The sequence below is a fragment of the Asterias rubens genome, chromosome 8 (assembly GCF_902459465.1).
Source record: "Asterias rubens chromosome 8, eAstRub1.3, whole genome shotgun sequence".
Classification (NCBI taxonomy): domain Eukaryota; kingdom Metazoa; phylum Echinodermata; class Asteroidea; order Forcipulatida; family Asteriidae; genus Asterias; species Asterias rubens.
In genome coordinates, this window is record NC_047069.1 from 17,366,582 (window position 1) to 17,424,171 (window position 57,590).

General features: G+C 38.1%; 4 protein-coding genes and 1 long non-coding RNA gene across 7 annotated transcripts in view; 2 read left to right on the plus strand and 3 right to left on the minus strand.

Moving 5' to 3' along the window:
- The window catches only part of LOC117293943 (neuronal membrane glycoprotein M6-a-like), a 23,611-nt gene extending 21,504 nt beyond the window's left edge, over positions 1-2,107 (minus strand). For both annotated transcript variants that reach the window (XM_033776441.1, XM_033776442.1), the window contains exon 1: positions 2,016-2,107. The gene's annotated coding sequence lies outside the window, so the exon portion shown is untranslated. The remainder of the gene's footprint in view (positions 1-2,015) is intronic.
- A 6,472-nt stretch (positions 2,108-8,579) lies between these two features.
- On the plus strand, positions 8,580-12,652 carry LOC117293830. Its single transcript, XR_004519476.1, has 5 exons — positions 8,580-9,364; positions 10,191-10,282; positions 10,684-10,877; positions 11,345-11,537; positions 12,163-12,652. It is a non-coding gene; the product is annotated as an uncharacterized LOC117293830 (long non-coding RNA).
- Positions 12,653-19,285: 6,633 nt separating this feature from the next.
- LOC117293758 (contactin-associated protein-like 2) lies at positions 19,286-39,057 on the minus strand. 2 transcript variants are annotated; one of them, XM_033776189.1, is made up of 6 exons: positions 38,970-39,057; positions 24,240-24,537; positions 23,038-23,250; positions 22,082-22,242; positions 20,553-20,706; positions 19,286-19,991 (listed from the first exon to the last, which is right to left on the minus strand). In XM_033776189.1, the coding sequence occupies exons 2-6, from the start codon at positions 24,532-24,534 to the stop codon at positions 19,798-19,800; spliced, it is 1,017 nt and encodes a 338-aa protein (XP_033632080.1). In that variant the 5' UTR covers positions 24,535-24,537; positions 38,970-39,057; the 3' UTR covers positions 19,286-19,797. The 2 variants fall into 2 exon arrangements, with proteins under 2 accessions (XP_033632080.1, XP_033632079.1); XM_033776188.1 differs by lacking the exon at positions 38,970-39,057 and adding an exon at positions 26,091-26,388.
- On the plus strand, positions 25,680-40,459 carry LOC117293757 (contactin-associated protein-like 2). The gene is given in 7 exon segments (XM_033776187.1): positions 25,680-25,802; positions 34,763-35,010; positions 36,934-37,089; positions 37,092-37,250; positions 37,933-38,087; positions 39,002-39,146; positions 39,716-40,459. Coding segments are annotated over 6 exon segments (1,032 nt in total). The 5' UTR covers positions 25,680-25,802; positions 34,763-34,772; the 3' UTR covers positions 39,895-40,459.
- Positions 40,460-56,558: 16,099 nt separating this feature from the next.
- Positions 56,559-57,590, minus strand: part of LOC117293994 — a 2,993-nt gene continuing 1,961 nt past the window's right edge. Inside the window, exon 3 of the mRNA XM_033776512.1 lies at positions 56,559-57,590. This exon is cut by the window's right edge and continues 188 nt beyond it. Within this exon, the coding sequence (XP_033632403.1) occupies positions 57,364-57,590 (227 nt within the window). The 3' untranslated portion in view covers positions 56,559-57,363.

Sequence of the window (57,590 nt, forward strand, 5' to 3'; positions counted from 1 at the left end):
AATTCAGTGGAAGAGTTGTATGCCTAGTTCTAAAACAGTACAATTAAAACACATCATGGCCCATTAAAACTTCCAATTATACAAACTTTTTTGTTTTTTGTATTTTATTTTTCAGTATTATTTAGGGAATAACAGTGCGAGTACCCGGTCTTCACTGTGTGGTAATGTGTGGTTTGGTGGCTGGCGCTGTTAACGGACCGAGCCGGAGGCGAGGTCCGCTAACAGCGCCAGCCACCAACCAAGGTCATTACCACGCAGTGAAGACCGGGTACGAACTCTGGTATTCCAATTAATAAATACCTTTTTTAGCAAATTAAACAGCTAAAATTGTCCAAATTTTGTGACTTTTTCTCTCGGCGGTACTTCCAGACATGTTCAGGGGCCATATTTGAGCTTTTGATGGTTCCCATCTCTTTCGTGCATTAATCACATTACTGATCTTTGAGACCAGTGATTCTTTTAAATAATGATCTGTTCAGCGCCTTCACTGGGGTCAAAGGAGGCAAATGATTGGACGATAGCTGTTCCTTGTGCATTAAAACGCTCGCATGAGCTCAGCGCGCGTACGCGTAAGTGCGCGAAGTTGCAATGAAACTTACAGGGATATAAATAAGCGTGCGATACAATGCAACGCGCAAGGTTTACACAATGTATGCTGATTTAGTGGCCACTTATTCGCTATTTTCCAAAGCCGGTCTTTATACCACCATTAACACTCCCACACGTGACCGGGTTTTGACCAATCAGAGACTTGAAACCGTCCAAGGTATTTATTATATTGTATAGTGCTTAGCCACAACAAATTCTGCTGAGCTTTTGTTTCTTGGTCCCTGATAAATGCCTGGGGTGTTTGGTTGGGTAAAGACATGCAAAACATGGGCCTGTAAGGCCAAGTAAAAACAATACCGGTTAAATGTCCCCTCCCTCATTTTGAGCTGTTGCCAAAAAAAATACAAACAAAAGAGGGACAACAGTTCAGCGTGCCTACCCATACGTACATTGGTGACTTGAATTCAGCATGAATGGATCCTGCTGTTGTAGATGTATTTAGTTCATTTTTGTGTGCTTGTGGATCGGTTAACAGCGCCAGCCTCCAACCAAGGTCATTACCACGCAGTGAAGACCGGGTCCGAATACTGTTATTCCCATTAATAAATACCTTTTTTAGCGAATTAAACGGCTACAATTGTCAAAATTTTGTTACTTTTCTCACGGCGATACTTCCAGACATGTTCAGGGCCCATATTTGAGCTTCTGATGGTTCCCATCTCTTTCGTGCCTTAATCACATTACCGATCTTTGAGACCAGTGACTCTTTTAAATGGTCTTTTCAGCGCCTTCACTGGGGTCAAAGGAGGCAAATGATTGGACGATAGCTGTTCTTTGTGCATTTAAACGCGCGCATGAGCTCAGCGTCCATACGGCAATGAGTTTATACGCGCGGACCTGATACACACGCGCACTCAAAATTGATACATTTTCAGCACGAGTACGCGAAAAAGCGCAAAGTTGCAATGAAACTATTACATGGATATAAATAAGCATGCGATACAGTGCAACGCACAAAGTTTACACAATGTATGCTAATTTAGGGGCCACTTATTTGCTATTTTCCAAAGCCGGTCTTTATACCGACCGTTAACACTCGACCACGTGACCGGGTGTTGACCAACCAGAGGCTTGAAACCGTCAAAGGTATTTACAGTCGAGCATAACATTAACATTATACATAGATTCGTAGAAAGCACGCACAGTCACACATCTTCTGTCAGTGTCAGCAAATAAGTAGTAGTAAGGCTGAAACGACGACTTCGGCTACAGCTACGTCTAGATCAGCGCGTCTACCAGTGTTGAAGAATAGGCAGACGCGCGCGATCTAGCCGTAGCTGTAGGTAGCCGAAGTCGCCGTTTCGGACACGGCCTTAGTTAGGTTGTTAACAACAAGACTACTCAATAAATCATCCTGATCAAGCTTGATTACAACACCATGATGTCAGTGACGTGACTATACTCACCGTGTTCGACTAGGAAAAGGCGATTTTTTGATGACTTTTGTTACACTGTCGTCGTGCAGAAATTTGACACCGCTGCCGCTAGTCTCTGATCGTAAACATTAGACGATTGTTGCCACTTGGTGGCGCTACACCTAAATAATGTTCGACAGCCGCCGCTGCTTGGACGCTGGATGAGCTGCGTTATTCATTCGACATTGCAAGTTTATGGGTGCACACCACTAAACTCCTTTGCTAATTATTTAAAAATACAGAAGTCTCACAACTTTTTACAGGGGGGTGGGGGGGGGGGGTTGATTCGTTGACTCATGAACTTTAATCCTCTGCTCATTTTAATACGGAGTCCCGGGGCCCGTCATCATCAAACCAAATAAAAACACATAATTCAAAGTCCGAGCATCAATCTGGCAAATTGTCCCTAACACCTTTGAGCAAAAATAACAATTTTTTTATGACCAAATTTCAACTGGTCACAATCCCAGGTCACAACTGGGCAAACTTTTTACACTGTAGGGCCTATCTCGTTTCTTGGGCTCTCAAATCTGTCTAGAAAAGATTCGTGGGCCGAGAAACAATTAACGACGCTCGTCTCTATAAGTGGTAGTAGCCCACCTTGTTAAGCTGGAGTGGTCTCATCTTCACCAGGCGCGGATCCAGGACAAAAAAGAAGGGGAAAAAAGGAAAAATACGAGGAGAGAAAAAAGAAGAGAGAAATAAGCGTGACGTGTGTGCAAGGGGTCAATATGTTTATTTCATGATTACTGTTGTTGCACGTAATCGGTTGTATTTATATTTTTATATTCACCCACAAACACACATACATAATTAGCTGCTGTAAACCTACTTAAATGAACCTGGCCTCTAAAAATGGTATTTTATATTTTATACCAATTTCATGTCTCGGATAGATAAAAAGTACAACAAATACATACTAATTTGGTAAAAAAAAAAGAAAAAAAAAAAGCTTGAGTTCGAAGGATTGCCTAAAAGAAACGCAGTTCCTGTCGAGAGGCTCTCCTCTCCAGTTGATCGCGACGAAAACAACAATAAATGGTACAAACAATAAGTGAATTACAAAAGAACCACTGAGAGTGCTCGAAAGGAGTATTTTTCTGCTGAAAACAATCATGGCGCTGCCCCATCGTAAACACAGGTCACGCCCTATAGTTCACTTAGCCAATATTTTGGTAAGGGAAAATTTGTAAGACATACTAACAGGGATTCGAACCATAGTCGTCCGCTTACGCGTGGGTGGTTCGAATTATATAACTCCAATGGGTAGGCCTACACATCAACAAGAAATAAGAAAGAAACGGAGAACAGGTGGTGACTGTGGAATGTCATCTTCTGAAAGACTTCTTGTTATGCAAATAAGGAGATCTTGGCACGGGTTTCGAAGCCCTCGTTGTGGCCGATACAGCGCGGCATTACTGGACGTGTCGCGCTGGAGGATAGCCGTATCTCTCGGCTCATCAACTTATGGTCTTGGACGTCGCGTTTTCCTGATGAATTTAACTTGCAACTCTGTCGAAATTGTTGCGATTTCTGATGAACTTTTCTTGCAAATTAACTGTCAAAATTCTCACCAGAACTTGTCATGTGCATTCAGAACTAGTTCGTCAAAACTTTTGCACGTTTTAAATGGTGATATTCTATAAAAGGCTCGGTCAAGTTTTTGAAGTAAAGGCAACACCACACGAAGTATGCACGATGTGTTTTTGTGGTCACATGGCTGAAAAGTTTGCAGTGTTTTAACACATAATTCACTGTTGAGCACTTTACTACATGTCATGAATACCCACGAAGTTCTGTTGTTCTGACTACAGACTTTTTAAGGCATTTTTTGTTCAAATAAACTCCGGTGTTGAGCTCGAGTAGCTGAAGAGAGCTCCCATTGAGTCGCCGTTGAAAGGGGCGTAAACCTTCATGACCAAAGCCGACTGAACACATCGAACCATCGACAAAAAGAAGGTAAGACTACGGGACCCAATAATTTAAATTTTGGAGTATAGGCCCTACAGCAAAAATCGGAATCCTTTGTTTTCGTCTATAAAATAAATTTAGCTCGCGCAACAACTGACATGAAAACTATGACCATGTGTGGATGGGGTTCACTTCTCCACAAATGCACACATTTAAAACACAAGAGTAGGCCAGCCAATTTCTAGTACATAAATAGTTGTTTTCGTTTTCCTTGTCCACTTGTCTTCTTCTTCATGCTGTGAGTGATTTTTCAACTGTTTATTTTATTTTATTTTATTTGTGGGTATTTATTTATATGTTTATTTATCTATTTAGACCCATACCCTCCACCAGCAGCCAGCAGGCAGCAGCCGCCAGCCAGTAGCCACCAGCCACCAGCGAGCTTCCTAGTCCAGCCAAGCTCCAAGAGACGATGCTGTGGCTCTTCTCGTGAGACGCAAGAAGAGTGAGGTCCTCATGGGACAGGTATACAAAACTGAAAATGGGTCCTATTATGGGAATATCAAGGACGCTATAGGTGGCAGCAAACTTACCAGGAAAATTCATTGTTCTTGGTTGTGTGGCCGTGCTCAGAGCTAAGCTAACAATGGTTGACATGATAAGTCTTCTGCCACCTAGTGTTCCAAAGTGTTCCATTGCTATGTTAATTTGAATTGCAGGAATATTTAAAAACCGTTTGTAGTTTCTTCTCCAAATTCGCTTATAAATTAATTGGGTCGCACTTCACTGACTCTTAATGCAAACTAATACAAGACCCAGAAGAATGACTTACAACCCCTTTGGTTGCCAATAATGCACTGTTATCTTTATGAAATAGCTTTACAGTTTGCTCTCTGTATGCCATCGAAAACTTAACATCTTTTATCATCGGAATACCCCGACCTCCCTCTTCCTCCACCCCCACAAACCACAAAACACCCGAAATCAAACACACCCTAAAAACACCGCTCTGTGTTTCAGTAACTGTGTGGACATTCATTTTGTTCTGTACATAATAGGATAACCCTATTTATCAATAGAGAAACAACAATGTGTGGACGTGTGTATGTCCATAGTGTTTCAAGTCCGTACATTGTGGACTTCTTTTGTTCTCAAGTCCACACATCCATACTTTCCCACACAAAGAAAGAATAACAAACAACCAAACAATGACTGTTGGTTTTACGGTTATCTTGCATTGCTGTCAATTAACTTTGGCACACCATGACTGGCATACAATTATTTCATCTCTATGCTATTCCACACTTGGAAATAATACTTTCCTTTCCGAGAACTTACTTATGTCGTTTTCTCAATTTATTTTCCCGAGAATATTTTTTAAAGGATAGGAGGCCTATTTTGAAGGAACTAAAAAATCTTTTTTTTTAAGGAAAGAATAAGTTACAAATTCAGGGAATAGGATTATCAGAGGCTCTGTATCTTTGTGCCTACAATTAACATTCCGACTTGAGGGTCCGAATAATAGTTTGAGTATTAAAATGAACAAGTAATTAGAGTGACATAAGTATTATGCTATCGTAAATTTACTCATAGCCATGTAGGCCTAAGTGTTAACTGTCCAATTTTTGTTATCCGTGTTTTTGCTTAAGTTTCTCCCTATATGCCTATTTGTTACAGTCTCTTGTCCCAAATTAGGCTTCACCAACCCAAACACATTCCTATTAGAGTTTGTCTACATTTCCCCAATTAGGATATTGTTATTATTCTGTTTTTGTGAAATAGAAACGGAAAATACATGTCTCTGAATTTAATTGATTTCAAAAGGAACTAAATATTATTTCCGTAGAGCAATACAATCTTCTTTCGTGTAATCTCTTGAGCAAAGTGAACATTGACTGACATTTAGATAGGTATTTATTTTAAATTATTATTAGTATTATTAATTTAGTGAATTTAAGCAACTTGGTGGTATCCCCACAAGGTCCCCGCTCGCCTTTTGATGGTCTGAGGTCAGGGCAGTCATGAATGATGTGGCTGATGGTTTGGTGGCTGCCACATTAACATACACTTGAGCTGGTACCTCAGATATAGAGGATCGAGTATCGAAGTTAGCAGCTAAAATTTGTGTCAGTATAATATTTGATATAATATTCTGAAGCAACGAAATAATTATAATATATATATTTGATTTTCTTTTTAGGGGTGCTCCTATCTTTGTGCCGACGAGTCTCAGACAGCGCCCAAATGGGAGTTTATCTATGGATTTGTGGTTTGTGGACGTAACTTTGGAGTCCTCGCTGGAGTCATCGCCGGATTCAGGTAAGGAAAACTTGGCACCATCCGACCTCCACATTTCTTTTGCGATTAAATTCTTTGATAAAATGCTGCCCTTTATCCTTAAAGGCCTTAATTGCCTTTTTATCTCTCAAAGGGTAGCAAACACACTATATTAGTAAGAATTATCTGCAACTTTTCAAAGAAAAAAAGAATAATTATTTGATAAATGCTGCCCTTTATATATCCTTAAAGGCCTTAATTGCCTTTTTTTTCTCAAAGGGTAGCAAACACACTTTAGTAAGAATTGTTGAGACGTACTGCAACCTTTCTAAATAAAAAAACAATCGAGCAAGAATTATCAAGACGATCTTCAATTTTTCAAAGAAAACAAAAGTTGCTCAGTGTTTACATTGATGAACTTTTTGGAAAATTTGTTCATGTATTTTCAAAGTGATTAAAAAATAACTTAATAAATTTGACTTGTTCTTAAAAGAAAACAAATGGTTCTCTAAACAATAATAAACCTAAAAAAAAAACCGTTATTGAATAAATGCAATAGTGGAGGTCGGATAACGCAAGTTGTCACAGATCAAGATCAAGACCAAGACGAAGACTTCGAAGTGTAAGGGAAGATCTAACCCGTTCTCTTGCAGAGTCCCACCCCTCGTACCGCCCCTCCCCCAAGATGCTCTGCGATCTTGTTGATGTTGTCCTTGCTTTGTAGAGTTTTCAAGGTGACTTCTAAGTTTCTTGGCATTTTCTTGATTGGCATATTGGTCGAAGCCAATGATGCTTTTTAGTTAGAAGACTAGTCTTACTGGAAATTTCCGTCAGGGTTGATACTTCAAGTCGTCAGTTGTAATTTTCATTTGTCATGATTTTATGTTTCAAGCAATGTAACAAATTTCAACTTGTACCTACAGTTCGAAATAGTTTTCGAGAACTCTTAAAAAACAATAACGAGAAAAAATGTAAAGAAACACAACATTTTAAATTATGAAATAAAGTCCACTTTGCTCGTAAGTGCTTCGTATTTTGGGTACATTTAACCAACCACTATACCGTTATTTAGAAGTAATCATAAAGCAGTCAAATATTCAGTCCAATCACCATTCATTTTATGATTAATGTTTGATTTAGGAGTAATTTTTGTAAATAAAGAATTTAGACTTTCTAAATGAATATTTACATATTCCTTGTATCAGCATACATCAATTCTGAATGTAGACATTAACAATTAACTAAATCGTAAAAATGTTGTTAAAATAATATTAAAAAATTAATTAACAACATAGCTTATTATGGATGATTAATGCTTGATTTAGGAGTTGTAAATCAACAATTTAGTCCAGCTAAATAAATATTTACATATTCCCGATGCCAGCATTACATCATTTCTGAAATGGAATCTCAAAAATATTTGAAAGTTTAAAATAATTTTCAAGATAAGAACTACATAGGTGTAATACTTGCTCATTAGATAACATTTCGAATAACAGAATGGGGGAGACTGTATAGCAAGCACTGCGTTATTTTAAAGCTACAAAAAATAAAAACCCAGAAGTTGGCAAGAGAGAAGAAAGGATTGTGAAAAGAGCAGCCAAGGGAGAAAGACGCAAGTGGTGCCTAGGTAAGTATGAATGGTAAGACAGTGAAGGCCTAGAGTATCAGTGTTGGCCTAGAGATAAGACTAACTCTCTACTCTTTCAGCAGGTTGACTGGAGATAGGTTAAGTATAAGGTATTACTGGCGTAGTACTTAGTCTTGATTCAAGACGTTCAAACTCATTTATTTTGCGGTAACACAACTCACACGAGAACAGTTAAAACAAGATCCTTAAAAATAAAAGATGCCTTGAACCAAAACTAAGAACTACACTGTCTTAAGTCTTCATCTTCAAGCTCTGCGTTTACTTAAGACAGCAAACGCAGAGCTTGAAGATGAAGAATCTCCCTTCGATGTCCCTGAGTGACTGGAGGTCAACTGGAGGTCAGCAGTTTGGAGCAAAGGTTGGAGCAAAGTATCAGGTATAAGTATGGGTAAGTGTAGTTGCGATAACGTAACCCTCCTCCCAACGGCTGTCGGGAGGAGGGTTACGTTATCGCAACTAGGGTAGTGTGAAAGAATAACAAATCTTTCCTCCGGAGCTCTAACACTTTCTCCACAGATTTGGGATCTTAAAGGCTGTGGACACTTTTGGTAATTACTCAAAATAATAATTGTTAGCATAAAAACTTCTGACAAGGGTGTTTTTTTTTCTTCCATTATTATCTCGCAGCTTTGAAGATAAATGAGCTCAAATTTTCACAGGTTTGTTGTTTTATGCATATGTTGAGATACACACCACGTGAGAAGACTGGTCTTTGACAATTACCAATAGTGTCCAGTGTCTTTAAACATTTATTTCCCACAGCCTCTTACAGTCCATACTCTTTTTGTTTATTTTTTTACAGTCTGTACCCGTTCCTCCTAAAGAAGATGTTCTGGCAGATGATGTGCTTTGAAACTCACACATTGAGCGGACGAAACAATCCTGAAACTCTCGTTTGATGTTGCCGATTCATGACCTGAGGTCACTGGGCTTGATGAGGTCTTTGCAGCAAAGGTTATAAGTATCATGATGAGTATTAGGTAAAGTATGAGGACAAGTGTGAAAGAAAAGTAAATGTCTCCTTACCTGGTTTCTTACTTTTATTTTCACAACTCTCAACGCTTCAATCAACAGTTTAGCTGTTCTCTAGAGCAAGCTAGTCAAAACGTTGAGACCAATTATTAGGAACTCACTCCGCGGTAGTGAAGTTAATAAGAAGAAGTCCCCTCGATCCACTGAAGCTGAAGTAGAAGTTTAATCCAATTTCCTACATTCATCTAAAGTAGACGTAGTAACTTTTCGGGACAGTTCTTTTCAGAACTGAGATGCTTCCCGACTTCAGAACAAATCTACTCTGGGGTAGTAGATAAGTGTCCCGAATTCCGTGGTAGAATAAACAGCAAGACAACCAAGCATTGATACCTCACCATGCAATATCTCTCATCCAATAATTCGTTGTTTTTGTTTCACACAGTCTGCAACATGTGATTACTTGAGATGATGTTATGACAAGCAACGGTGCACAGAGTCAGCTTTGGACACCGAAGATTACACCAGTTCGGTAAAGTATTGGGGTTGTCTCAGGTAATGTGTAAAGTAAACGTGACTTTGGCTGATTGATGTGACCTCAGAGTGGTGACCTTCTAGACAAAAAACTTATAAAGAGCAGATTGTGTTTTCATCTTGAAGATGATGAAGTAGTTTCAATTGAGCTGAGATGATACCAACAGTAGCGAATTGAGTCATGCAATTTTTTGTAAGTAATGTATCAAGTTACAAAGTACCAGCCACTGGTGGGGAAATTGCCTTCTATAATACGTGGGACAACTCGACCAAGAAATGTCGAAGATCACAAACAATTAAATTGAGATAACAGGTGTTAGTTGCCAGACTAAAAGGATGAGGCTTTTTAGCCCCTTTCCTCTATGGAGCATTCCAGATGTGGGACAACTCAACGAAGAAATTTAAAAGATCACAAACAAATCTTCATCAATGTATTGACTACTTTGGAAGGAAAATCGAAATATTATGCAAACATAAATTTGATTTTGAACCCCTCAATGTGATCAGCAGTCAAGTTATAACTTGTTTGTAGACCTACTGATATTAAAAGAGTTTACCAACATTAATCTTTGAAAACTATATATTTTTATCCAAAGATTGAGAACAATATCTTGGAGATGGCATACACCTAAAGTTGAGCAATTCGTAGAGCTGCTATGCACAACAATTTGCTTAGCATAACATTTCTTCATTGATTAAAAAATGATTACCAACCAAATTTCCACCGGCTGTTGTTTGCTTATCCTGAAAATCACGAAGACATGTGGCTGGTAATCCTGTTTTTATCAAGGCAAAAATTTCATGCTAAGCAAATGTTTGTACAGCTCTATGAAATTGGGCGCAGATGACTAATCACTACAAGTGTAACCGTTCAAGTGACGTAGCGTTGTTGAATATAACCACCACAGACAACTTGGTAAGTTTGATGAAAAAATTCTGAAACTTTTTTTTAAGAGAAGGTTCTACCCACAAATATTGCATATGTGTTGCTCTTTGGTTTCAACTCGATTTCAAAGAATACAAATGCAAACCCATCCTTTAGTTTGTCATACACACATCATGCAAACCAAAGGGTGAAAACTTCATGAAATCAGGAAGTCAAGATTTTCTAGAAGAACAATCTTATCTAGTACATAAAGCTCAACAAGGCCTGGAATTCTGTGCCATAATAGTTTACACTTGCAATGATGTGAAGGGTGAATGGTGCTGCCCAGCCAGAGGAGAATTTTCTATGTAACCATTCAGACTTGACTAGTCGGCTTCGGAACAAGTTTATTTAGAGTTTATCGAAATGAAATTTAAAATTTTCTGCCACAGAATGAGATGATGACCTTGAAGATGACAACTCGAGTCTAACTAACTTTGTGGACTGGCCACCAGCTGAAGAAGGACTGTGTCAAGTCTATCCAGATGACTCTCCACTACAAGTTCAACCTTTCGAGTGACGTAGCAATAGTGAGGCTAACCAACGTTCTTCGGACAGATTCAAAAAGTCAACTACAGACTTCTTGGTAAGGTTTGAAAAAATAATACAACATTTTCTTTTGAAGAGAAGGTTTATCCCACATTTGGCAAATAAGTTCATGAGTTGAAGGCTTCCGTTCGATTTCAAAGGCTACAAGCATTCGCATCATTTGGTTTGTCTGTTTGTAATAAACAAATTTTATAACTAACTGGTGGAAAAATTCACTAAAATATGAGGTCAAGTTTTTTCAGAAAAAAAAACATTTTTGCAAGAATCCAAAAGTCCACAAAACCTGGAATGTTGAGTCACGTAGTATGTGCATGTGTTCAACAGTTTCTCAGAAAAAGGTTAAGCTAACTAGAACAAATAAGTTCAACAAAACTGGATTAATGATCTTTGTGTTTGAGTTAAAGATGGAGCTGGATGAGAATTTTCGTTCCAAGCATTCAGACTTTACTACTTCTGGACAAAGACGAGTTTTTTAAATAAATCTTTGAAATTTTCCAACCACAGATTGAAATGATGATATTAAAGATGACATCTCGAGTCTAACTACACTTTTTGGACTGACCACCAGCTAAAGGAGGACTGTGTCAAGTCTAGCAAGATGATCACCCACTACAAGTTCAACCGTATGAGTAACGTAGCGATGTTGAGACTAGCCAACAATTTTGGACGGAGCATAGAGTCAACAATAGACTACTTGGTAAGTTTGAAAAAGAAAACAAATATTTTTGAAGAGAAGGTTCACCCCACAATTTGAGCAAATGAGTTGAAGGTTTCAGTTCGATTCGAAAGAGTACATTCATTCGTGTCCTTTAGTTTGTAACAAACACACCATACACAACACTGTTGGAAGAACTTCATTAAAGGCAGTGGACACTATTGGTAATTACTTAAACTAATTATTACCATAAAACCTTACTTGATTAAGAGTAATGGGGAGAGGTTGGAAGTATAAACATTGTGAGAAAATGCTCCCTCTGAAGTAATGAAGTTTTCGAGAAAGAAGTAATTTTCCACGAATTTGATTTCGAGACCTCAGATTTAGAATTTGAGGTCCGAAATCAAGCATCTGAAAACACACAACTTCGTGTGACAAGGGTGTATCCATTGTTCTCAGAATTATGCGCATGTTCAGAACTACGTAAACAATGGAAATTTACCCGGTATGTCTGCTGCCGCCTAGCGTTGGAAAGTCTCCAATTGAGTTCAAATTTTCACCGGTTTGTTATTGTGTGCATACATCAAGTGAGAAGACTGGTCTTTGGCAAATACCAATATAGTTTGATCGAAATTAATCTTTGAAAATCATTCATCTTCTACCACAGATTGACTCGATGACCTTGGAGATGACATTGAGGCTTTTCAACACTTTCTCGACTGTGGGCGCCACCAGCTGAAGAAGGCCGGTTTCAGTTTAAGCTCAATTATAACGCTATGCTACAAGTTCAAGTTACATTAGGAATGTTGTGATGATGTAACCACCTATTTATGGACTGTACCTGAAGATCCGCGTCAAAGTTCAAGCCACCAAGGAACAAGACATTTTAACACATTTCAGAGCTAACTCCAACCGAAGGTGATTTTACACATGGTTGTACCATGGAACTTTACTATTTTCCCCACCATGCAAAGCTTTAATGCTTTTTGGAATGATACCAACTGAAGACAGACGGTGTCAAGTTTAGCATTCTGACCAACCACATCAACTGAAACAAGCTGGACCATGATGGCGCCCTCTATGATAACAATCGACGGGAGGACCAGGGCCCAATTCCATAGGGCTGCTTGAGCAGAAAGTATAAACAATTGTCTGCTTAGCAGAAATGAGCAGGATACCAGTCACAAATTGTACATGTAACATGTAAGTTTGGCTGGTACCCTTATTCTGGTAAGCAACATTTATTTTGAATGTGCTTAGCTACTTTTGTTGTGTGCTTAAGAAGCTCTATGAAATTGGCCAAGCTAAAGGGTGTGGTCTGAATGTGGCTGTGGCTATGTGTCCAATTGTTGCTTCGGACCTCATACTTAAAACATATTCATTTGACGATCAGGTTGTATCCACAGCCACTAATTCAGACACACCCTCGCTGTTTACTTTCCTGTAATCCATCAAAATCCCATACCATAATGTCATATCATTTGATTTGATCAAACTAGCATGCCTGGCCTCATGCCCAGCACTGTTTTCGCTCATTACTGAACACCAAATTCCTTAAAACCAAGTAAAATATGCTTTGGATTTTGATGGAGTTAAAGTAGTTAGGAATGAAAGTCTAAAGATGATGTAGCTTTTAAAAACACAAACAATTAAATCATGTTGACAACAACGTCAGATTGCAAGCGACGCAGCCTATACGCCATGCAACCTGTAAGCCATGCAACCTCTAAGCCATTCAACCTGTACGCCATGCAACCTCTAAGCCATGCGTTTGTACTTTTTGCCAAAACCTTTTGACTTAACAAACGGAGTGAAAATACCAAAACAATTAAAAATTGGTTGCAGGAAAAAATTTGTTTCATTTTAATTTGAACAAAACTAAAGTCACCAAAGTTCATTGACAATTTGGATGTCATGGCAAAAAAAACAAAAAAAAAACACTGCTTTGTACATCGAAGGAAAGAAACTGGACAAAGTCTTAATAAGACAATAATGCAATGTTGTTGTGTACGACTATCTTACAAGTTTTTTTGAGGTAATAAAATGATTTTGTGAGATTAAATCTGATCAATCGATTTTCTTTTTTTAGGCCCTGTATGTATATTCGTAGGATAAACTTGGCTCATTGTCCAATAAGTATAAGTCATAGATGTATGGGAAATTTCAAAGTGTATATTGAGCGCAAATAGACATAATGCATGTTGTAGCAAAATGTACCGGCATGACTGTATTGCAATGCGATCACAAACCATGCACACGTTACACCAGGGCTCGGTTTCACAAAAAAAGTATCAATCTTAAATGCCAAGCAAAGTGTAATGTCACAATACAAATATTACTATTATATGGTACTATTGACAAATCAATTTCAGATGAATCTTAGTGCTTTTTGAAACCAAGCCCAGAACTCCTCACCCTGAACTAATCACTGGAACTAAAACCCTTGCACTTTAACTTAACCCCATCACTAAAACTACTAACAAATATCAGTCATTATTAACCCCAACTTCAGCACCAACCACTAATCTATCTGCGCATTCAATATCAAAACAAATTTGTGGTATTTTATATAGCGCTCATCAAAACAACTGTAGTTATAGAGTAAATAATTATTGATTGTAGTTTATCTGAAATAATTGTTTATTTATATTTTAACTATTATCCGTTTTACGATAAGAAATACATTATGGGTACCAGCAAAAAAGGGTGTGTGTACTATAACCAGCTAAAATAGCTCACCTGTTTTGAAATTTAGCAAGACCTTTGAAATTAATGCTTCGTTCAAATTTTATTATGATAAGTATAAATGATATTTTAAAATACAAAAAATAATTGTTAATACTTTATGTCTACAGATGTATGAGCTATAAAGCCAAGTAGTTTACGAATAAATCTTAATGAACACCTTTTTGAAATGTTAACGTGTTTGTTTTTTAAGTTAGTTAAGTATTTTGCAAAAACCTTGTGCAATTTGGACCACATTTTGAATATAAAAATAACCTTGTGCATGCGTTTTAGAGCAAAAACTTATAAATATTGAAGGTTGTAGCCTTGAAAAAACACAAAAGGCTATTTTGAGGCCAAGTTTGATAAATACACAAGAAAAATAGAAAAAAATACACAAGGCTTTAGTCTTTTGCACTTTAGAGCATAATTTGATGAATACGCAAGGCCTTGTGCATTTTAGGCCAAAAATAGAATACACAAGGCTATAGTCTCGTGCACTTTAGAGCAAAATTTGATAAATACACAAGGCCTTGTGCATTTTAGGCCCAAAAATTGAAAAAATACACAAGGCTATAGTCTTGTGCACTTTAAAGCAAAATTTGATAAATACACAAGGCCTGGTGCATTTTAGGCCAAAAAATTGAAAAAAATACACAAGGCTATAGTATTGTGCACCTTAGAGCAAAATTTGATAAATACGCAAGGCCTTGTGCCTTTGGGGCAAAAAATAGAAAAAATACACAAGGCTATAGTCTTGTGCACTTAAGAGCAAAATTTGATAAATACACAAGGCCTGGTTCATTTTAGGCCAAAAAATTAAAAAAATACACAAGGCTATAGTCTTGTGCACTTTAGAGCAAAATTTGATAAATACACAAGGCCTTGTGCATTTTAGGCCAACAAATAGAAAAAATACACAAGGCTACAGTCTTGTGCACTTTATAGCAAAATTTGATAAATACACAAGGCCTTGTGCATTTTAGGCCAAAAAATTGAAAAAATACACAAGGCTATAGTCTTGTGCACTTTAAAGCAAAATTTGATAAATACACAAGGCCTGGTGCATTTTAGGCCAAAAAATTGAAAAAATACACAAGGATATAGTCTTGTGCATTTTAGAGCAAAATTTGATAAATACACAAGGCCTAGTGCATTTTAGGCCAACAAATAGAAAAAATACACAAGGCTATAGTGTTGTGCACTTTATAGCAAAAATTGATAAATACACAAGGCCTTGTGCATTTTAGGCCAAAAAATAGAAAAAATACACAAGGCTATAGTCTTGTGCACTTTAAAGCAAAATTTGATAAATACACAAGGCCTGCTGCATTTTAGGCCAAAAAATTGAAAAAATACACAAGGCTATAGTCTTGTGCACTTTAGAGCAAAATTTGATAAATACACAAGGCCTTGTGCATTTTAGGCCAAAAAATTGAAAAAACACAAGGCTATAGTCTTGTGCACTTTAGAGCAAAATTTGATAAATACACAAGGCCTTGTGCATTTTAGGCCAAAAAATTGAAAAAATACACAAGGCTATAGTCTTGTGCACTTTAGAGCAAAATTTGATAAATACACAAGGCCTTGTGCATTTTAGGCCAAAAAATTGAAAAAATACACAAGTCTTGTGCACTTTATAGCAAAATTTGATAAATACACAAGGCCTTGTGCATTTTAGGCCAAAAAATTGAAAAAATACACAAGGCTATAGTCTTGTGCACTTTAAAGCAAAATTTGGTAAATACACAAGGCCTTGTGCATTTTAGGCCAAAAAATAGAAAAAATACACAAGGCTGTAGTCTTGTGCACTTTAGAGCAAAATTTGATAAATACACAAGGCCTTGTGCATTTTAGGCCAAAAAATAGAAAAAATACACAAGGCTATAGTCTTGTGCACTTTTGAGCAAAATTTGATAAATACACAAGCATTGTGCATTTTAGGCTGAACAAATAGAAAAAATGCACAAGGCTATAGTCTCGTGCACTTTAGAGCAAAATGTGATAAATACACAAGGCCTGGTTCATTTTAGGCCAAAAAATTGAAAAAATACACAAGGCTATAGTCTTGTGCACTTTAAAGCAAAATTTGATAAATACACAAGGCCTTGTGCATTTTAGGCCAAAAAATTGAAAAAATACACAAGGCTATAGTCTTGTGCACTTTAGAGCAAAATTTGATAAATACACAAGGCCTTGTGCATTTTAGGCCAAAAAATAGAAAAAATACACAAGGCTATAGTCTTGTGCTCTTTAGAGCAAAATTTGATAAATACACAAGCATTGTGCATTTTAGGCCAAACATGGAAAAAATACACAAGGCTTTAGTCTTGTGCACTTTAGAGCAAAATTTGATAAATACACAAGGCCTTGTGCATTTTAGGCCAAACATGGAAAAAATACACAAGGCTATATTCTTGTGCACTTTAGAGCAAAATTTGATAAATACACAAGCATTGTGAATTTTAGGCCAAAAAATAGAAAAAATACACAAGGCTATAGTCTTGTGCACTTTTGAGCAAAATTTGATAAATACACAAGCATTGTGCATTTTAGGCTGAACAAATAGAAAAAATACACAAGGCATAGTCTTGTGCACTTTAAAGCAAAATTTGATAAATACACAAGCATTGTGCATTTTAGGCTGAACAAATAGAAAAAATACACAAGGCATAGTCTTGTGCACTTTAAAGCAAAATTTGATAAAATACACAAGGCCTTGTGCATTTTAGGCCAAAAAATTGAAAAATTACACAAGGCTATAGTCTTGTGCACTGTAGAGCAAAATTTGATAAATACACAAGGCCTTGTGCATTTTAGGCCAAAAAATACACAAGGCTATAGTCTTGTGCACTTTAAAGCAAAATTTGATAAATACACAAGGCCTTGTGCATTTTAGGCCAAAAAATAGAAAAAGTACACAAGGCTATAGTCTTGTGCACTTTAGAGCAAAATTTGATAAATACACAAGGCCTTGTGCATTTTAGGCCAAACATGGAAAAAATACACAAGGCTATAGTCTTGTGCACTTTAGAGCAAAATTTGATAAATACACAAGGCCTTGTGCATTTTAGGCCAAACATGGAAAAAATACACAAGGCTTTAGTCTTGTGCACTTTAGAGCAAAATTTGATAAATACACAAGGCCTAGTGCATTTTAGGCCAAACATGGAAAAAATACACAAGGCTATAGTCTTGTGCACTTTAGAGCAAAATTTGATAAATACACAAGCATTGTGAATTTTAGGCCAAAAAATAGAAAAAATACACAAGGCTATAGTCTTGTGCACTTTTGAGCAAAATTTGATAAATACACAAGCATTGTGCATTTTAGGCTGAACAAATAGAAAAAATGCACAAGGCTATAGTCTCGTGCACTTTAGAGCAAAATTTGATAAATACACAAGGCCTGCTGCATTTTAGGCTGAACAAATAGAAAAAATGCACAAGGCTATAGTCTCGTGCACTTCAGAGCAAAATTTGATAATACACAAGGCCTGGTGCATTTTAGGCCAAAAAATTTAAAAAATACACAAGGCTATAGTCTTGTGCACTTTAAAGCAAAATTTGATAAATACACAAGGCCTTGTGCATTTTAGGCCAAAAAATTGAAAAAATACACAAGGCTATAGTCTTGTGCACTTTAGAGCAAAATTTGATAAATACACAAGGCCTTGTGCATTTTAGGCCAAAAAATAGAAAAAATACACAAGGCTATAGTCTTGTGCACTGTAGAGCAAAATTTGATAAATACACAAGCATTGTAAATTTTAGGCCAAAAAATAGAAAAAAATACACAAGGCTATAGTCTTGTGCACTTTAGAGCAAAATTTGATAAATACACAAGGCCTGGTTCATTTTAGGCCAAAAAATTGAAAAAATACACAAGGCTATAGTCTTGTGCACTTTATAGCAAAATTTGATAAATACACAAGGCCTTGTGCATTTTAGGCAAAAAAATTGAAAAAATACACAAGGCTATAGTCTTGTGCACTTTTGAGCAAAATTTGATAAATACACAAGCATTGTGCATTTTAGGCTGAACAAATAGAAAAAATGCACAAGGCTATAGTCTCGTGCACTTTAGAGCAAAATTTGATAAATACACAAGGCCTGCTGCATTTTAGGCTGAACAAATAGAATAAATGCACAAGGCTATAGTCTCGTGCACTTTAGAGCAAAATTTGATAAATACACAAGGCCTGCTGCATTTTAGGCTGAAAATAGAAAAAATACACAAGGCTATAGTCTTGTGCACTTTAGAGCAAAATTTGATAAATACACAAGGCCTGGTGCATTTTAGGCCAACAAATAGAAAAAATACACAAGGCTATAGTCTTGTGCACTTTAGAGCAAAATTTGATAAATACACAAGGCCTGGTGCATTTTAGGCAAAACATTTTGATCTGGTTCCGCCCTTGATTAGGCCTACATTGTAACAGGAGAAAAATCATTGAAACAAAAACACTTACGTCAAAATGACATTAATTAATTATTTATTCAACCAAAAAGTGAATAGAACGTAAAAAAATCACCACATTGTCTCAAAAAAAATTACAGCCTACATGATCTAAATTATAAGAAAAAACCTACAGAATTGTGGTTTGACAAAGGGGAAAAAACTGTTGACATATTTTTTTTTTCTTTGGCCGAATGAATTTGTTTGTATTGTTCTGAAAAATGTGTAATTTTTAAAAACTGTCCCCCATCGAACGTTTTCAGCCACTTTTTAAAATCATACCTCGTCTCTAGTAAAAGATTAACAAATTCTTAATCTATTATAAACTTATTATAATATTCTGACAACGATAGCACTTTCGGGTAGCATGTAAATATACATTTGGGTAATCGTTATTTTGTATAGTACAAGCCATTCCACTTAAACAAAAATTCCACTCTATAAAATTCAGGCGGCGAGAAAGACTTTGCTGTTGTCGAAACGGTAGAACGCCACGCCATCAATTTTTGCATTTATACCCTCGGTCCTTCTGTGTGGTAAGTTGTTTGCAACAGCTAATTCTACCTAAAATGGCACCCCAAACAAAGGTATTGACAAAATAGGGACACCGCCAACATAGGGCAAGAAAGCTCAGTTGGTAGAGCGCTGGCACGTTAATCCGGAGGTCATTGGTTCGAATTCCACTCTAGTCAATCCTCTGTTCAACCCCGAAAAGCATTTAAAATGCAACAGGTCAGAATAGACCAACTGAAACCATTGTTTTGATGAACCTTGTGAACGGAATCTAAAATGCGTCCCCAATGAAAGTTTTTTTTTTGCTTGAATTATCACTATCAAAATAACCCCTGTTTTTTGTCAACTGTCAAGTTTTACTCAGAAACGGCAACACAACCTAAAATGCATACACAATCTAAAAATGCACCCAAAATAAAGTGTGTTTTGTTAAGTACACTCGTTAAATACAATAGTGAAAACAACACTAATTAGTCAAATGAGACATGATTTTGACTAACTTACATCAAAACTTACGTAAAAAAACTAAAAGATGTAACACCCTTGCCTGGAACTCTAGCCCAGCTTTTGTGAAGTCAAAATAACCCCCAACCAATGTTGACCCCTCTATTCAGGCGCATATCCCTTACACATAAACTTCCCTAAAGTCAACCAAGATTGTTCCTTTCTGCCTCCAGTGTCTCCAAGATACACCATCCGGACCGGGAGGTACTCCTTGTCCGTCAGGAACCCGGAGTCTTCCGTCCGGAACTTGTTGTTGGAATCGCAGTTGCATTTGAAGTTCTTGTTCACGCACGTGTCTGTTGTAGGTAAGAAACCAAAAACATTTGAAATTAAACATTTTGCAAACATTTTAAAATTTTGGAAGGCCTATTCTTCGAACAGTTTTGGTGGAAGATACTTTATTGTTGAATTAGTATGCCATACAATGCAGTCCTAGATTCCACCATATCTATCAAAACATCTAAAATAATATCGAGTTGCTGAATGTGTTTTTGGTTGAATAACAATGAGTTTCTGTGTCAGATCTTGTTGTCAGGATTTTCTTGATGAATGATGATAATATTGGTCACAATTTGCAAAAGTCAGAAATGTCAAAAGAGGGTATAATGGATGACTGCAATACATTAATTGTAAATACTGTACATCAAATCTTGGAACTTGTTTTCGTTTTTACTGTATATGCCTTTACTAATTATTTCTTTGTTGCACTTTTCTTTCTTGTTTTAAAGACACTGGATGTTTTTATATTCACGTAGTCGGTTGTATTGTATGTTTCTCCCAAACACATCTAATAATTTGATGGGACCAAGAACTAAACATCACGGCAAATACAACAGTGTTAATGTTGTTTTTTTTACCGTCAAGATCGCAAGCACATTGTCCGCTGTCGGTAGACGACTCCACCCCACCCCAGCTCATCATGCGGGTACCGTCCCGCGCGATCCACCAACCGTAGTCTCGCTGCTCGCTCTTCACCTGGCCTCGGAACAGAACAGCAGACAGGCACACGATCTGATGACAAAATATAATGAGAAAAACTAGAGTATTAGCTGTTGCAAACTGCTTACAAACCAAAATGATGACATCAGTGCGAATATTACGTATGAATGATTGTCTTAGAGACACTGGACACTATTGGTGCTAGCCTTCACAGTTGGTGTATCTCAACATATTATGCATAAAATAACAAACCAGTGAACATTTGAGCTCAATCGGTCATCGAAGTTGCGAGATTATAATGAAAGAAACAACACCCTTTTCACACGAAGTTGTGTGCTTTCAGATGCTTGATTTTGAGACCTCAAATTCTAAATCTGAGGTCTCGAAATCAAATTCGTTGAAAATACCTTCTTTCTCGAAAACTACATTACTTCAGATGGAACAGTTTCTCACAATGTTTTATATTATCAACCTCTCCCCATTACTCGTTACTCAAGAAAGGTTAAATGCTAATATTTATATTGAGTAATTACCAATAGTTTCCACTGCCTTTAATCACTTGGTAGAATAAATTTGGAGTCACTAAATATTTTTGTCATAAAAACTAATACAAGTAACCCATTTGGACAGACAATTATATTTTACTCTATGATTAAATTAGTTTTGTAGGATTTGAAACTTTGCATGGTGGAAATACGATATGGAAGGGCATTATATAGCTGTAGAATACGAAACTTGTTGGAGTTTCAAACCCGCAGAGGGCGTTGCAGGATGCCGAGATTTGGACGCGTCCTCGGCAACTTGTTTAAAGTTGGGTGAGACAGTGTTGTTGAAGTAACTTTTTACATTAAAAAAACACAGTCAGCCTAATCAGGTCACCTTTACTCGAGACGTGTTGAGAGGAAACGTACAGGCACGGGACTCGAACCTTTAAACTCTTAAAGGCAGTGGACACTATTGGTAATTACTCAAAATAATTATTATCATAAAACCTACTTTGGTAATAACGAGTAATGGACAGAGGTTGATAGTATAAAACATTGTGTGAAACGGTTCCCTCTGAAGTGACGTAGTTTTCGAGAAAGAAGTAACTTTCCACGAATTTGATTTCGAGACCTCAAGTTTAGAATTTGAGGTCTCGAAATCAAGCATCTGAAAGCACACAACTTGTGTGATAAGGGTGTTTTTCTTTCATGATTATCTCGCCACTTTGACGACCAATTGAGCTGAAATTTTCACAGGTTTGTTACTTTATGCATATGTTGGGATACACCAAGTGAGACGACTGGTCTTTGACAATTGCATATAGTGTCCACTGTCTTTAAAACGAGTAGCTTTGAGTAATTTATAAGTTGGCTCATTGCACGTTATAAGTATTGGAAGGGGGGGGGGAGTAAACACACAGTTAACATCTATTATAAAGTGATAAGAATGATTGCCCTAATACCTTGATGTACTGCTCACAGGTTTGAGAGACTTTGGTAAGGGCCTCAAGCTGCTCGAAGTTGGCGTTATTGTACCGTAGTTGAAGCTGGAATGAACCGGGAGGTTCATAGCCACTCACCGACACAGCCTCGTCGTCGTAGTTATGACCGATTATAGTTACACCTACAAAGAAAGAAACGAAAAATCAAGGTAAGAAAAAACACTTGTTGAATCCTTGTAAATTGTGAAGGGGGAAAGGATTGACCTGTCCATAACTACAGGGGCCTTTTTGAAACTATGGTTTCGGCTCTCGATTCGGCTCTCGATTCGGCTCAGGCTATAGCTTGGCCCCCGTCTGTTGTTTTGACGATTGTGAGTGCTTTGTCTATACGCGCTCAGGGCTTCAGACAAAAGAACGGAGCCTGAAGCCGAAGCCAAAGCCGTAGCCGTGGACTCGAAAAGGGCCTATGTGCTCTATACCTTAAGGTCATTATAAGCCTCGTCCGGAGACCTTCCCTCTCGTTATTTATAACCAAGCTTTCTCACTGACTCCACTGCTCTTTTTGTTCTCTTTTACCAGGTCCTAAATTGGTCATTATTATCTTGGGCATTATCTGTATAATTATTACACATCCTGTCCGTGTTTTTGTTTTGTTATGTTGCCTTTGCTTATTGTTTTTGTTTTATTCTAGTTTGTTTGGGGGTAATCTTTGCTTATACAGCTATAATCTGTCCTAATGATTCTGTCTTTTCTTATTATGGAAGTAAATGTCTTATTGAATTTAATTGCATTTGTTTTTTCGGGCTTGATTTCGAGAGAAGTTGGAGAGTTGGTTTCCTTAAAGGTTTCATTGAGAGATATTGTCACAAATTTAGTTGATACAAAATAAGACTGCTGTGTATTTTTTCATATAACTTTGTGATTATCGCCTGGACTACTACATAGAGTGAAAGGGGAGAGGGGATGGGGGTACCAACCTTGTCCCCTTGACAACTCGCACCGCACGTTGAATTCCGGCGCAGTACCACGTCCAGGACCGTCGGGGTCGATCACATAATCATTGTCATTCCTGAAACCCATCCGGTATATTTCATCGCAACTACGAGCGATCTGGCCGATAGGGGGAAGCTCTGGTGCGGGTATATCAGGCTTCAGGCCCGGGCGCCCTCCGATGTTATTCGGCTCCTCGTCTGTAAATTGATACGGTAAAAAGATTAGTTTTGTCAAACAGCCCTTTTCAATTTCTGTCTATGGAGCACCACTCATAAGGGGTCAAATGTTGACCTAAGGTCATGAGGTACTGAACCTTTGACCTTATGATACAAAACACAGATGTTATGTTGAAGACATGATACCCAAGTCGATGTAGGTTATTATGGACCATTCCCTGAGTGAGTTTTTGAAAGGGTAAAATGGAACTAAGAGTGCATGGTAAATGTCTGTGGCCTTCACCGTGAATGACGTACACGTACGTCTTCGTTTGAACCTTTTATATAAACACTAATTTATCACCATAGCAGGGTATGATGAATAATAGTCCTTGATATTATTTCAATAACAACAAACAGTTTTAAATCATTGAAAATTAAAACAATAACAAGAACAAGAAAATAAGAACAAGAACAACAGTTGCAGCAGCAGCAAAAGCAACAGCAGCATAAACGGCAACGGCAACTACAACTACAACGACAACGACAACCACAACTACAATGACAATGACAACGACAACGACAACCACAACTACAAGGACAACGACAACCACAACGACAACCACAACTACAAGGACAACGGCAACGACAACGACAACCACAACTACAAGGACAACGACAACCACAACTACAAGGACAACGACAACGACAACCACAACTACAAGGACAACGACAACGACAACTACACGGACAAGGACAACGACAACGACAACCACAACCACAACTACAACTACAACGACAACGACAACCACAACCACAACGGAGACGACAACCACAACGACAATGACAACGAGAACCACAACTACAACGCCAACCACAACGACAACAACAATGACAACCACATCAACGACGGTGACAACAACAACTACAACGACAACAACACAGCAGCAGCAGTCAGCAGCAACAACAAGCAAATAAATTACAAAAACAAATAAAAAAAACAACAACAACAACACAGGGTGGAGTCTCACCAGGTATCACTGGAAACACCGGCACGTCTGGTTCCGCCTCCCCTTCTGTTTCTGGACTCTCAATCCCGAATGTTGTCTCCATTCCTCTAATGCTGGAGTCAATGCTATTCAGCCTCCTACCAAGTCGTCTGTGATTGGACGACATGCGGTCCTCAATGAACCGGAAGGTATCCATTAAGATATCTGATTGGAGGCCTTTAAGACGGTAGATCTCACCCAGTGCCGGCTGGCTGCAGGTGGGGCGTGTCAAACAGGCAAGGAACCCTACCATGAGGGTTAGGAGGGTACACTGCATTGTCTGAAGAAAAAAAAATTTAAAAAAATTACAAATTAATCAAAACTTATTTTAACAGTATCGAACATTAATAAGATAACCATAACATACTATCATACTTATCAATAAATACTGAGACGCTTGAGACCAAACAGCATCATTGAGACGAAATTCTTACTCTGGTTGTTCTCAGAACTTAATCGTTAAAAAGGTTTCCACTCGTAAAAAATGTCCTCTTTTCATCTCAGAAATAAAATGCACATATTTCTCATTTGCAGTTTAAAAACAGCACATTAGTGAAAAAAATAAATACAATAGAATCACGATTGAAAAGCTACACAGCCGCGTGTGACAAAGAAAGTTCCAAACACCCCCACCAACTTGCACAAGAATGTCACGCAGTGACAGAAAACGCGAAACACTTTCATAATCAGCGGGATCTGCTCATATTAATTAGGATCATAGTTGGAGGGTTGAGTTTGGCCCACCATGCACGCAGAACGACCGCAAATCTCGGTTCATACATTTCTGTTAATTGGAGCTTTTCGAGTCCAAATTAAAGTGTGGTGTATATTCACACATTGTTGTAAAATGCGCTCAACTGGTATATTTTTTTCTATACTATTACAAAAAAAACACTTGTATTTTGAAACAGAAAACTAAAACAATTGTACATTTCAACAGAACCAAATTTTTAGTCGACGAGACCGTACATTTATTTGATTGCTATTTGATTGTTTTAATTCTTTAGACAATGACAAGTTGGACAGGGGCTGTCAAGGTTAAAACCAAAGCATAAAAACTGGCATCAAGAGATGTGAAAAACCAGACCCCCTGCCAACGATAACAATAAACTAATTTAATTAAAACAAGGAGATTGTTATAGTTGATTCAAGATACTCTTGGTTACGTCACTACAGAAAATACATCTTGAAGACAGCAAGGTATGATCGAAACGTCGAGTAATCATGCAATGACTTTTCCCCTGATCTTATACTACGGAATATTCTCTCAACAGACAACAACAAAAATCTTATTAATTGTTATTCATTATTCGATGAAGCGACTGACTTGGCTAGTCTATTAGGTGACGGGCCACGGCCTCTGCGTTTGATCACGCGGTGTATGCTGACTCCGTTCTGACGGTTACCAGTTCGCTAATGAGGCCCAGCAAGCAGCAGGTGGTGGCATTATATAAAAAAAAAAACTTCGTGGCACTCCGTATCCACTAGTTGGTACACAATCAGAAAAAAAACTGCGGATCCAAGAAAAGCTTACTCACGGAACTGGTAAGTACACATTTCTTTTCTTCAAATACACAAAACTGTTTGAAAAAAACTTATATTACTTACAAAGGGTATTGGCCACTTTCTCATTAGTTTTACTCAATTTGAATACAGCAGTTTGAACTCAGCAGACCGATCGTACGAAAACTTCTAAGATTAGAAACTTCGTTGAGCCAGTATCGGCCTTTTACATGCCAAGTTAAAAACTTTCGGGAGTTATAAAACAACCAGTCGTTAAGTAACTGTATGTAGAAAGTGATATAAGTTCAATAAGTTTAATGTGTACCATACCTTTATTCCGGTATCTGAGATACCTTTCACTTGAAAAGTAGACAAGGGTGCTTCTTGACTTCAAAACTTTTACCGAAGATTCGAGAAACGGTAACGAAACGCCCAGTTGCGGTGCTCTGTCTTCTCGGTGGATTCCTGACGCAAGGTCCGTCGGGAAAATCTCTCGATGCAATTATTAACACCACCTGGCCCTAGCGATCGACTGTTACCCCACAAGTTACGGAAGGAAAAAACCTAGACTGGCCGCAAATTACAAGCAACCGGAAGTTTTCACAAAGTTGTTTCTCTTGGTGCGGGGGCCAATATTGTTAGCAACCATCACACGTCAACCTTGGGTGCTGATCAAACCTTACGTCACCATAGAATCTTCTGGAGTTTGAGTTTTAAGTGGAAGTGCAGATGTATTGGATATGAGTTTTTATGACTTGCTTTATTTTGGTAATTCGGTTTTATTCTGGAAGGTCTTGGAATGTATAATTGTCCAGGTGGCTGAGAGTTGTTGGGTATAGCATTGGTGGAAATATTGCAAGGTTCTTGGCGTTATTGAAGTCATGCATGCAGACAGTTCAACCTTGGGTCTCCCAACTCGGGAGCCCAGTTCAACCGTTGTCATGGCAATGGCTTCATAAAAAACCTTAAAAATGTGTCAATTGTCTAGAGATGGGAAATGATTGATGTAATACTTTGCACACAGATCACAACATGTGCTTTTCGTTATAACTTCATAGGGCTATATTATAAAAATGTTTCCAGTTCACACTGGTAAAGTATTGACTCCCATGACCCTAGCCACGTAAATTATATTTTCATGTAAATATTATTTAAAGCCTACTTTAAACAATGGCTGATTTGTAGGTTGATTTTATTTATTTGGCAAGGAAAATAGGCATTATGCATTATGAAATATACAAATAATGGCAAGGAAATAATTTTTCCCCGAGGAAAAAAAACACCTTATTTCCTTGGTTGTGCTCTGAGTAATTTACAAAATGGTGGCACAGTTAGTGGACGAAACCGTTCACTTGAAGCAACAAAAAAAAAGAAACCAAAGAAAACGAAATTAATGATATGAAACGAAAATAACAAGTAAAAATCCCGACCGAAATTTGTACATGGATGAAAAAGATTTCGTATACTATAAAGGCCCTACAGAAAAAATAAATAAAAATGAGTGGTCCGTAGAGGCTCAAACGGATCCTGTTTGGTTAAATAATCTGGATTTTTCCAGCTGTTTTTTTTTTTTTGGGGGGGAGGGTGCTAACAATAATATTACTTTGATATTGCAACGTCAGAGTCAATGGCCTTGTTCAGGGTGAACTTGAAAATAATATTATGATTAGCATAAAAATAAAGCCACAGATATTTGGTCAAAACTTGGTTGACAAAGCACAGTAACAAATTAAAACCTTTTTAAATTAAACTGAAACTCCACTCGCTTTTCTAAAAGTTTTGATTTAGAAGTTACCAGCAGTCAGCACTCCACTCACGTGTAGTGAGTATTTTTCGTTTTTTTTGTTTTGTATAAATGGTAAACTTTTAGTGTGTATTTTTATTTTACATCTTTTTAGACACGCTAAACCAATACGCATTTCACTGTACAAATATTTGTTTTTTTACAAGTGACAATCAAACATTATTCTAGTGGAATCCTCATATTCCACCTACCCCGGTTCAAATCCCACCGGAGACGCGTGGCTTTCAGTCCCTACGTGGTTGAGTGGGTTTTCCCCGGAGTATTGTTCTTTGAGGTTTTCCTCCCACATCTAAAACTGAAACTTCCTTCCTCGTCTTCTCTCATTTGGGTTAATAGTGATCAAGGTTTTTTTTCTGAACGTCATTGGTTTCACAAACATATGAAATGAATTATGTTTTAAAACGACTTGGAAAGATTACAATGACATAGACGCGTGGTTTGAGAACCCCTTGGTGGAAAAACCAGGATATGTATAGGGTCGAAGGCCACGTATAAAAACCCTGTTCAGACAACAGAAACAACTCAAAGCACTTAAACCCCGGGGATGCTCTGGGTATTAAAATCCCTCAATCAACCCTAGTTCGTTTAAAGCAACCGCACAACATCGGTAAACAGTATTGACCAAAGGCCCACACTTCGTGTATCACAACTTATATGGGTCATTCCATGTCAGACCAACGCACTTTTTTACCTCATGTCTTCCGATTTTGGTAAAAATTGCTGTGCTTGTAGGTCCTAATGAGCAATGAATGCACACCAATTTTCAGCCCGATCGGACTTTCCATGTGGTCAGGCCAGAAACCACTAAAATCTGACATTTTTAGGGTAAAATACCACCTTTTTGGCAAATTTTGTGTCAAATTGATGAGAATTGAATGCTCAAATCAATTCTTTCATCAAAAATTAATTTTCTGAATAGAAGGTCAGTGTAATCTTTAATATGTTATCGTGACATTTGACCCCGTTTTTGAAATAATGTATCATTCCAAAAATCAACGAAATAAAAATCATTTGATAGAGCATGTCTTCCTCTATCAGAATCCACTAAGAAACAGTTGGGCTCTTCAAAATTTACAAGTACTAAGAAACAACTGGGCTCTTCAAAATTTACAACTTTAAGACTATTTTTGTACAGTTGGTAGGTTACAAATTAGTCAATTTATACATGTACTTTACTTTATAAATAAATAAAAATGAAAAACTTTCCAATGTTGAGGGCTGATGTGGTCTAACCAGAATCATACTTTAAAATACCAGCAGTGACGCACCCAGGATTTAATTTGGGTTGTGGGTGGAGGGGGGTGGGGGGGGGGGGGGGAGGGCATTTTTCTGAAACAAAATTCTTTCCAAGATGGTAAACAAAAAATGTCACCATGCTGCAACTCTGACTTCATCGGAAGGTTAGCATGCCTTTTCGTGTGCTATACGGTTAAATGGAAATCGCACAGTTAGCACAAAATCTGCTGCTGAGCAGCTCTATTAAAATGGGCACTGAAGTCAGAGTTGCAGCATGGTGAACAAATTGTTCAAGATTCATCACAGGGGGTTAAAGTAAGACTGCATAAGTTTGTGATCTACTGAAGAATGGCAGACAGCTTCTCCATCTCAACCTTGATGTAATCTCTAACTGGGATCACTAATAATCACAGTGGTGCACCCGAAGGGGGGGGGGGGGGGGGTGCGGGACGATGGGTCTGGGGGATTTATCCCAGCCCCTCCAAGGTATTCAATTTGTTTGTTTGATTTGTTTTGATTTTTTGTTTTACAGTCTTCGAAAGAAATTTTTGGGGAAAATATGGCCCACCCCAAAAAAATAATAAATCCTGGGTGTGTCACTGCTGATAGTTTAAACTCTGATTCTGGTTAAACCACATCAGCCCTCAACAAGAAACAAATCGCAAACCATGAACACTTTAGAAACAGAAGAGTGAGGTTTGTTGGTGGATTTATTATGTAAAGTATATAAATTGACTAGTTTGTGACCTAACAACTGTACAAAAATGGTAATAAAATTGTACATTTTGAAGAGCCCAGTTGTTTCTTGGTTGATTGTGATAGAGGAAAACATGTTCTATCAAGTGATTTTTATTTTGTTGATTTTTGGAATGATGCATTGTTTCACAAGTTGGGTCAAAGGAGTTATGGCTTGTCTTATTAAGCAGTAGTAGCCTAACTCAGGGCTAACCTTGAGTTTTTAATTACTCACACTACACACAACTCCTCCTAACATAGGACAGTCCGTGTGAATTCGACCCAATCAGCTCAGATCAGATAGGACTTACAGGAATTAGTTAAAGACCCAGTTGTTTCAGAGCAGAAAGGACTTATAATAGATAATGAAAGACTCAGTCTGCTCAATGGGAAAACAAATAAACAAATTATATGGGGTGATTTAAGACGAAACCTTCAAAGAATTCGTTGATTCATATCTCCACTGCACCATCCGCCTTGACCGCATAATTTCAATATCGTGCCTGGCATTCTGAAATTTACCTTTAAACCCTCAAGGGTCCACCGTATGCGTTGATGGCTCGGTCAAGGCTTCAAGTATTTTAATAGGGGTTGAGGTCTAAACTTCGTCTACACGAAGAGTGATCGGTTTACTGCAACTGTTGTTCAAATCTGGTTGCCTTTACTATCTTCTGAACTTGCAGGAGAGTACATTCTTCTGGTTCATTGAAACAAAATGGTTTTCAGATTTTAAACTTGTAACTTTATTTACATTTATTTCATATTTTCTCAATGTGTTATATTATCAACAGCTCTCCATTGCTCGATACCAATTAATGAGTTTATGCTAACAAAATGGTTATTACCAATAGTATACAATGCCTTTAAAACACAATTAATGCATTTTGATTTTGTGCCAAGAGTTCAACTAGAAGTTGAGAGACGTTTATGAGAGAGTCAGGCGATTTTATGTCAGAATATTTTGTTTATTTTCTTAAGCTGAAGCGAACACCCATGACGTGTGAAAATGTCAGTATTTTTTATTTATTACTTATTGTTTCTCGTATAAGTTTCATGTTCCTTGAACGTACTGGGCAAGAGTTCAAACTTGCAAATCACCAGCTGCACAGTGTTTTTTTTTTTATTTATACAAAATTAAAGATATATGATCTCCTTTTCAAAAAGAAAAAAAAAACTCGCTAAAAAAGTGAATGGAAATATATTTTAGGCCTATTAAATTTGACTGGAAAATGAAATCGGTAAAATGAACCTTCATCAATACTGATGATTTAACGTAGCCTATTGATGACTGACCTAGACAATTCGAACTCAATCATTGAAATCTTTTGATGATTGGAAATTGAGCCAGTTTTTTGAAGCAAGTGTAAGGTGAAGCAGTTAAGAATTTGGTTTAGGTTCAGGGTCAGGGCTATGTGTTGTATCATACAGTAGGCTACGGGTAATAAGGGTACGGTAGCGCAGGGGTTGGGTTTAGGTTGGGTCTAGACTAGGTTAAGGTTTAGGATATATGATCATGGGTTAGAGTTATGGTTAAAGACATTGTACACTCGAAAAACGCGACCACCTTTTGAAACTTTAGGATGTTAGCTGCTTACATTTACATGTGGAACGGTCTACCGCATTCCATCAGAGCCATCCAGACAATAGACACTTTCAAATCAACCCTGATTTTCAAAGACATTTCAGTAACATTCACTAGACATTTTGGAATTTGTTCTTGTTCCTTGCACTGCTGGAGAACAACCAAGGGGGAATATTTTTATTGGAGCTAGCATGAGCACTTTTTTGTGGATACAAAATAGAAGACGTCATTATTATTATTATAATTATTATTATTATTTACGAAAAGGATACAAACAATAGAACCGATCCAAAAACAAAGGTATATTTGGCCTGTAATGGCAATACAAACAAAATACTCTTAACACGATTAACGGTTTTTGACTTTTTATCACCAAAACTCAATACAGATTTCGTTTCCGCGTGTGTCATTTTTGTTGTGGCTGTCAAATCATTTTCAAAATCGCAGGTCGGGGTCATTTTTAATAGAAGTTCGGTCAAGGGTGTTGCTATGGCAGTTTGTTCCTGTTTTATCGTTCGATTCAACAGGAAAGCAAACATAGAATAAAAAAAATAGAAATGATTGTTTTAACATCTGACAACTTAAATTGAAAGCCTGTATAGTTTATTTGCATTTATTTGTTTGATTTATTGGGCAATCATAAAAAAGTACAGTAAAAAAGTAACCAAAAAAACAAAACAAAGGACTACTTAAGAAACAAAAAGATACAAATGAAGACTGAGGTAAGTGAACAAGCTTGAGCTTGATAAATTGCTCATAAAAGTAAAATATGCTTTCTCTCAACCTGGCGTCTAAGAAGAACAAAAGTCTTAAAGTTAAAAGAAATGTATGTATAAGATTAAACTAAAAATGTATGACAAAAAATGTTTACACCCAAGGTCATGAAAACGAGCAAACATGAAGAGGGATTCAATAAGAGACAATCGCCACAATAAATGAATATATCTAGTAAAACTATGGGAACATTTAAATATTTACACAGGTCATAAAACCGTGTATAGTAAAACATAAAAAAATAAAAAAAAAGCTAATAATAAAACTAATAAATAAAATAAAAAACAAGACTAAATGAAATTACAACAATGAGTTCACATCCAAATGATCTCCACCCAGAGATTTGAAGAATTTACTTTTTTTTTAATTTTTTTTTTTTATTATTTCCCAAAACTTTGTTTGTTTCGTAAATTAATTTTCTGATCGTAATCTTTCTGAGTTTGACAATAATTTATGAAACCTCATTTGTCAGTAAAAACCAATCACAATGGCAATTTACAATAAACATTAAAAAATAATATGTAAAAAAAGGAAGCAACATCTAAACCGATCGCTCTGGATTAATTTTTCTCTATTTCTTATAATTTTCCCTCAAACTCAACCAGTCTGTACCTTTAAATAAAAGCTGTTTGATTTTAAAGGCCCTTGAACTCTATGATAATGAAAACCTTCCCTGATTGGTCGGTTAGAGCAGAGTGATTGGTCCTCTTATCGTGGATCATAAAAACCACTCTGCTAAACTTGAACAACGGCACTCGGGATTCGATACCATCGAAGGCAGTGTCACAGTTCGGGATAAATAAAGGTAAACCGACATCTTTGTAAATATTGTAAAATAAAGTAAACTGAAATTTGTGTAAATTGTCTGCTTGTCTTAGTGCGTCAATGTTCAGTACTTACGAAAAATTGTATTTTGCTGATATTATGTGGTTCAATTTTGTTTTATTGTAATTGTGTCTGAAATACATTTCAGTTTGTTAGCATAATACACTTTTTGTTTAAGTGGTTGAGGTATGACATTTTAACAGTTTTATTGTATGTTTAATGGAATGAAAGATAACTGCGAAGAGTAAATAGTTGTTGTTTATTTAAACTAAATCACAATTCCTACGATACGGTTGTCAAATAAAAGATAAACAGTAACTTTATAGTTTTGTTCAAGGCGAGCCTTTTGCATTTCTATTCCTCGAATTCAGGTCAAACTCTCGACTTTCCCTTTTTAAGCTGTATTTTTTTAATCGTGCGTTTACATGTAGTTGAAGTGGAGTTGATTTAAGAAGTTTCATGTCAAATACTTTACGATTTGTTTCAAATGCGTTGTATTATAAGAAAGTGAAAGAGGTTACACGTTAAATACACTGGACACCTTTGGTAATATTGCCAAAGACCAGTCTTCTCACTTGGTGTACATCAACATGCAAAAAAATAACAAACCTGTGAAATTGTGAACTCAATTGGGTCGTCGAAGTTGCAAGATAATAATGGAAGAAAAAAACATCTTTGACACGAAGTGTTGTTGTTGTTGTTGTTGGTGTTGGTGTTGGTGTTGGTGTTGGTGTTGTTGTTGTTGTTGTTGTTGTTGTTGTTGTTGTTGTTGTTGTTGTTGTTGTTGTTGTTGTTGTTGTTGTTGTTGTTGTTGAAGTACTTTTTATTTTAGTGAGAAATTACCTCTTTCTCAAATACTATGTTATTTCAGAGGGAGCTGTTTAATACATTTAACAGCCTCTACATTGCTCGTTATTTTGAATAATTACCAAAAGTGTCCGGGGGTGGATTTCACAAAGAGTTAGGACTAGTCCTAGGAGATATACAAATTGCATGGATAGTCCTAAGTTAGGACGAGTAACTGGTCCTAACTCGAGATAAGACTAGTCCTAACTCTTTGTGAAATCCACCCCAGTGCCTTGTAAAAGATACTGAAGACAAAATCAAAATTAAGAGCATAGCGTGTTGAAATAGGATGTTGGTTCGATTCCCACCCAGGTGCCTGTAGATTTGATCCCACTTATCTCGGGTGAAGTCGGTGAACCAACAAAGACACATGCTCAAGAATGCAAAGGGTGTGTAGGTTCAGTTCCATCCGAAGCCTTTGGACATTTCTTTGGGGTTCTCGAAATCTTCGAGTGACATTACGCAGACCATTATGGTTCAAAATAAATATGATTACCAAAGCTTCCCAAAGATATTGAAGATTAATGATCATAACAGTTTATCCGAAACGTGCGGTGCCGAACTTGGGGGGAGACACAATACTGAGGTCAGACGGTTGTACGATTAGAAAGATCGCCCGCAGTTTTCGTCAAGAAACTTTGCCAAGAACTTTTCTAAGAACTTTGGCTGCAGCCTCCGTCTTTAGGTCATACAGAGTCACACGTGTTGTGTGTGGGTGCTGTCTGCTGACATCACGGTTGGTAACATATAATATCGATGGAAATGGTATCGTCTTCTCAGGGTTATATGCAATTCGTATAGATTTTATAAATTGTTTTAAATCAAGTCTATTGATCAAAAGTGTCTTCGATTCGTTTGACAACAATAATTATTCATTGTTTAAGTGAAACATTTATTTGTTGATGTTGACATTGTCTCACTGAGGCGTCAATTATTTTTGTGATTTTTTTTTAAATACTAATTTCTCAAGAACAACAGCACCTCAACGACTAATATATTTTAAGGGAAAGTTTCTACCATCATTATGTTTAATTTGAATATGTGGACATTGTGTTTTGTGTCGTACAAAAAGTACCCAAACACTTCCATGACCTGTTTATCATTACGGATGTAAATGCAGTTGTGTTGCAGAAATGTACATGTACTGTAAGTGTTTCTTATCGTGTAGTAATGTTGAGCCACTTTGTTTTGGTCTGGTAGAATCATCAAAATGGCGACCTTGATCTGGTGCGCATGCGTGCTGTTATTAGCTGACTTCACAAGAGCCGCCCACGATATCGACGTGGATCGCCTGGCCAATCAGCAATCAGATCTCGTGAGAGAGACGTTCAACGTCATAGAGGACGCCATTGCAGCGCAATATGAGATGTTCGACGTCCGCATCAAGGGATTAGAAGCTCGAATTGAAGAGTTGGAGCGAGTTATTGCTGAAGGGTCTTTCGCTCCCGGTGAGTATATGTGTTAAAAAAAAAAACATTCTATCAAATTAAATTACCATGTTCAAAAGGTCACTTAAACATACTTGTCACTTAAACATACTTGTTTAATCAGTAATTCTCGCCCGGCTTGGCCTGCAGGTCAAGTCATAGATAGACCGGCGTCGGCGGGACAAACGTTTTTGCGTAATGCTATGTGCTTTGCCTGATCGCGGTTTTCCACTCGGTTTTTGATTTTATCATATCATATTGGGGTTTTTTCTTCTTGTCATTTTCTATAAGCCCTATATAAATGGTGTTATTACAATGTATTACTAAAGCGCCAAATTGCCAAAGGACGACGTGTTGAATATGCATTATGTATTCATACGTCATGGCTATTGAGTCCAACCAATTATTCCTACATATACAAGGCGCCGAAGAAAAAAAGAAAACAATACAGTACAAAGACGCTGTTGCCCACTGCAGAATATAGGGGATAAAGTTGGGTCTTGGGTGCCAGTTTGAAGGCTGATAAACTTCCGGGTCAAAGTTCAGGCTGATATGAGGTCATCTGGGGTCAACTGATTGGGGGCCTTGACTCGTGATTTAATTTCATTTATTTACCAGCAAACATGAAAAATCACATTAAAAAAAATTAATTGCAAACCAAAAGATCTACACAAGCAATACAATAGTTTAAGAAGAATACAAATATGTAACAACACTTAGCAAAGTACTAAGGAACCTGATTGCTGAACAGTAGGAAACAACCTCCAGTGGGGTGGTACACAAAAGCGCTAGAAGCAAAATAAAAGACAAGAACCCTGAAAGGGAAAGCCAATAGTGACAAAAAGTCACCTTTCAATATGGATGACCTTGTAATCGAGGTATCTGGGTCAAAATTCCCCAAAGCAGCTGAACAAAAACAAACCGGTATTTAAAAACGTATATGCTAAACATTGTGAAAACCGTCATGCACAGCATACAGTAAAGTAGATAGAATGGCAAATAAATGATACAGTGTCATTTTTAGATGGTCAGTGTATAGGCCTACCAACAAATTGTCCATGGTTGGAGGTCAACAACCCCACAAGGGCAAAATACCTTTGTCAATTAATAAAACCATTATCACATTTTTGCAATTGCAAAAAGAATAGCGCACGGATATTCTGTACCACCCCATTACGGTGAACTATTTACAAACTTCTTCTGATAGCGCCCTCTTTTGACTCGTCTTCCTTCAGCCTACGTTGATGACCCTTTGGGAGGGGGGGGGGTGGGCAGGGATAAATTTCCCTAGGACACCGGCGCTCTGGGATTTCTAGCCCTGTGTTAGCGACCTCCCTATTTTGTCAGTATCTTTGTTTGGGTGCCAGTCATTAGAAGCCATTATACATGTAACTGAATGGAAATATTCAAAGCATTGATCACCCCTATGACGTATGTTCATACGAACCTTTTGAACCCATTAATTCCTACACTTAACGTTATTGATGCTTCCCTAGTAAAGTCTTGGTGGAAGGCCTGTGTCGCGTCGTGAGGGCACTCTAAAATGACATAGTGCCCTCTCGTGTGGAAAATTGCGACCAATGCAGCACTTCGCTCGTCCCCAGCTAAACGTATCATGCACTGTCATTGATTTAATAATGCGCAGTCCCATCATGCATCAAACTCACACTGCACCATATTTCTATGCACTGTACGCATGACGTACTTCCTGAACAAGAATCTGTTCAAGCGATTAACCCATCCCAGCGGTCCTGGATAGACTGGCCGCTGGGGCCGAGCGGAACATCACATGATCCACAAAGACTACCATTTCCCATGTTCAGATTCACCCTGTTCAGCTTTTTGGACCAGTTAATCCCAACGTTGTGCATTTATTCCCTTCTATCTCGACATTGTAATTGTATTTATTTCTAATCCCAATATTGGACACCAATTTCCCATCAGATCCACCTGTTGAGCCTGTACCGGTTAATCCTAAGCCTAAGCCCGTCAAACCGAAGCCTCAGCCCGAGCCCGAGCCCGAACCCGAACCCGAACCCGAACCCGAACCCGAACCCGAACCCGAACCCACGACCAGTACAAGAGCCCCGACCACGACAAAAGAACGACGACTACAGAGGAGGCACCAGTGGCCCTAGCACCGCCACAGACATGTCAAGAGATATTCGACCGAGGGGAGAGGACCAGCGGTTCCTACTCAATCGATCCAAAGGGATTGGGGACACCGTTCAATGTACAGTGCAATATGATAGACGGCGCAGGTAAGGCAGATAATAATTATTTGTATAGCCTCTTTAAAGGCAGTGGACATAATTGGTAATTACTCAAAATCATTATTAGCATAACACCTTACTTGGTAATGAGTAATGGGGAGAGGTTGATGGTATAAAACATTCTGAGAAACGGCTCCCTCTGAAGTGGAGTAGTTTTCAAGAAAGAAGTAATTTTCCACGAATTTGATTTCAAGACCTCAAGTTTAGAATTTGATGTCTCGATATCAACAATCTGAAAGCACACAACTTCGTGTAACAAGGGTGTTCATTGTTTAAATATTATCTCGCCACTTCGATGACCAATCGAGCTCAAATTTACACAGGTTTGTTATTTTTTGCATATGTTGAGATACACCAAGTGAGAAGACTGGTCTTGGACAGTTACAAATGGTGTCCAGTACTATTGGTAATTGTCAAAGACCAGTCTTCACACTTGGTGTATCTCAACATATTATGCATAAAATAACAAACCTGTGCAAATCTGAGCTCAATTGGTTGTCAAAGTTGCGAGAAAATAGTGATCGAAAAAACACCCTTGTCGCACAAAGTTGTGTGCTTTCAGATGCTCAATTTCGAGACCTCAAAATTTAATTCTAAATAACGGTTCTAACGACTAATGACCCCGATCTATCTGTCCAACTTTGTCTCTTGCCACTTTGGCGCCAAAAAGTTCAAACGGTCGTCGGTCATGACAGTGAGACTGAGCAGCGGAATAATGGAAACAAAGCTGCCGGGAGTTATCAACTCACACCTTCCTACAATGCCGACCTGGATCAGCTGGCCGCCCTTGCAGATGTCTCTACAAGTTGCCAACAATTTATCAAGGTAAGGATTGACTTTGGAGACCCTAGACAATCTTAAAAACATTGTTCAACTAGTGTTTTTGTTGCTCTTGAATTTATTTGGAAACTATAAGACAATTGTACACATTTACTTTATGTTCAGTGTAGTATCTTGCCTACCACATAAGCCATGGAATGTACGAGATTATAGTTTTGTAAACAAAGGTTCCATTGTTTATACTCGTGATGTGATTAAACTGGGAATTGATGGATAATGGTCCATGCCTGACTTTATTATCGTTATGCTACTTTTTACGAAGATTAATACATCCTGAGAATTAATCACAATCATTAATGCTTCTGCTATGTATTATTGGGACTGTGTTGGTCACTAAGACTACGAATAGATCGCCGCGTCATCATGCGTTAAAATGTAGGACGTCCTTAAAAACACATTAACAACAGTCTTAGCCTTATCGATACGATACCAGTCTTTTATCGAATTGACTTTTATTCTAACGACCGTGTAACACGAGGCAATAAGACCTTTGGGACGCTTGGTGGCAGCAAACTTAACAGGTAAAATCCATTGTTCTCGCTCATTTGCGCAGGCTCAGAACTACGTAAAAAATGGAAATATACCTGGTAAGTCTGCTGCCACCTAGCGTCCAAAAGTCTCCCAAGGCAATCTCCACGAAGAAAAGACATTATTTTCATTTGTTTAATACTCGAACATTTTTTTTCGGGGATCGTAATACGCCGATTGAAGAATGACTCATTTGCTACTGAAGGGGCCCTGTAGCATGCACTGCGGTTGGTTGCCTGTAAAAGTTGGCTCGTGTGACAAGGCCCTAATACTTCAAGAAATTGCCATATTTGCAACTTTTCCCCACCTTTGGTTAAAACAAATTCGTACAAAACTTACTCAATCCGTCTTGAACATTATTATCCCCTCAGCTCCGATGTAAGTCGGCAGTCCTCTTCTCCAAGAAGGGTGTAGACTACGGTTGGTGGGTCTCTCGAGACGACGAGACAATGAGAAGCTGGGGTGGTGTTGAGGCATCAACGTCAAGCCGAAGCTGTGCTTGCTCTGAAACCAATGGTAAGAAACTATTCACTCAACTCTTTCCTTTTTTCTCACCATAAGGAGTAAATCAGCCAGCCTCGTTCACAAGAGTTGCGTGCCGTTTCAATACTTCTCGTCACTAACCCCAGGAAGCATCATAACAAAATAACTACCCTTGTTCTTTTTTATGACATTTAACAAACAAATTGATTTGTTTTTATTTGTACATGTTTGTATCGTTTGATGATTCATCTGATTATAAAATGTCCAGTATGCAAATTAGAAAACATGAGTCTTGAATGCCTGAATAAAAATAATATCCAGCCACACCGGAACCGTAGCCGAATCTATGGTCATAGATTCACGTATTGAACCAAATCCTTACAACAATCATTTTGGGGCTCAACTCATCAAAACACGAAGATTCATCATTTCATTTCATGTTACCATATAGTAATTTGTAGTCTGTTTATCCACACTCTGCTCACAGCTAAGATTGGTAATAATTAATCTTAGCCCTTTGTGTCATCGAGTCCTGAGGGTTCACCAATGCTTGTATTTTTGTCCAAAAAAACTTTAATTTGCATTTTTTTTTCTTCTTTCAGATTGTCCATCCGGAAAGTCGTGTCGCTGCGACGCAGCCAGTAAAGAAGAGACTATCGATGAGGGCCTATTGACAAACAAGGAGTACCTCCCAGTCAAGGCTGTCTACCTGGGCGACACTGGAGGCAGGAAACAGACATCTTACCTTACCCTTGGTAGCTTAGTCTGCATGGACGCCTAGTAAACCAGACTATTCTCCATTAAAATCTTCATTCAGTCGCCATTTTGATTTTTTTTTCCAACACAAACAGGCGTTATTCCAACTACATGTACGGGCTACATATATTTTTTTTTCGTAAGGGCACTTGCACACACAATTAACACAAAATTACCTGCAAGCGCCGGATTTCTGCGCTAGCCTTGTAAGCGTTGAATGCCTAGTAACGTAGAGTACGTACGCGCAGAAGCCATCATATGCCGCTAACCAGTGAAATACGCTTACCGTAAGCGCATAATGCCCTGCTTCCGTAAGCGCCGATGCTTTGCTTACGGTAAGCAGAGCTATGACATTGGGCCCTGGTTGCCTATAAATTGCCCCGTGTGTGACATGGTCATAAGGCTTTGTTATTCGTCCAAAACAAAACTGACTTCAACGTTGGACTTCGAACTTTCCTTCCCCAGCGCTGAGAATTTATTCTTCGAGAGCAAGAAATTATTCTTGACCTTTTAAGTAAATATTCTAAAAGGTAAATTTTTTGATTGATTTTTGTTGTTTACAACTAAATAAGACCGTCACTAAGGAAAAATACAGTAATTCAATTACTAGAGGATAGATATGTATGCATTGCATGCGCTGCATGTAAAATAAATCTACTATTTTTGTACAGTGTGTTAAAGTGAACAAAGAACTTTTTTGCTTGGAGAAACCAATACAAATTTTACTAAATTAAAACACGGTAATGGTAACGTAAGCTGGGAGAGTGTAAGATAGGCTTGGCGAAAAATGACAAATATTGTTCAGTTTGTAATGAAGTAGCCTACTTGAAAGTTACATGATAAAAATACAATGAAGTAGTAGCTAAGGTGCCATTCAGAATAATCATTGTTCGATAATTTCTTGACCCTACCACCCACCCCAAATTTTGGTTTTTAAACATTGAATGGCTTCATATTATAATCTATACACTGAAGATGATTTTAACGCCTTAAATCCATTAAACCCTTTCGGTAAACAGTATTGTCCAAGGCCAACACTTCGTGTATCACAACTTATATATCAAATAACAAACCTGTGAAAATTTAGGCTCAATTGGTCATCGGAGTCGGGAGAAAATAACGGGAAAACCCACCCTTGTATCCGCGCGTTTCGCCGTGTCATGACATGTGTTTAAAATAAATCCGTAATTCTCGCTATCGAGAATTGATATTGTTTTACTGTTTTCTCAAAAAGTAAAGCATTTCATGGAATAATATTTCAAGAGAAGTCTTTCACCACTACCTTCTGTAAACCCTGTAAGTTATTTATAAATCTGTGATTTTTTTTTCTTCTCCTGTACCGAAAGGGTCCAATGGCTGTAATTACTGAGCCGGATATGTTTCAAATCAAAATGTCTACAACGTCGGTTTTTCAGTGGCTTTTCCTGGCCTAAACAAACAAACTTTTACTCCGTAGTTTCAATCAGGAATGAAGTTGACAATCTTGGCTTGCTTGCATGGTATGTGTGTCTTCCTTTTCATTTGTTAATATACTCTTGTCCAATGGTGCTGTTATCCCCCAGTTCTTCTCTTAACGCGAGATAAAGTAAGTTTTTTGTTGTTATTAACCACATTCAGTAAATCGTTACGTTTGATTATAGGATCAGTTTATCAAATTTAGTTTTGACTTCCTGGGATAAAGGAAAATGGCTGAACAATATTTGAATCGACTTACTTAAAATAACACAAAATCAGGCGATGCATCTTTCAGATTATACGGTTACAATTTTAAGAGTTACACAACATTGATAATTTACAAAATAAGACTAATTGTTTGCACTTTTGGCATACTTAGCTTAATCGTCTCCTACGTCAGGCGAATTAATAATTGTCTCGTTTTTGAGGCAGTTTCTTAAATGATCATAATTTTACTCTGAATTGTGTTTTATGAAGTTTGCACAAAATGTAGTCAAGTTAATTGTATGTGTATTTTTTACTACTTTTTTTTTAAAGTAATTTTCTCTTTTACGTGTTTTGTTAACGTTTGCTTATTTCTTTGATTTAAAAAGTTGACATATGCATATCAACAGCATAAATCCTGAAAATCTGTCTTTTGGTCAATTATTTGTATTAATGTTTTCATTTTAATTAAAATACTTGTTTTGTTATGAGGGAAATGTATCTATAAACTCCCGGGAGGTTTTTTTTCCGGGGGAAGGGGACCACCGCGTTTTGTTTTCTGCTGCTGATGATTTCTTTGTTCGAACAACCTTTTACTCCAGGGTGACTTGACGGCAATTTAAAGTGTAATGACCGGGATTCGAACTTCTTATAGTGGCTTCTTATATTGGCGTATTATATAGCGCACGTATATCCGTCAGTTAGTGACGCTCGAGGCGCTTTAACATACTGTATTTTGCTGCAAGGTGACTACGTTTAAATTTTGAGAACTTCTCAACTTAAAAAATACCACTATTTTATGGTATTGAGTATACAGTGCTAATACTAATCGGTGTATGGGTAAAAAACAAAGTTAGTAATTATTCTTTATCCCCGATGCAAATTTAACATCTCTTACATTATAACACCCCTTCCTGTGATTCTATCTGTTGATTGGCCGAGAGTGTCACATGGTGTTGTGTATTTTTACTCTTGTGCATGTTCACCGACCAAAGTAGTCAATGAACTATTAAACGATAGCCTAGCAACCGATGTACTAGTGCATGGATACCCTGGTACCCAGACTACATTGAATACCATTGATTTAAACGAGCTGCTTGACAACCTCGAACCCGGTGTATGAACAACATATGTGCATTTGAAATACGGTTTAGAGAACGAACGTAACAGCAGTAGTCTGGTACCCTCTTATTTTGTCAAAACTCGGTGTTTCAACGTAAGATTTTACAGTTCTTGTTTGACGATTGATTGTGCGCGACGTACGTAAAGTTTTTTGATGATTCTACCAGGAAAATGGAGGACAATGAGCCCCGTCCGCGATTTGTTTTACTTACTGAAGATGAATTACGAGACTTTATAGACTCAGCAGATTCAAAGAACACTAAAAGCAGCATAAAATACGTCGAAAGATGGTTCAACAGTACTGTTCTGTACGCAACACAACGTAGGATAGTAAAGATTATAAGGTGTTGTGTGAATTAATTTTTATTAAAGTATACAGATAGAATCAAAGGAAGGGGTGTTATAAAACAAATATTGACTTCTTTGTCTCGTGGCATAGTAAAACTAGTCACTCTCGGTGATCCCCGGAGCAGCCTGTCTTCCCTCGGCTTCGCCTCGAGAAGATAGGCTGCTCCGGGGATCACCTCGAGTGACTATAGTTTTACTATGCCACTCGAAGCAGTCACTATTTGTATACTATGCTATGGGTTACAATTTGCTGCGGCGCAATATGCTGCCAATCCAGCCAGGACCACCGGGGCGAGCCCCGTCCCGTTTTCGAAGTACGCTAGGTTATTTTACGTGCGTTACTCATCACACGGAACCAACGGTTTACGTCCCATCCGAAGGACGAAAAACACACTGTCACTCTCTGACGATTCTGCCATCAGCACGTTCGATGATCCGTGCGGCTTTGCCACGCCATGCTACGAATACTATACGCAAACAGACACTCCGATAAGATAGTTGCGTTCAAAATATCAAATCCTTTGGTTAAAATCTTCGAATAATGTTCTAAATCTGTTTACGATGCACTGTCTGTGAACTTTATAATACCCATCCAGGCAGAGGGGGCGAAAATAAAAATGTATGTCGAAATGTAACATTAATAAATAATTTTCCTGTGTGCATTTAACTTTAACATAGCATATGGTGAATCTTGAAAGCATATTTACTTCTTAAAGGTGTGTTTACTTGATGAAGTACCGTGTTTAAGCCTCCCTTCTGGCGGGGCTTTCCGGTTCCAAATCCCCCGGACCGTTGGGGTTCAAACACGGCGGAGAGATCGTTGTTGTATTGAAACCCGCCCGGGACAACATACAAACACGGGAGGATGTAAGATATAGGTTCATAACAAGTCATTCTTTAATGTAATATTAATCGTAAAAGTTGTATTCAGCAGATGACATGAATAATATTTTTGGATTTCTATTCAATTTCTGTATTTAACTCAATGTTGTCTGAAAGGGGGGACAGTCTTAAGAGGATTGGTCCTCGTAGGAGCAATGACATGTTTGTCTCACTGAGGGCAGATGATATATCTGGAACATACGAAGAAAACAACAGAGTGACATGGTCTGTGATCATTTCCCCCAATACTACCAAAAGATGTTAACATCGGCCACGTCTAGCTAGCGCCGAGCACGTAGTCTAACATTGGCCACGCCTAACTAGCGCCGAGCACGATCATCGCCCACGCCTAGCTAGCGCCGAGCACGATAGCCTAACATCGGCTCGGGATAGGGTTCTGGTTTTGGATCTGGAGCATAGGCAGAGATTGTGGAGAATAACTCCAAGGCTTCGTTAGAAAAAACATATTGAAGTATCTTAATTAGGGTCATCGAGTGTCATCAACCGAACAAGGAACAAAACAATGATTGGGGTTAACATTAGGACAATGGTTAGGGTTTACGACAATGGTAAGGGTTAAAATTAAGACAATGGTTGGGGATTAGGGATACGATAAAAGGGTTAGGGTTAAAATTAAGACAATGGTTGGGGTTAGGAATACGACAAGTGTTAGGGTCCCCTCCCATTACTTCAACCATTTAAACTCCAAGAATCCGAAAAAGAACTAAAGGGAGACAAAACAGAAGCATGGGAGATACACGAAGAACATGTCGGCATTGCTTGGCAACAAACAGTTTAGGATAGAGAGAAATGGTTGAAAACACTTTTCTTCTAACAGCGCAGTGAAATAGGCTAGATAGAAGACAAAGAAGAAGATGCTATGTCATTGAAGTCACCAGAAATGACCAATCTATTACTCTATTTAGCGGGAGGGGGCGATGCTGACTTATGCGTGTGTTCGTGACAGACAAGCACCGCATTCTACAGAGACCACAAGTTTTAGTTTAATTTTCGCGTCTTGATTGATTGCTCGGTCGCAACGACCTGATTTATCAATTCTTAAGCAAAGCACTGCCAAGCCGCAGTACAACGAGTTACTCATTAATAACGCTTGGGATGTTAAAGACAATGGACACTGTTGGTAATTGTCAAAGACCAGTCTTCTCACTTGCTGTATATCAACATAGGCATAAAATAACTAACCTTTGAAAATTTGAGCTCAATTGGTCATTGATGTTGCGAGATAATAATGAAAGAAAAAACACCCTTGTCACACGAAGTTGTGTGCTTTCAGATGCTTGATTTCGAGACCTCAAATTCTAAATCTGAGGTCTCGAAATCAAATTCGTGGAAAATTACTTCTTTCTCGAAAACTACGTCACTTCAGAGGAAGTTGTTTCTCACAATGTATACTATCAACCTCTCCCCATTCTCGTCACAAAGGAAGATTTTATGCTTATAATTATTTTTTAGTAATTAACATTAGTGTCCACTGCCTTTAAGCACGGAATAGGTCAGTACAAACTAGAAAGCAAACGGGGTTTGGAGAGAACAAATGGTTGAATTGCATTTGTGATAATCAGTCAAGGTGTAGGCGTGATTGAGTGGTTTTAATAAGCGACTAATATTATACCCTATCCTGATGTATGAGTTGTTTAGGCGTGAGCTAACACAATGCTTAATGATGTTTGGAGACGTTTCTTTCTGGTGCGTGACTCCCGGCTCTGGCATCGAGGAACGTTCTTTATGTGTGAAATTCTCGTTATTCAATTTGTCAGTTTGGACGAGTTTAATTAAGATGAATCAACTTATGAGTTAATGTTTAATAATTCACTTTAAAGCCATTATACACTTTCGGAACAGAAACCCCCCCCCCCCCCCCCACAGATTTACCAATAACTTACAGGGTTTACAGAAGGTAATGGTGAAAGACTTCTCTTGAAATATTATTCCATGAAATACTTTACTTTTTGAAAAAAACATTAAAACAATTACCAATTCTCGTTATCGAGAAGTACTGATTTATTTTAAACACATGTCATGACACGGCGAAACGTGCGGAAACAAGGGTAGGTTTTCCCGTTATTTTCTCCCGACTCCGATGACCGATTGAGCCTAAATTTTCACAGGTTTGTTATTTTATATATAAGTTGTGATACACGAAGTGTGGGCCTTTGGACAACAATGTTTACCGAAAGTGTCCAATGGCTTTAAAGCACGCAGTGTTCACGTTATGTTTTGTGTTTATCGACGATGATCGACTACGTAACAATAAAGTTTGTGCATGTAGTAATACCTTCCTTGTTTGATAGGATTCAGCAGGGAGCTATATTGTTAATTTGGTGGGAAAATATCTGGCAGCATCGTTGGATACTTGTTCTGTTAGACACCCCGCGTCCCCTTTTCAAGCCTCGTCTTACAGTGGTTGGCCTACTTCTATGATGTGAGGGTATTTGATTCGGTAAGAATAGATATGGCATAATCCATTACATCTTTCTGTTGAACTCTCCATCTCCCAACCCCACTAAGCTTCCCTATGTACATCTATGTTATGTTTTAAGCAGAATATTTATCACACAATTGTCCCCTCTTAAATGCCTTCACCTTGTAGCATCCACTTTGCCACATCCTCTCACCCCTTCACTTTCTCAAAGGTCAAATACTAAAAAAAAAACATATTCCCCGGCCCCTGGTACTGCTGCACTTTTGAACTCCCTACAGGATTAGCGTTTCCACCACCTCAGAACAACCAATAACAGCGTAAGAGTAATGTGAGCAGACATCCTCCTTCCCTTTGATTTTCTTTTTTTTTTTCTTGCAGCCTTTACCTTGAAGATGTCTTTTTGAAAATGAAATAAAAACCACTAAAAAAAATACAAAAAACAACCCAACAACAAACAGACATAGTAGGCAAAACATTTCATATAAATAAGGGATACACTTTGAAGAAAGATTTACCACTGCCTTATACGACTTTATCGTCAAAAATCTGGCACTATGTCGCGCTCACTGCTCACATTATAACCATTTGGCTATCCTTGCAAACTAGCTTGGTTTGTTTATCAACAGTTATGTGTACAAGGTTACGCTACGATTGTTTCTATAAGGACGTCACGTACTTCAACGCATGGTGACACTGTGATCCAGCCGTACAGTCGTAGCCGGCAATGGACCCTTCCCATGAAATAATATGCTAATCACATTCACGCATGCGTACAGACCCTATTGGTTGGCAAACGCCATAGAGTTGTGCAATCGCGTCTGCGTCACGCACCCATTAGCCGTGTATAAAACAGCGTGATGTTCCGTCATTTTGCCAACCAAAACGTTAGTGCGCGCTATGTGCAATTTACATATTTCAAGGGAAGGGTCTATTCAGACACGGCCTTTTTACATCGAATTAAAAAAAATACGGGAAAGATAAACCTAAAACAAAAGGGGCCAATATCCCCCTTCGGTCTCTTTCTAACGCCGGACGACGGTAGCTGCTGGAGGTTCCGGATCAAAATGATGTAGAAGGATTAATTGGTGCTCCGCTTACACCCCATCACCCTATACCAACGCCCCGGGTGCCAGTGTATTAAGCTGTACACGAACCGGATTTAGTAGGATTACCCACGCAAGTCTGTGGACAGAGATTTTTCCAAATCAACTCAAAACGGATTCAGCCGGATTCGGAGGGACTCCTTCAGTCAAGTATGACAGGCGACTTAAGATCGTGCCTCTCATCAAGGGAGAGAGAAGTGTAAGCAAACACTGCAGGAGTAATTCGTAACTGTCATCATTAAGAGTGAGCTTAAAGTGTACTGAGCCAATCCGCGGGAAATTCACGCGTAGAGTTCAGGTATGGTGTACTTTAGGGACTGCACTTTTGGTAATGTATATTATAAGATGGCTGGAGTGAACTTTCTCCATGCGCATTGTCAGTGTCTTCTTGTGGATAACGTATTACTGAATAATGATGTTTATTTGTTACGGTGAGGTAATCTGTGGCAGTTTATTTAGGACGATATCTCGTCTGTCAGTACGGATTACTAATTCGTAACGTACAAATAAATAATTCGAACGTTCGGATTACTCCTCTATTCGTGCCGTAAAATGTACGTTCCGTATTTGGATTTCTTAGCTGTACGTACGGATTAATAATTTGGATGTCCTGATCCCTAACACTAGCTCTACGTAAGTAATAGTAATTCGCACTTACGGCATAGTAATCCATAAATACGAAATAGCAATTCGCATGTACGTTTTCACCATGATATAAATACACTTGAAGTTGTATTGGACTTAACACAACCATTCTCAGCACGACACAGTAATTGCACGTCACATAAATGGCGCCCTCTTCTGAGCCAACATCCATTCGTCACATAATAATTATTCCCACAAATAATACACAAATCCTTATACTTAATGGAAGGATTCACTCACATCTTAAATTGTCTAGTTCCTACATTAAAAAAGAAGCAGGAAAACAAAACAAACGAACAAGCAAACACCAGAACAAAAAAATATTACATAGAGATGATGATAATAATAATAATAATAATAATAATAATAATAATAATAATAATAATAATAATAATAATAATATCAATAATAATAATAATAATAATAATAATAATAATAATAATAATAATAATAATAATACGGACATTTATATTGCGCCGTGACCTATATGAATATACTGTACTGCGCATTACAAGAAAATGCAGTGAAAAAAAGAAGAAAAATACCAAACACACAAACAGAGCAAGAATGAATTAAAATTGATTGCAAAGTTCAACGACATCGGGCAGTGGGCGCGTCTGGGTTGCATTTGATTGTGAAACACCCGAACTGAATCGAACTGAACTGAGTTCCCTTTTCGAATCCACGGCTACGGCTTTAGATTCGGCTTCAGGCTTCGTTCTCTCGCCTGAAGCCCTGAGTACGTACGCAAAGCACGCGCATTTTGTCAAAAAACAACCGCGGGGCCAAGTAGCCTGAGTCGAATCTGAAGCCGAAGCCGTGGTTTCGAAAAGGGCGATAGTTTAGACCTGCCGTATGTCCAGGGGCCTAAGAAAAACTGAAGTACTCTAGCGTTTAAAAGTTCGGGTCATCGAAAAAACAAAGTACAATTGAAGATGTTTCTTACGACCTCAGGGGATATAACAAAGAAGTCCTTAAAATACTTTACCTAAAGAGACAACTGTCAATCTTAGTTAACATGTGAGGTGATAAAAATGAGAAAAAAATTATAATAACTAAATTGTAAACTCGAGTAGAAAGTGCTTTAAAATAACGAAACGTGTCAAATTTCAAATCCACCTTAATCATAATCAAGAGCCTCTTGTCAAACAAGAGAGAAAGAAAATAAACAAGCAAAATATTACAATTTTCTGTACCATCTAGCGTTATCAAGCGGCTAAGCACGAGTGTGATACGATACAATACAATAAAATAAAACTTTATTGTCCCTGCAAGGGAAATTCCTTTGGCCTTATTGGTCACATAAAAACCCAGTCACCAGTAAAAAGGTACAGCGTTAAAAATCAGTTAAACCTTTTACCACAGAAAAATAGTGGGCCTAAACACAGAGTCAAAAAGTGAACCACAGACAGATAAGTATGCATATACCTCCTTCCGCTTGACTTAGAGGGCAATGAGGTTTTTGACCGTGTGTCCTTTTAGCACGTTTGCAAGTCTCCAAGGCGTTCCAACCGATTGGAGTTTGAGTGGGTAGAATGTCCACCCACACTTTTCATTTGATTCATTCCATTTCGCTAAAATCACATTCGGGCCAAATTGAATTTGACCTACAAACAGTAAGTTACAACTAATTGTTAAATCATGTTAGGATAATCCTGGTACTGTGACAAGTTTCCCACAAATTATGTTCACATAGCTAGATAGGAAAAGGGCCGGGGACATTACACAAAGGACTTGAATGTCACACCAATCTGATTAAAGGCATGGACGCTCTTGATAATTACCCACAAACATTGTTGGCATAAAAGCTTACTTGGTAACGAGCATGAGAGCTATTGATACTATACAACAATGTGAGAAACGTCTCCCTCTGAAGTAAAGTAGTTTTTGAGAGATAAGGTAATTTTTCACGTAAATATTGAAATACTTCAGGCCTGAAGCCTTTTATTAGACATCTGAAAGCACACAAGTTTGTGCAACAAGGGTGTTTTTTTCTTCAGTACTATTCTTTTGCGAATTCGATGACCAATGGAGTCCAAATTTTCATAGCTTGGGGATACACCAAGTGAGAATACTGGTCTTTTACAATTTTACCAAAATGTGTCCTGGGGTTGGTTTCACTTAGGACAAGTCATAACTTAGAACAAGTCATAGGAAATATTAAAATGGGGAGAGGTTGAAAGTATAAAACATTGTGAGAAACGGCTCCCTCTGAAGTGAAGTAGTTTTCGAGAAAGAAAACATCAACGACCAATTGAGCTCAAATTCGCACAGGTTTGTTATTTTATGCATAATGTTGAGATACACCAAGTGAGAAGACTGGTCTTTGACAAATACCAATAGTGTCCAGTGTCTTTAAACATTTATTTCCCACAGCCTCTGACAGGCCATACTCTTTTTGTTTATTTGTTACAGTCTGTACCCGTTCCTCCTAAAGAAGATGTGCTGGCAGATGATGTGCTAGTTCTAGCTCGAGATAAGACTAGTCTTAACTGTTTGTGAATCCCACCCCTGTGCCTTTAACTAGATTGTGCCGAATTTCACAATGGACAACGCTTCCACATAATGACCATATGGAGACAACATTAATACTTTGAATCGCCGAGGGCATCGTCAACAAGGAATTGAGAGCAACGACCGGGCACAGTGTTTGTCATGGTAACTTCATTACTTTCGTCCCTCAGCGATCCTCAGATAGATATCAGTGACAAGTTCTGTTACCACGTGACTGCGTCATTTGCTGTCCTGCTGCGCTGCGCAGAGCTCCCCCGTTGTGTTCAGCCGCGCAGTATTACCCTCAGTCGTGTTAGCACCACACTAAGTGGTTCCACTCTCACCAAGGCGATGCTTATACTATCAGTATCTTCTCTATCTTCAAGTTTTGATAGGCGAAATACAACACCCCACACAGACCGTCCCCGTTGGAGGTCCCCGTTGGAGTACACCGTGCCGACAAACTTCTCTGTAACCCGGCGGAGAATCAGCGATTCCTCTACGCTCAGCTTTCCTCTCGATCGCCACTGCCCTACGGCATGAGAAATCGCAGCTTTTAAGGTGTTACCAATCCAAACAGCGCCGTGAGTTACGGCACGATTGATTAATCCAGCAACTGTGGGTTTGATGCGAACGAGATGTCTATTACAAACACTTGATCAGATCTTCATTAACTCCCCCCCCCCCAAAAAAAAAAAAACAAAAAAAAAAACAATCGCTACAATTTCTGGTGATCGTTTACCTATGAGTTCTACCTCCATGGTTTCATAATCTATCAGGCTCGCGCTTGGACGTATTTCTTCTTAGAGCTACATCTTGATGAGTTGAATACACTCACAGGCAACGTGATGGCCAACTTGTCAGGCCAAGAAGCTATTCAGGATCCTTACCCTTCATCTTTCAGTTCTTACGGCTCACTGAACGACACCAAGGACTGTCTGGACTATATTCCCCCCGTACCCCCTCCCATGAAAATCCTCCTTCTTGTGGTCTACATCTCAGTTGCCGTAGTCTGCGGAATTGGAAACCCTCTCCTCTGCCTCATCGTCTTAACTCAGAAACGTCTCCGAAGTGTTACCAACCTCTTCATTGCAAACTTGGCATTCGCTGATTTGCTGATGGCTGTTTTCAGCGTTCCCTTCACGCTGCATTATTTCCTGAATCAGGACTGGGTGTTTGGGGACTTAATGTGCTCCTTCGTTGGGACAGTCAAGTTTGTCTCCATTTACGTCTCAATAAATACTCTACTAGTCATCGCAGTGGACAGGTAAGAAAGTCAAACTTGTATTTCTGTCATTTTGTGAGAGGTTTCAGATGCAGGTATTTCATGCGAGCTTTTTTGTTTGTTTGTTAGTCTGTGTGTCAGTTTGTTTAGAGGGGTAGGCATACCTGTAGCTTAGGGGACTTAAATTTTAGTGTTTTTTTCTTGACTGTACAGCGCTTTGAAACAGTTAAGGTTAAGTTACACTGTGGAGCAAAGGTGCCAACAACGAGCGTTTTCTTTGTTAATCTGCTGGGTCCCAACAACGTCATTTATGAGAGGTTTCAGATGCACGTATTTTATGCGGGCTTGTTGGGGTGTTTGTTTGCTTGTTTGTTTGTGTGTTTGTTGTTTGTTTGTATACATGGTAGGGATACCCGAAGCTGTGGGGACTTTTACACAATGCTAAAAAGGTCCCCACAACCTTTTTCTTTGTTAAACTGGGTCTCCACAGCGTGATGCTTTTGAAAAGGGAATAATAATAATAAAAAAACAACAATGGAAGTCCCATTGATGTTGACCAATGCAACTTTCCAGGTTTGCGCATACCAAACACGTACCCCGCATCTACGTCCCTTCTTTCAACATTCAAAATGAAATTGACGGGCTGAATTTCTCCTATAAATAAATGAAAGCACAAACCAGGCTTTCCAACAATGGAGGAGACAAGTTTTGAGATCGCACCACTTCTTGTATATGCACGCACTGCAAGCTTTGTAGTTTATTTATCAAGTGCTACAGTCAATAACTGTGTGTTGACCGTTATAATGTCTTTCAATTAAATTGGCCTCTAGGCAAATCAAGGTAAATTTTGACAAAGACAGATAGAAAGACATATAGATATATGGGTACTATTGTATTTGTCCTCATCAGAACAAACATACAGAAATGTTGCTTCCATTGGCTATAATTTCATTAAAAGTAAAAACTAAGTAGACATTGAATACAGTCATACAATGATTACAATTATATTTACACAAACAGCCCAGAATCATTGCTACTCATATCCAAGTTCTTCAAAATAGTCTTGGTGTATAACCTCCAGTTTTCGCAAACACTTTACGTCCACTTTGTTAACATAATAACTGAGATGTTAACACGAGACTTGAAACACCACCTCTAGGGTTATTATAAGGGATAATGATCACTAGAGATCTGTTTTCTGTGATAACATTCCCGCGGTTGGCAAAATAAAAAAACTACTTTGCTGAACCAATGGGAAGATTAAGTGCTTCAATGCGATGGAACCGGCCTATGAAAGCGACGTGTATACAGAACCGAAGGATAAACGACACCGGTTGTAACAGTATGGTCATGTTCCTCGTATCGAATAACAATAAAGAATGCTAATAAAATGTTGAAAACAGGAACCAGACTATTTTATTCTTCCACCCTCGGTTTGGTAACATTGATATCAATGGGAGAAATTCGAGATGGCTGCACCGTGATAAAGGTATTTTATCAAGAATTGGGTTAAAATAAGAAAACCACGCGTTGCGTAACCCGATAGTACAATTAAACACCGTGGTGTTATAAACAATTACACCAAGGGAGTTGTCGCAGAGACCAAAATAAGAATCAAACTGAACACCGTATGATGTTAAAATAACACTAATGTATGCCAACGCATTGGTATTCATGGGATTTGAGGCATTGCATGGTGAGGTATCAACATATCGTTTCTCCCTTCTATTTAATATTATTCTCGGTTTGTTTTGATAAGTTTAAACATGGGGAAAACAAGACGGTTGGAAACGCTGTGTGTATGTAAAATTTAGGATAGTCTTTCACAAGCCTTTTAGAAACAAAGGCTTAAAGGCTTATAGGCTCTCTGTCACTCTTTGTACATGTACATGACTTCTGAGAAGTGGACGGTGCCTAAATCCGGATCTTGAGCATAACAAGACGTGGTTTCGAAAAAAGCCACAAATCTCAGTTGTGTCATCCTTTCTAAGACCAAAATGTGTGTACACGGAAGAAAACAAATAAATCACCCCAAACTTAAAGGTAGTGAAAATTACAACTAGACACACCGCAAACCGAAACCCCTATATTAGTTCATAAGGAAAATTTCAGCCTTGTTCCATTTCGGCTACGGCTACGGTTACGGCTGCTAGCCGCCACGATAACATTGAAGCATACAGGCCTTATAGCCATAGCCAATACCAAAGTAATTAATTTGGACAAGGGTATAGAGGAATCCCGAAACGACGAGTTTAGCGTCGATCTGCGCACTTCCGGGTTTGAAAACGAGGCTCACTGTGTCACAACAACTCCGCTGTAACGTTACACTTATGGTGTCTGCTCCCTCTACAGACCGAAGTACAACTTTCGTGTGAGATTACACCCAAATACAAGAACGAAATACGATTTTAGCGTGTTGAGGTAGAAGCCAAGCACAGGTAAGTTTAATGGAGGAAAAACCAGGCTGCAAATTTTTTACAATTGCAGTTTTTGAGTGAAAATATGCTAACGATTTATGAATGATGTAGCCGTGCTGCACACACGGCGTGCATGTTAAAACGTGGTGCTTCAACCCTGGCCCTGTCTACCCCAAGTTTTGCGGAGTCAGTTTGCCAAAAGTATTAGTTGAAATACTTGATTTTCATTTGTTTGAAACTGGTCTGGTACTTCTACCAAGTTAATAACTTCTGTGTGGGTTTCTTAGTGTCAGAATTTGGGCCGAAAAATAATAACATTCCGGAAAGTGGGCACAAGTTCGCAGGGTGTTTCTTACACTCGGTCTAGTACAGTGTATGTGGCACACTTGTGGTAGAATAGCCCCAAATTCCACATTTGCATTTCAGAATGTCCTTTAAGTTAATAAATTAGGATTATAACAAATCAAATTTGTATCATATCCAGCTAGAAGTTTGACAAAATAATTTCCTTAATTTTTTGAAGCATTTTTTAAAAGGTTCACTTTGCTCTTTGACGTCAAACTAGCTACATGTATTAAAAACATCTTTAAACCATGTCATGAAAAAGTGTTGTGAATCCCAAGAATATAATACAGATTACTAATAATTATATCAGAACTGATTTGATTTAGGGATGGCTCTGTTTTATGAATAAGTTGTATAAATCAAGTATACTTTTGTTTTGCAGGTGCTTTGTATCACCATGCCATCCAGCAGAGGAGTTGAATGTGCTGCATATGGGTGCAGCAATCGTTTTTATAACAAAGACTTGTCAAGGTCGCAGTTTCATTTTTTCTGCTTTCCCACTGATCGCAAACTCCGAGACCGATGGTGCACAAAAATCAAAAGGGATCATGGTCGAGACGGATTCTTTGTCAGTAAGTCTACCCAGATTTGCAATGTGCACTTTAATGATACTGACATCAAGAGAACCCTCATTGGAGTATGGAGACTGAAGCAAGGTGCTGAGCCAAAAGATGTACTCTCTGACAGTTGGTCACCGAAAAAACGCAGAGTTCTTCATAGATCGACCTTTGAAGGTCCCTCAACTTCATGTGGGGTAGCTGACGAACAAACAAGAAATGATGATGAGCCAATGAATGAGGATGAGTCATTATCTGATACAATGGAGAATGATGTTCAGGTGAATCAAATCAAGGAGAATGAACAGTCAAATGATGTGACAGAACTTAAGGAGTCAGTACAAAGACTGAAGAGGATGGTAAATTCTCTAACTGAACAGAATGAACGAAATAAGTTTGTTAGTAGTCTTGAGGGAAATGATTCCTTAACAAAACACTACACTGGATTTCCCACTTACTCTTTGGTTTTAGCCATGTTGTCTTTTTTGAACCCAGGTGAGAGTTGTGAGAATGTCATAACACATACTGCAAATAGAGAAAGTGAGCCTTCCTGTTCAGTATACCAGCCTCCATCAGCCATGGACTTGGACCACAGCTATTCAGCTTCACACAAAACTCATAATAAACCTGGGAGAACATTACAGCTTTCACCCAAGGAACAATTCATTTTGGTCCTTTGTAGACTCAGGCAGGGTTTTTCTGTAAAGCATCTGGCATACCTATTTAGCATTTCAGAGTCAAGTGTTAGCAGATACTTCATCACATGGATTAATTTCATGTACTTTAAGCTTGGCTCACTTCCTATTTGGCCAAGTAAAAGTATTATCTCCAAAACAATGCCACAAACGTTTAGAGACAAATACCCAGATACAAGGGTCATTGTTGATTGTTCTGAAATATTTGCACATATCCCAGATTCTCTGATGCTCCAAAGTATGTTTTGGTCAAACTATAAGCATCATATAACTTACAAAGGACTTCTGGGTATCGCACTTAGTGGTGCAATAACATTCATAAGTCAACTATATCCTGGATCAATGTCAGATAGAGAAATAGTTATCCGGAGTGGGTTTCTGGATCCCAAGCTGTTTCAAAAGGGTGATGTTGTGATGGCAGACCGTGGTTTCACAATTGATGATTTGCTAAAGCCAATGGGTGTCAAACTAAATATCCCTGCCTTCTTCAAAGAAAGGAAGCAGTTTGAAGAAGATGAGACCATTGAGACACAGCAAATAGCAGCAGAGAGAATCCATGTCGAAAGGGCGATAAACAAGGTCAAGAAATTTCGTATTTTTGACAGTTCGATTCCTCTGACCATGCACGGCTCCATTAATCAGATTTGGACAGTGTGCTGTCTTTTGACAAATAGTTTTAATCCAGTAATCTCAATGTCTGGTAATGTGTAAAACAAACCATTCCTTGTAAAAAGATACAGACAAACTCATTGATATTCATTTTATACATAGCACTCTCATGCCTTTTATTTAAATACTACTTAAAGGTTTGTTAAAATACTAAGTAATGGTGCTTTTATGTTACACCTATATTTCCTTTGTTAAAAAAATCATGTACATTCCATTCCTGTGTACTTTTAAATGATTTACTTTTTTTTTTCTCTTTTTTTTTTAATAGTCGCTAACATAAATGGCCACTTGCTGATATAATGTATGGCTGAATTCTCAACGTGAGGTCACATGCGTTACATAATAAGTCATCCCAAGTGTTTTTTCTAATATAAAGAACAGGTATTTTTCATTGTTTTGGAAGACCCTGTCCCAGAACAATTGTTCTCTGGAATAACCTATCAATATTATTGTGTAATGATGACTTCACATTAAGAATCCAGCTACATGTATATGTCAGCACACAGCAAGACTACTTTTTTAAGAAAAATACACAGGAATGTACAAAATTATTTTTTCCAACTGAATTATTGTATAAAGAATACAATATGCAGAATTAAAGGATCATTAATTTGTATTTCAGAAAACCTTACAGAAAAGAATGATTTTGGAGCATTCATTCATGTAAAAGAATGTTTTGTGTGATGCTTTGTAATGCAAGGCCTGTTGAATAAATATGAAGGGTTAAATAAAGACTTATAAATGGCTTGCTGAACATTATTTTCAACCGTTTTGGGTTTTTCTAAATTTCTAAATTGTTCATCTTAAATTACCTTTGCCAAACTTGCCACACAAAATGTTTACTCAATGAGGGTAAGGTAAGGATTTTGATGTACTCCTTTCCAAAAACTCTTATAATAAATTTACATTAATTATTCTTTGTAACTGTGCAAAACAACAAATAGGACCTGAGCGCGTTGAAATAGTCTCTGAATTGAGATATCTCTCAGCAAGGAGGTGTGCACCACGGATTGTAGGTTTTGACACTCGAGTCGAGTCCTTCTGTGGCCTAATTCTCATGTTCACAGTGTCTATGTGCAGATCTATTTCTCGCCGTGTAAGGTCTGGAAGGCTTTCAA

Bases quoted from the DNA above. Each gene is read 5' to 3' on its own strand.
- LOC117293758 (XM_033776189.1), bottom strand. From the start codon at position 24,534: ATGCAGTGTACCCTCCTAACCCTCATGGTAGGGTTCCTTGCCTGTTTG. The intron at 23,251-24,239 runs GTGAGACTCCAC...ATCAATTTACAG, and splicing joins GGTGTTTCCAGTGATACCTG to ACGAGGAGCCGAATAACATC. The intron at 22,243-23,037 runs GTTGGTACCCCC...CTTTCTTTGTAG, and splicing joins CGAGTTGTCAAGGGGACAAG to GTGTAACTATAATCGGTCAT.